Source organism: Hevea brasiliensis, chromosome 4 (assembly GCF_030052815.1).
Source record: "Hevea brasiliensis isolate MT/VB/25A 57/8 chromosome 4, ASM3005281v1, whole genome shotgun sequence".
In the NCBI taxonomy this organism is placed as follows: Eukaryota; Viridiplantae; Streptophyta; class Magnoliopsida; order Malpighiales; family Euphorbiaceae; genus Hevea; species Hevea brasiliensis.
Window position 1 is genome coordinate 9,028,099 of NC_079496.1, and position 68,433 is coordinate 9,096,531.

General features: G+C 34.4%; 3 protein-coding genes and 1 pseudogene across 6 annotated transcripts in view; 3 read left to right on the plus strand and 1 right to left on the minus strand.

Annotated features, from left to right (window-relative positions):
• The first annotated feature begins 16,096 nt into the window (after positions 1 to 16,096).
• Positions 16,097 to 36,489, plus strand: LOC110641358 (uncharacterized). 4 transcript variants are annotated; one of them, XM_058145243.1, is made up of 11 exons: positions 16,101 to 16,333; positions 16,653 to 16,860; positions 16,967 to 19,300; positions 19,383 to 19,724; positions 19,821 to 19,898; positions 33,898 to 34,050; positions 34,340 to 34,503; positions 34,580 to 34,727; positions 34,928 to 35,050; positions 35,171 to 35,258; positions 36,126 to 36,489. In XM_058145243.1, exons 3-11 carry the CDS (start codon positions 17,135 to 17,137, stop codon positions 36,311 to 36,313), a joined length of 3,450 nt encoding a protein of 1,149 aa, XP_058001226.1. In that variant the 5' UTR covers positions 16,101 to 16,333; positions 16,653 to 16,860; positions 16,967 to 17,134; the 3' UTR covers positions 36,314 to 36,489. The 4 variants fall into 4 exon arrangements, 3 of the variants coding, with proteins under 3 accessions (XP_058001226.1, XP_058001224.1, XP_058001225.1); XM_058145241.1 differs by having other exon boundaries at positions 16,653 to 19,300; XM_058145242.1 differs by having other exon boundaries at positions 16,682 to 19,300.
• Positions 36,490 to 49,126: 12,637 nt separating this feature from the next.
• On the minus strand, positions 49,127 to 53,866 carry LOC110641342 (9-cis-epoxycarotenoid dioxygenase NCED6, chloroplastic-like; annotated as a pseudogene).
• A 2,510-nt stretch (positions 53,867 to 56,376) lies between these two features.
• LOC110641333 (gibberellin 2-beta-dioxygenase 6) lies at positions 56,377 to 58,900 on the plus strand. The gene is made up of 4 exons (XM_021793015.2): positions 56,377 to 56,961; positions 57,795 to 58,116; positions 58,275 to 58,506; positions 58,608 to 58,900. The coding sequence occupies exons 1-4, from the start codon at positions 56,480 to 56,482 to the stop codon at positions 58,619 to 58,621; spliced, it is 1,050 nt and encodes a 349-aa protein (XP_021648707.2). The 5' UTR covers positions 56,377 to 56,479; the 3' UTR covers positions 58,622 to 58,900.
• An 8,451-nt stretch (positions 58,901 to 67,351) lies between these two features.
• LOC110641352 (3-ketoacyl-CoA thiolase 2, peroxisomal) overlaps positions 67,352 to 68,433 on the plus strand; it is a 3,396-nt gene continuing 2,314 nt past the window's right edge. Inside the window, exons 1-4 of the mRNA XM_021793041.2 lie at positions 67,352 to 67,639; positions 67,849 to 67,925; positions 68,049 to 68,133; positions 68,294 to 68,420. Coding sequence (XP_021648733.2) covers positions 67,550 to 67,639; positions 67,849 to 67,925; positions 68,049 to 68,133; positions 68,294 to 68,420 — 379 coding nt within the window. The 5' untranslated portion in view covers positions 67,352 to 67,549. The remainder of the gene's footprint in view (positions 67,640 to 67,848; positions 67,926 to 68,048; positions 68,134 to 68,293; positions 68,421 to 68,433) is intronic.

A 68,433-nucleotide genomic window follows, 5' to 3' on the forward strand; every position in this document is an offset into this window, starting at 1 on the left:
GGCATGCTTGAACATATAATAATATTGAAATTACAATTAAAATTAATATTTTACTCACAATACAACGATAACTATTGTGGCTGCTGGATGCAGAAAAATAGCTGACCTCGATCACCTAATAATTAAATTATAAATTTATTAGTACTAAGTTAAGATAAAACTCTAAAGAGGCAATAGACAGCCTAATTCAAGCCGGAAATCCGGCAGAGTTTCCCTTATACCTCGGACCTATCCAACCTGCAAAAAGGCTCAAATAACACTTCTAAATTCTCAATTTCCACAATCACATCTCATCAATATCACATGGCCCCTCCTGGGCACTCCAAATCAGACAATACTCAAAATCTTAAAAATTACGTTTTAGTCCCTATAATAAACATTTTTCAAAAATCCACTCAAACAAGCTCTAAAAATTCTAAAATTTTACCCCGCGGTCCTTAATAATATTATAACACTATTGCAAAATGAATTGTAATTTTCTAATCACCTATGAATATTTTATGAATTTTATTCTAAATCGATATTCGTCGAAAATGAGCAACTTTGTCACGACCCAACCTATGGGCCGGACCGGCACTAGGACCTGGGCCAGCCTAAAGCCCCCGAGGCTCGTAGTAAGCCTAACTGTTCATTAACCCAACTCTAAAGCCCATTTGGGCCCAATTTCAAGAAAACAAACGGACAGAGTCCGGCCATAAAATGGACTTACCAACGGGGAGTTTTCGACTCACCCGACCTGTAAACACAATATATAGTCAATTGGGGAGCTCAGCTCACCCTCCACATACTTATCAACATAATATTAAATGGGAGCTCAACTCCCTCATCCAATCCATCAAACATGCATAGTATATTAAGTTTACAGGTCCCAAAATAATAATTTAGTTTACAGACCCAAATCACATAAACATTTCTAACACATGCGGAAATTCTAAGATTTAACAAGTTTATACAAACAGTAATAATTGACCTGCGAGGGAGAAAGCAGGTTAACCTCAAAAAATATCCTCCTGTGGCCTGTAAAAATTTTTGAAGAGGAGTGAGCGTTCAACTCAGAGAGTAAAATATCAATTTTAACCATAATCTCTATAACTATCTAGAACTAATGCACCCTGTAGAGTGAAATGCAACATCAACAACATTTTCACATCATAACATCAAAAAGGTAATTAGGAGCACTCACACACCCTGTAGTATCAATCATAACATATGGGAGCTGATCCTATCTGACTCTCTTAAATCCAACTTTGGTGCGGTGAATTACTCAAGCTCGGACTTCCACTTAATAACCAAATCGAGGGTCCCAGCGAATTACTCAAGCCGTGACTACCCCTCGAAGGATCGGGTCCCAGCGAATTACTCAAGCCGTGACTACCCCGTCCTATCCATAGTCCACACCACATCACACGCATGCCAACGCACGCACACTGCTCCAAATTACCACAACAACATCCATGGCACATCAACCGTTATGAATGCAACATAAATTGTGCCTAGAGTTTAACTACATAAATATATGCATATAAGTGATGCATGGGCATGCTTGAACATATAATAATATCGAAATTACAATTAAAATTAATATTCTACTCACAGACTTGTGACAATCATCTTTGTGGCGGAGGAAGAAGAAGGTCATCCCTCACCTGACAATTTTATTACAATCATTTAATAAATTTGACTCAATACAAACAAAGAAAAAAAAAGACCAATACGTCCTAAGTCGTGCCGAAAATCCGGCAGAGTCTCCCCTATACCTAGGACCTACCCAACCTGCAAAAGGGATCAAAATACACTTCTATACTCACAATCCATATATCCACAACTCAATCACATCACACAGCCCCTCCTGGGCCCATCAAATCAATCATCCATCACAATATGTAAAATTTCAATTTAGTCCCTATAATTGACCATTTTTGCAAAAACTGCCCAAATCAACTCTAAAAATTCTAAAACTTTGCCCCGCGGTCCTTAGCAATATTACTAAGCTATTGCAACAAGAATCATAATTTTCTAAGCTACCACGAATATTTTACGGATTTTTAATCCTATTTAAGCACTAGAAAATTACGTAAAAACAAGGTTCGGGTTTACCTTTGCCGATTTCGACTTCGGAACGCGCTCGGGACGTCTGACAATTGGGGGGTAGCCAAAACCTCGGTCCAATTCAGAGACTTTTCCGTAGCAGTGCATGCAGCGAATTTATGATTCCGGTCAATCGCCGAATTTCCGCGAATCGAGGATACCTACACGAAGCCCATAACACGGGGGTTAGTACATAAATTTTCAGAATTTTCTAAGCTCATTTAATGCTCGGAAAAACACTGCGAAGTTCCATGGGACCCACCGAAAAACGGTGTCAGAAAAATTCGAAATTTATGTCGTTGCGAAGCTCTCGACGAGTGGAGCGTGCTGGTAGCCTCGGTTTTCTCGTGGGATTCACGGTTTTCGAGAAATCTAGCCCAAAAGTCGAAATGGGCTAAAAACTTCCCGAGCAAAAATTGGACAAACCGCTCGATGGATTTCAGCGTTCTTAGTGTCTATGGAAAGCTCTTGCCGAGTAGATGATTTTAGACATAAGACCCGGTCCAATTGGTGGCCGGATCGGCCGAATTTGGCTGGGGAAGCCGAAACGCCTCGCGCTCGAGGGAGGGAGATCGCGCGCATTTTCTGGCCGTTCAGGCGTGGCCACTGTTGGGACAGTGGGAGGCGGCCGTGAGGGGACGCAGGAGGCGGTGGTCAAGCGAGGAGGAGAGAGAAAGAGATAGAAAAGGAGAGGGAGCAGCGCGAGGAAAGAAAAAGGGAAGAAGGAAAAGGCGGTCCGATTCGGCCGGTCCGATCCGTCGATTCGGTCGGCCAGTTTGATTGAATACAAAATTTTGAATTTTTACTGCGCCTCGGAATGACGACGAGGTCCAAAAATTCGAAAAAATTTGAAAACTCGAGAAAAATACATAGACTCCAAATATATTTTTAGTTTTGCCACGTGGTCTTTAAATTAATTTTTAAAAATCATCAAAGTTTATATTTTGGAAAAATCGAACGATTTTAAAATCCGAAAAATCTCAAAAAAATTCCTAAAATTTAAATAAAATTAAAATACCAAAAATGCTCATAAAATTTAAAATTTTGGGGTGTTACATTCTTCCCCCCTTACAGAAAATTCGTCCTCGAATTTTACACAAGGCAGAACAAAACACATGATTATACATTGAACAGATAGGGGTACTTGCTACACATGTCCCGTTCTGACTCCCAGGTACACTCTTCCACTGATTGGCTCCTCCACAAAACCTTAACCATAGGGATCTGTTTGGTTCTTAGCTATCTTACTTGGTAGTCCACTATGGCTACAGGTTGCTCCTCAAATGTCAAGTTCTCTTTTAGCTCTATCACATCATTGCGATGCATGAGAAGGATCGGGAATGTATTTCTGAGCATGGAGATGTGAAACACGGGATGAGCGTGAGAAAGGTTGGGTGGTAGCTCCAGCGGTGAGCAACTGTTCCAACTCTATCGGTAACCTCAAAGGTCCAATATACCGAGGTGCCAACTTGCCCTTCTTTCCAAATCTCATGACTCCTTCATTGGAGAAACCTTGAGAATACATAGTCGCCCACAAACTCCACATCCCTTAAATGCAGGGTGCATAACTCTTACGCCTCTTGAAAATTTGTTTTGATTGTTCCTAATTAAAGGAACTACCTCTGAAGTGTACTGCACTAGGTCTACATCATGCACCTTCGCTTCCCCCATTTCTGTCCAACACAGAGGAGACCTACACTTTCTCCCATATAATGCCTCATAGGGTGCCAGCCCTATCTTTGGAGTGATAAGCTGTTGTGTAGGCAAACTCCACCAAAGCTATTTGCTCATCCCATTGACCTCCAAAATCCAAGACACTCATGCGAAGCATGTCTTCGATGTTTGGATTGTCCTTTCAATTTGTCCGATGCATGCGAGGGTGGAAAGCCGTACTGAAGTTCAACTGTGTGCCAAGTGCCTCCTGCAACTTTCTCCAAAACCGAGAAGTGAATTGGGGCCCTCTGTCAGATATTATGGAAGCTGGAACTCCATGCAATCTGACTATTTCTCGAATGTAGAGCCGGGCATACTGTGCCACAGAGTATATAGTCTTTACAGGTAAAAAGTGAGCTGATTTGGTCAAGCGGTCTACAATTACCCATATCGAATCATATCCTCGCGTGGTACGAGGCAACCCAGTCACAAAATCCATAGTGATCATTTCCCACTTCCATTCTGGGATAGGGAGCTCTTGCAGCTTCCCTGACGGTCTCTGGTGTTCAAACTTCACCTTCTGACAAGTCAAGCACTTGGACACAAATTCTGCTATGTCTCTCTTCATGCCATTCCACCAATAGCTATCTTTCACATCATGGTACATCTTGGTGGAACCTGGGTGGACACTGTACAGTGTGTAGTGTGCCTCTCGTATGATTTCATTCCTGAGGTTGTCCACATCGGGCACACATATCCTAGAACCTTGCACTAAGGCGCCATCATTGGCAAATCCAAATTCACCACCTTCACCTTGCTGTACTCTTTCTATAATCTTCATCAATTGTTGGTCTCGTCTTTGGGAAACTCTAACTCTGTCCCTCAAGTCTGGCCTCACTAAAAAGTGAGCCAACAATACCCCCTCATCTGAAAGATCTAGGATTAAACCTTGATCCATCAACTCATGTACCTCCTGAATCAATGGTCTCTTCTCCTACTGAAATGTGCACCAAATCGCGGAAGATTTTACGCTCAAGGCATCTGCTACAACATTGGCCTTCCTGTGGTGGTACCGGATGGTGCAATCATAGTCTTTCGTAAGCTCCATCCATCTCCTCTGTCTCAAGTTTAAATCCCTCTGTGGAAGATGTACTTCAAACTCTTATGGTCGGTGTATATCTCGCACACTTCACCATACAGTAGTGTCTCCATTTTTAGTGCAAAGACTACACCCGCCATTTCCAAATCATGGGTGGGGTAGTTACGCTCATGCCTCTTGGTGCCTTGAAGCATAAGCCACTACCTTTCCATTCCGCATCAAGACACACCCTAGGCCAACTCGGAGGCGTCACAATACACGGTGTATCCTTCACCACTCACGGGTAGTGTCAACACAGGGCGGTGGTTAGACACTCCTTAAGCACGGAAACTCACCTCACGGTCATCTGTCCAAATGAATGGAACATTCTTCTGGTCAACTTAGTTAGGGAGCCGCTATCTGGAGAAATCTTATACAAAACGCCTATAGTAGCCGACTAAACCAGAAAACTTCGCACCTCGGTGGATTTGTAGGCCTAAGCCAATCGATTCTGACTTCAATTTTCTTGGGATCCACTTGAATGCCGTCACTAGAAACCACGTGTCCCAAGAATGAGATGCTTTCTAGCCAAAATTCACATTTTGAAAATTTAGCATATAGCTGGTGCTCCCTCAACGTCTGCAACACCATCCTCAAGTGCCACACGTGTTCTTCCTCGGTCCGAGAGTATACTAGAATGTCATCTATGAATACGATGACAAAACGGTCCAAAAATGACTTGAACACCCTGTTCATCAAGTCCATGAAGGCTGCTGGTGCATTAGTGAGTCCAAAAGACATCACCAAGAACTCATAATGACCATATCTTGTCACGAAGCCGTTTTGGACACGTCCTCATTCCCGATTCTCAAGCGATGGTAGCACGATCGCAAGTCTATCTTGGAAAAGAATCTAGCTCCTTGGGCTGATCAAGCAGATCATCGATCAGGAAGTGGATACTTGTTCTTCATTGTCACCTTGTTCGGTATGCGTAGTCAATACACAACCTCAACGACCCATCCTTCTTTCTCACGAATAGAACAGGAGCGCCCCAAGGTGAAGTGCTCGGACGTATAAAACCCTTGTCCAAAAGCTCCTGTAGTTGCTCCTTCAGCTCTTTCAATTCTGCTGGTGCCATCCTGTAAGGTGGCATCGATATGGGGTTTGTACCCGGCACAACATCAATGCAAAACTCTATTCCCCTTTCTGGTGGCAACCCTGGAAGCTCCTTTGGGAAGACATCCATAAATTCTCTGACAACAGGAACATTTTCCATGCTGACACCTTCTACAGATGTATCTCTCACCAATGCCAAATACCCTTGGCATCCACGCCTCAACATTTTTCTGGCACTAATTGCTGACACCAAGTTATATGGAGCTACGCTCCTGTCACCATCAAAGCTAAACTCTTCCACACCAGGTATGTGGAAATACACCTTTTTGTTCCTGCAGTCTAAAGTAGCATAGTGAGTTGCCAACCAATCCATCCCCAAAATTACATCAAAGTCCATTACTGGTAGAGGAACCAAGTCTGCTGGGAGGATCTTTCCATCCACTACTACTGGGCTACCCGGAAAAACCATATCTACATCTATGTTGTCACTAAGTGGGGTAGCTACCGACAAAGGGCATTCTAAAGTTGTAGGGTTTCTACCCAACCTCATGGCAAACACAGGGGAGACAAATGAGTGCGTAGCACCCGGATCTATCAAAACACGAGCCTCATAAGAATGGACAGGAAGAATACCGCCTGGCGCATTTGAAGCTTGAGCATCCCGGTGGGTCGGGTGAAAACTCGAGCTTGACCCCGAGTGGCGGAACCACGACATCGACTTCTACCCCCTGATCTGCCTCCAAATCCACGTCGCCCTTGTCCTCGCCCTGTTGGCCACTGAACTGACTGCCTGCCATGTTGGAAGCACCCGGATACAATTGTCGAGGAACATTCGCAACAGAACCTTGTGACCCCATCTGTGGCTCGCTGAACACGGGGCATTCTCTAGCAAAGTGACCTGGTTGGCCACACCTGAAGCATACTCCTGATCCCATCAAACAAGGTCCTGAATGTCCTCTTCCACACTGTGCACAAGGTGCCAAGGAGGATCCTGAACACCCAGAATCGCCACTTCGACCCGTGACCACCGCTGGATCCGCACAGTGCGAATCCTCGTGGTCTGTGTCTAAAACCACTTCTCTTGCTCCTACCCTTTCCTCTGTAATTACTCTGGCCACCACTATCCGGAGTACCCATTTGGGGAACACCTGAAGAACCCTCTGCTCTGTTTTTCTTTGCTCTTCCGCTGTCATCCACAGCATAGCTAATCTCAATCTGTCTGGCTCGATCAACCACCACATCAAAAGACTGATCCGACATCATGGCCAGGTTCGCATACCTCCTGTCAAGCCCCTTTAGGAACCTCTTCACCTTCATAGTTTCTGTAGCTACTGCTGTAGGGGCATATCTGCTCAATTCCAGAAATTCTGTAGCATATTCATCTACAGACCTGCCATTCTGTCTTAGGGCCTCAAAGGCCCACTGTTTCTGATCTCTGAAGCTTTCTGGCACAAACCGATTGATGAAAAGTTCTACAAACTGAGCCCATGTCAAACCCTCCATCCGGGGTAACACGTAGTCATTCATCCATTGTCTAGGCATAGGCCCCATGACATGCTGCATACACTCTATCAGTCTTCTATCAGTCAACTGTAATTCTGTTCCTGCCTGTCTGCAGGAATCCAAAAACCGATATGCATCGTCTGACACATCATAAGTACCAGGCACCAACTTCTTAAAATTTATGATCTGTTTGTAAGGTTCCCCTCTTGGTGCGGTGGACTGCTGCTGCTGTGGAGGGTGGACCATATACTGCGCCATCATGTCGATGGTTCTGCAACTTGACTAGAGTAGGCGCCATGGGGTCCATGGGACCTGTGCCATGAAAGATTGTTCTGAGCGTGGCGTTGCTCTTCTACTTGAGCAGCTCTAGGCCTCCTACCCCGCCTCCTCGGTGCAGGCGCCTCATCCTGTGCCGACACCTCGTGGGGCACATCTGGTTCTGGTGCAGTGGCAGCTCTCCTGCTTCTACGCATTTTCCTGAAATTCAGTAGCATTAGCCCACAAAATTCAAGCGCACATTACGACTCTATAGACTCATATTTACACACAATATATGAAGCAGAAACTAGAAGCAAAGACGACAATGCAAGACGAATGTGGACCCTATTTTTCCGCATGTGACTCCTAGTAGACTCTTCCCAACACTTTAGACAATTGTTCCCTAAGAATCTGGAGCCTAAGCTCTGATACCACATCTGTCACGACCCAACCTATGGGCCGGACCGGCACTAGGACCTGGGCCAGCCTAAAGCCCCCGAGGCCCGTAGTAAGCCTAACTGTTCATTAACCCAACTCTAAAGCCCATTTGGGCCCAATTTCAAAAAAACAAACGGACAGAGTCCGGCCATAAAATGGACTTACCAACGGGGAGTTTTCGACTCACCCGACCTGTAAACACAATATATAGTCAATTGGGGAGCTCAGCTCACCCTCCACATACTTATCAACATAATATTAAATGGGAGCTCAGCTCCCTCATCCAATCCATCAAACATGCATAGTATATTAAGTTTACAGGTCCCAAAATAATAATTTAGTTTACAGACCCAAATCAAATAAACATTTCTAACACATGCGGAAATTCTAAGATTTAACAAGTTTATACAAACAGTAATAATTGACCTGCGAGGGAGAAAGCAGGTTAACCTCAAAAAATATCCTCTTGTGGCCTGTAAAAATTTTTGAACAGGAGTGAGCGTTCGACTCAGAGAGTAAAATATCAATTTTAACCATAATCTCTATAACTATCTAGAACTAATGCACCCTGTAGAGTGAAATGCAACATTAATAATATTTTCACATCATAACATCAAAAAGGTAATTTGGAGCACTCACACACCCTGTAGTATCAATCATAACATATGGGAGCTGATCCCTATCTGACTCTCTTAAATCCAACTTGGTGCCAGCGAATTACTCAAGCTCGGACTTCCACTTAATAACCAAATCGAGGTCCCAGCGAATTACTCAAGCCGTGACTACCCCTCGAAGGATCGGGTCCCAGCGAATTACTCAAGCCGTGACTACCCGTCCTATCCATAGTCCACACCACATCACACGCACGCCAACGCACACTGCTCCAAATTACCACAACAACATCCATGGCACATCAACCGTTATGAATGCAACATAAATCGTGCCTAGAGTTTAACTACATAAATATATGCATATAAGTGATGCATGGGCATGCTTGAACATATAATAATATCGAAATTACAATTAAAATTAATATTCTACTCACAGACTTGACGACAATCCTTTGTGGCGGTGGGCGGAGGAAGAAAGGTCGACTCACACGACAATTTTATTACAATCATTTAATAAATTTGACTCAATACAAACAAAGAAAAAAAGACCAATACGTCCTAAGTCGTGTAGAAAATCCGGTGAGTCTCCCTATACCTAGGACCTACCCAACTGCAAAGGGCTCAAAATACACTTCTATACTCACAATCCATATATCCACAACTCAATCACATCACACAGCCCATCCTTGGACAATCAAATCAATCATCAATCACAATATGTAAAATTTCAATTTAGTCTCTATAATTGACCATTTTTGCAAAAACTGCCCAAATCAACTCTAAAAATTCTAAAACTTTGCCCCGCGGTCCTTAGCAATATTACTAAGCTATTGCAAAAAGAATCATAATTTTCTAAGCTACCACGAATATTTTACGGATTTTTAATCCTATTTAAGCACTAGAAAATTACGTAAAAACAAGGTTCGGGTTTACCTTTGCCGATTCCGACTTGAGAGCGCTCGAGACGTCGACAATGGGGGTAGCCAAAACCTCGGTCCAATTCGGAGACTTTTCGATGTAGTGCATGCGGCGAATTTGTGAGCACAGTCAACTGTCGAATTTCCGCGAATCGAGGATACCTACACGAAGCCCATAACACGGGGGTTAGTACATAAATTTTTCAGAATTTTCTAAGCTCATTTAATGCTCGGAAAAACACTGCGAAGTTCTGTGGGACCCACCGAAAAACGGTGTCGGAAAAATTCAAAATTTATGTCGTTGGGAAGCTCTCGACGAGTGGAGCGTGCTGATAGCCTCAGTTTTCTCGTGGGATTCATGGTTTTCGAGAAATCTAGCCCAAAAGTCGAAATGGGCTAAAAACTTCCCGAGCAAAAATTGGACAAACCACTCGATGGATTTCGGCGTTCTTGGTGTCTATGGAAAGCTCTCGCCGAGTAGATGATTTTAGACACAAGACCCGGTCCAATTGGTGGCCGGATCAGCCGGATTTGGCAGGGGAAGCCGAAACGCATATCGCGCGCGTTTTCCGGCCGTTCTGGGAAGCGGCCCGGTGGGATACCGGGAGGCGCGTCGGCTAGGGGGCCGAGGAAGGCGGTGGCGTGGTGGGAAGGAGGAGAGAGAAAAGAGAGAGAAAATGGAGAGGGAACGCAGCGCGGGAAAGAAAAAGGAAGAAGGAAAAGGCGGTTCGATTCGATTCGGCCAGGTTCGATCGATCTGTTCGATTCGGCGGTTCGATTGAATACAAAATTTTGAATTTTACTGCGCCTCGGGGCAAAACGAGGTCCAAAAATTTGAAAAATTTGAAAACTCGAGAAAAATACATAGACTCCAAATATATTTTTAGTTTTGCCACGTGGTCTTTAAATTAATTTTTAAAAATCATCAAAGTTTATATTTTCAGAAAATCGAACCCGATTTTTAAAATCCGAAAAATCTCAAAAAAATTCCTAAAATTTAAATAAAATTAAAATACCAAAAATGCTCACAAAATTTAAAATTTTGGGGTGTTACAAACTTGGAGTTCGGGTTTACCTATGCCAATTCTGACACCTGGAACGCATCCAGAACGTTTGAAAATGCTAGGATTGACTGTAATATTGACCACGTTCTGAGATTGGCCGTCGGGCAGCGGATCTAGTGAAAATGCGATCCGACGCGGTGAGCTATCCTCGATCCAATCGCACCTAAATTAAGTCCAAATTTTGTTAATAATTATCCTAAAATTATTTTTAAATTTTAAAAATCGAAAAAGTTCGAAAATCTCCCCAAGCGATCTGGACCGTCCGATTATCGCCTTTTTCAAGCGGTGTCCGTCGGGCGGGACCAGTCCTATCCGAAGATCTCGTCGTCTTGAGTCCATCGGTGGCCTCGGATTTCCAATCCGGTCGGATCAGCGGAAAAGTGGCGGAAAGCTCGAAACCCATATGTTTTTCTTCCAACTTTCCCTCACCGGATCTTCTCCCTCGGCCACCGTTGGAGGCGGTGGTAGGTTCTTGAAGCTTCTTTGTGCGGGAGTTGAACGAGCCCGACCTCTTGGAAACAACCACGGATGACGTCGAACGAAGCTCGAAAGTGGCGACCTCGCACATGCGTCCACCTCCTCTCTCATTGAAACTAGCATCTATTGCCGCCCTTTGCCGCCTTGCTTGCCGTAGAGGCTCGCGGAGCATCTTTGGAGACTCACCGGTCTTCATCGCGTGATGGTGTCCTTTGCCTAGGAAAAATGAAGAAAGGAATATAAAGAGAGGGTGAAAGGGAGAGAGTGCGTGGGGGTGAGGGGGGGTTTGCATGGGTCTGTTTCCAAATTTCAAATTTTTTTTTTTTTTAAAGGTTGGCAGTTACAGTGGATTTCCACTGTCACACGCCAACCTCAAATCAATCTTTTTTTTTTTTTTTTTGGTTGTTACACTTATGGTATACCAACACTTTATGAATATTATTATGTTTAACTCAAATTTAGAGGCTCCCAACTGGTGATGGTATCAGAGCTTAATCTCTGTTTAAGAAGAGGATATGAAAATATTTAATTTGAGAAATAGATATGAGATTTTTTCATTCAAACAAGACATTCTTTTCTCCTTACTTTTCAACATTAACTGCAGCTCAGATTCAACATAGACTTGATCGCTTTAATTTGTGGTCATCATCTTCTTGGATTAAAGCAAGAATATAACCCATCCATGCAGAAAATGTACCATAATCACATAACCATAATCACATATATTTTTGCAGCCAGTTCATTGACATATGGGTGCATTATATATATATATATATATATATATATATATATATATATATATATAATTCACTAGGCACAAAATTGTAAAGCTCTCATTAACACTTTCATTAGGTTTAACATTTCGAATCTGATGAATTATTCCTCTTAATGAATAATCTATAAACTGCACTATAATTTTTAAAGAGATTATTGGTATACTCAGACGGGACAGAGCCTCCACCTAAACTTTGTTTTAAAAGCTACAATTTTTTTTTCTTTACAAACAGTTTTCTGTATAAATATGATTAACAAAATAGGTAAACTCATACGTAAATGTGCCGCGTTACCTTGGATATCCCACAGAAAGGCGAAAATTGCATGGGCAGAGGCTGACGTCATATCCCAAACGGGATAAATAGTAAAAAATTATTATTTAATTTTTATATTTTAATAAAATATTAATATTTTTTGACTTTCTATATTTTATTTTTTTAAATTATTTAATTATTATATTAAATTTTCTAATATTATATAAATTTTAATATCAATCAAATTATTATTTAATTTTTTTTAATAAAATTAATTACTTAATTCTTAAATTTTAAAAAATACTATTATTTTATCTTTTTATTTTAGTAAAGTTAATTAATTAATTTTCATATTTTGAAAAAATAATTGCTAAGTGAAAAATAAAAATTTTATTGTATGTATAGTTAATCTAACTTCACATTTTTTAAATTATTCAAGCATGATTTTATTTAATTCTCTAAGTGTTGTTTTTATATTTTATTTATTGAAAATCAATTTTCTTTTATTGTCCCTTTGATTACTTGCTGATCTAAATTAATTAATACTTGATTAAATATTATTTTTTTAATAAAGAAAACACAAAAATACTACCTATGAAATTAAATGAAAAATACTTGAATAATTAAAAAAATGTAATTTTAAATTTAGTATCCACACAAAATAATTTCTTCTTTTCATCTAGGATTATGTTTAAATATTAAATAACTAAATAATATTATTTTTAAAAATATAATAATTAATTGATTAATTTCATTAAAATCAAATGATTAATAGTAATTTAATTAGTATTAAAATTCATCAATTAATTAAAAAAATAATAAAGAGATTAAATAATTTAATAAATTAAGAATAAAGAGACAATAATTAATATTTTTAAAATAAAAAAAATTAATTAATAATTCTTCTTAAAATAGGAGGGGAGTTTTAAATTGGAATAAGGCCCAATTTAGCTCTCGTACTTTTTTTTAAAGTTTAACTCAATTTTAAGTTTTAAGCTAAATTTACACTAAAGTTTTTGTTTATGGCCAATTCCGTCCAGCACTTGTTAAGTTTTGGCGAGTGTGAAGAACGCGCCTATGAAAAATAATAAAAATAGTTGGAGAATAATAAAATAATGAGAGAGGAATTTTTTATGAAAATAAAAGGCTCACAGATGATGATATTTAAAGGAATAAAGTTAAATTTGTTCTCTATATTTATCGAGGAGATCCAATTTGACCCATTTTTAACTTTTGATGCAATTTATTTGATCAATTTTTAACTTTGGATGCAATTTATCTCACAAATTTTGATTTAAGCTCAAATTAGCTTAAACTCATTACATTAGTCATTTTTAAAATATTATTTTTTTATTTTTTTTATTTTTTTAATGATAAAATGTTATTTTATATTGTATAGTTAATTAAATAAAAATATCAATAATATTATTTTTTATTATTCAATATTATTAATGTAACAACTCGCCTCTTTGGGATGGCAGTAGCCACGTAGAAAATACTGCGGTAAATGATTAGGTGTTGCTTGAGGTCTAGGGCTGGAAGCAGGAATGAACCGAGTCCCACATCGGAAAATGAGGGGAAAGTAATAAGCTATATAAATGGCAAGTCTTCTAACTTGGATAGCATACTTTTGGGCCTCAAAGAAATGGGTCTAAGGGACAAAGTCATAAGGTCTAGTGGACAAAAACGGATAATACTATCAAATGGGTCAGAAAGGGGCCCTCATTACAAGTAATTAAACTGAAAATATAAAAAAATATTATTTTTATATTTTCATATAATTAATTAAAAATAAAAATTATACTTAATTAATTTGAAAATTAATAAAAATATATTTTTTTATTTTCATATAATTAATTAAAATTAAAAGTATTATAATTAATTTTAATTATTTAAATTAGAAAAATTATGTTTATATCTTCATTTTTTTTAATTTAAAATTAGAAAATTATAACTAAATAAAATTAAAAATATTAAATATTAAATTTTTATTTCCATACTATTAATTAATATTAAAATATAAAAAATTAAATAATTATAATTATTTAATAAACATTAAAAGTAATTAACAAAGTAATTAATTTTAAAAATATTAAAAAATTAAAAAAAAGCAACTCACCCATCAAAGTAATGTGTGAGTTACACATTTCTCAAATTTAGGTGAATTTGAATATAAAATGAAACTTTTAAACTAAATTAAACTAAAAGTTAATGATGAATTAAATTGAACATCTCTAATAAATATAGGAGGGCAAATTAAATTTTATTCTAATTTAAATTAGTATAGTTAAGACGCGGAAGACTACTAGTCAAGCACTTAGTCCTTTCTTTCTATATTTTTCAAGAAACTACATTATATTTATGCTACTTTGTTAAAATTGACATATAAAATGACAAGTTAGCTTAACAACTAAATGAAAAAGTAATTATAAAATTTTGAAAAGAAAATTTATTTTTAACACATCGCTTTATAAGATTTAAAACTATTGATTTGTTATTATATAATTAACTTTTCATTCTATGTAGACTACTTAAATAGAATTACAGTAATATAATTATTTTTTTTTAGTTCTATGAATTTTTATTGTTTAAATTTAATTTATTATAAATTTAATATATAAAATATATAATATAATATATTTATTAAATATATGAATTTCACATATTTATATATTAAATTTATAATAAATTAAATTTAGGTAAGAGTTTCTCTTACCCATAATTGAATTTTCTTGTATGTTCATGACAGAAGATAATTACTACAGTTAATTTGCTCACAAGTCTTTCCTTTTCTTTTGACCTCACAATTGAATTTTCTTGCACGGCCATGATAGGAAAAAAAATGAGAGTGTGAAGTACTATTATATATATATATATATATATATATATATATATATATATATATAATTAATCTACATTTTTCACTGTCCCTCTATTTATTCTCTCAAATTTCTATTTTTATTATAACACTAAACACTTCTTATGGTTTAGAAATGTGAGACTTGTTTCTCTTTTTACCACCTAACACATGAGTTATTATAACAGAAGCACCTGGTATTAGGGCAAATTTTAAAATACACCTAAAATATGTAATCTTTTTATTCATATAAATGTAAAATTTACTTTTTATAATTTATAATCAATTATCAAATTATAAACTTGACTTGACATCACTTTAGAAATAATACGAAGAAGAAAGAAGAAGTTAAAATTTTTTGTTCTATGTGGGTTTGGGCTGGAATTTTAAGTGTACTTGAATAGTTGAGGACTGAGGAGATCGTGAAAGAGAAATTAAAATTTTCGAGAGCAGGAGGAGAAGTTAAATTCATAAAGAGAGTGAGCACAAGGTGTATTAAAAAGTTTTATATATCATTTCTACTGTTTCATACTGCATTATTATTATTATTAATTTTTTTAATGATTCGCATATATTTATAAATACAAATCATACTAAAGTGGAATTATATTGAAAATTGTCTTTTATTCTTTATTTTTACCATCAATTCAATAAATCTAATGTTAAGTGCAAGATCCTTGTGGCTTATGGGCCACAAGTTATGGCTTGTATTGCCAATAGGCCTTGATAGATAGATGCAGGCTACTTGCTTCCACAGCCCTTTGCGGATAGCCAGGCTCAGAAAAGAAACAATTTGTTTTGTCAGCTCGGCTTATTTATTTATTTATTTTAATAATATAATTTAATATTAATTTTTTAATATCATATTATAAAAATTTATTAATAATATAATTTTTAATTAATTATATTAAATAAGATTCAAAATGGTTTATAATAAATAATAATTAATCAATTGAATATGCCATAATTTTCCTTTTAGTTCCTTTCAGGAATTAGTTTGCAGTTAGAGCCCCTTCCATTTTTGTCCAGCTTGGCCTCGTTATTTTAAGCTTTCTCTCTCCCTCACGCCCTAACCTCATGCAACGGCCTCTCTCTCTCTCTCTCTCCATCAAAAACCCACGACTCTTGTACAAAACTGAAATTCAGACTCCATTTTTCTCTTTTCTGGGTTTCGTCCGTCAATTCTAAACAACATTTCGTTGCTAAAATCTCTACGTGAAACTGCAATTCTCAACAAACAAACAGGTACCCATTTTGCTTTTCTTGTCATTCGTTTACGTACTTCAGTTTTCATTATCTGTCTTGGTACATTCACAATATTGAATAAAAACATCTTAATTTTGGTTTTATTTCATGTCCATTCTTTATTTTCTGCTTTATGCAATAATGCTGAACAAGATTATTTTAATCATCCTTAGAGTTCGTTTCTTGAGCAAGACACTCAATGGCCTCCGACCTATTATTGTTTTGTGAAGCTTGTATTTGGATTATGAATATTTCTTTATTCTTTTGATTATTATATGAGTTGGTTCATTAATTGGATTTTTGTAAATTTTTTAAACAGTTGGACCATTTTTTTTCTTTATTTTTAAGTTTCCATACGAGAAGCCAGCGATATACCGTTTAATGAAAGATTGTGAAAGGCAGATTAGATCAATGTGGGATCACGGACGGTCATGAATTGCATCTCCTCTGCGTGGTTGTGATTTTGTGCGTATAATTTCACACGGATTTCGCTGATTGCTTTTTGCAGTGAAGATAGAGAAATTTGGGTAAATGAAGCAATAACACAATTGTATAGTACAGAACATTTTTTCATTATTAATGGCAATCTAGTTGTCATCATGAAAATAAGCATTGAATGCTGTGGAGTTGCAGGAAGAAGACCAATTTTGGGGTTGATTTAGTGCATAGGAGTATTATATGGTCCAATTGGAGAAGCATTTGCACAAGTGATGTAAGGATTTTGAAAAGTTTTAAGCAAAAAAGGGTTGGCAATTTGGTGAATGTTCATATGCTTACATTAGTTGAGATTTCTTTGATACCATGACAAGGGAGACTCCTGATAACTCAGGCCAGCATTTCTATGGAGATATGACCAAGGTTTTCTCTGGTAATGGAGCTGCTGAGGATAGAAATGTAAATAATATTTGTGCACAGACAGGTGAGGAATTTTCTACCGAGTTTTTACGTGATCGTATTGCTCTAAGAAGGGTGGCTGATCAAAACCAGCTAACACAAGTAGTGTCTAATTATAACCAGAAACATCAGGTGTTTTATGAGGATCTTTCCAGCATTCATGAGAGTCATAGAAAAGGCTCCGAATATAATGCCTTGGATTTTGTTCCCAGGACAGGATATGCTGTTGAAGTAGAGAGCAGGGTATATCCTGATCATATAAGCAGATGTCAATGGGAATATAATTCCAGTGGACAAAACCCTTGTAAATATACTAGTGAACTGAATTCTGGTCAAGTTAATATGGGCTCAACAACTCCCCATAAATACGTGGTGGAGTCCCCTCTGTCATATCATCCTTATGGAACAGCAGTTTTGGAAAGTGCTTTCTGTGGAAAAATGAAATTTTTATGCAGCTTTGGGGGCAGGATATTACCAAGGCCAAGTGATGGAAAGCTTCGGTATGTGGGAGGAGAGACGCGAATTATATCCATCCGGAAAAATGTAACGTGGGATGAACTTGCAAAGAAAACTTTCGCGATTTGCAATCAATCTCACACGATTAAGTACCAGCTCCCTGGTGAGGATCTCGATGCCCTTATTTCTGTTTGTTCTAATGAAGATCTACATCATATGATAGAAGAATATCAAGAGATAGAAAGGAATGGAGGCTCACAAAGACTGCGAATATTTCTCATTTCTTCTAGTGAATCTGATAGCCCAAATTCATTTGAGGGAAGGACTCCACAGCAGAGTGATTGTGACTACCAATATGTTTTTGCTGTCAATGGCATGCCGGATCAAGAGAGCTCCAGTGGACAAGGTTTGGCAAGCCAACCAATCCACTTGCGAAATGCTTCAGATTATGGTCCTACTTTTCATCAAGACTCTCCTACATCCATTTTTGCATTAGTTAAGAAGGATTGTAGTCCAAATTCCCCCATTGTGATGGGAACATTTTCAAATCCTGCTGCTCAGTTTCTCACTACACTCCAGATTCCAGGCACATCCTTCAGTCTATCTCCTCCTATATCTCCAGTTCCAATTCAGCACAAAGATCACAAGAATTCTAACATACAATTTTATGTTGATCAATCTTGTACGGAGGGTAATGAGAGCATTAATACTTTTGCCTTGGACAAAATTCCATTTGACAATGCCTGTCATCCCCATGCCTCTGCATATTATAATAAAATTTCTCAAGGACCATTGACATTAATGAATTACCATCATCATCACCAATACTTGACAGAAACTGACCAGAGTAACAAACCATCGGAAGTGCATTTTCACAATGGTAGCCCAAGTGGAGATTTTCTGTCACATCAACTACATGTTCAAAGTTATATGAATTCAGAGAGACCCAAGCTTAAGGAAAGGGCACTTTCCGACTCACGATTGCAAGAACATGATGAAGGGTCAAAATACTACTGTGAAAAGGCAGTTAACTCTCTGTGCATGTGGAATGATGGAAGGGAAAAATCACCTTCTCTGGCAATGTCAAATTCCTCACAAGAGCCAATGATGTGGGAAGGTTTAACGAGTGAGAAACACCAAGCAGCTGAACATGAGAATCAGTGCAGCTTTAACACAATGAAGAATACTGACTTGAACCAAGTGTTGTTGAAGAGGGCGGACAGGACGGTAACTTGCTCTAGTGAAAGCAGACAATGTGCAGGAAACATTTCGAATGATAATTCCATTGAGTATAAGGACTTACAAAGCTCAGACAACTTTCTAAGCATTCATCGCCACCAACAAGATTCAAAAGAATCTGGAAGAATGGTTTGTATCACTCGAGTTAATGCTTTGGAATATTCTGTAGATAATATAAGGGAGCATCCCCAGGGTTGCCAATCAGGCAAGACTAAACCTGCACCTGACTTCCTTTTCAAGAACCAAAATGTGATCAACGATCAGCAGTGTACTATAGCAGAGAGAAAAAGTGATCAACAGACTCCTGGTGCACATCATGGATATCACCATCCTCCATATCTAAGATCAAGCAACCAAAAACCTGAAGTCCAGAGTTCTGTAAGTTTAGCTCTCTCCTTAGCAAATTTTTGATAGTCTGAGCTTAATCTTGCATAACAATGACCATCCAGCTTTTGTATAGGCATTTCCAAACGTATCCAAGACTGCTGCTTCAAGTAAATTGTTTTCTTTCTATGATGAAGACCCTTTGAATTATCCTGACCACAAGGTTGAAATCGTAAGCATCAACAGAAAACCATACGAGGGACCAAAGATTAGAGATGCTCCACAGCGCTTAGATGATCATCACGAGAATAAGGTGTTGGAATCAGTTGTAATTGTTGAAGATGTTACTGGCACAACAACTCCAGATATCCCCTTTTCTTCAAGAGTCTTCCCACAGATAGAAGAAGAGGCCACTGATGAATTCCCATCTCATAGAGATGCTGTGACAGAAAGCACAGCACAAGGATCTGTATCTGAGGTAGCATTTTCTCTTTTGATTTGGATATTTTAAATACATCATCATATGTTTGGTGGTAGATTCAACCTTTTACATTGTATTTCTTTGGATGCAAAGGCTGATGGCAGAGATAATGATGAATCTATTGGTGATGCTGCAATGGCTGAAATAGAAGCAGGCATCTATGGTTTGCAGGTTCAGAACTATCATCTTGTTATATTATCTGCATTTAATATAAGCTTCCTTGTTCACTGTATTAACCGTGTTTTTGTTCTTCGACTACTAGGGAAATATGTCTAAATCCATTTGTTTTTTGCACAACAATGTGATGCTTACTTCAACTTCCCAATGTCGTGTGGATAGTTTGCACTTATGGCAGTGAAATGCTTTCTTTTTTATGATAATTACACAGTTAATTTTCAGTTGCATGTCTGGAGGCATGAATATGTATTGCCAACATCAGTATTTGAATGTTCCTTCCAATTGAAACTTGTGCTTTAGAATGTGAAAACTTCCAGTAACTATGCAAGAAGCTAGAATTTTCCTTAGTGTTAGAAGTATGTGCTAAAAGGACCCTTTATATTCAGCAAGTTATACAAGTTACGAAACAAAACTCCTCTTGTATGAGCAAAATCTGTTCACTTCTATAATGTCTGAATATAGCAAGCCAATTTCAAACAAGAAATTGAAACTCTGTTAATGTGAACATTTCATATTCTTCTGGGAATTGAATTTCATGGATTGATTGAACATATTGTTCTCCAATTAAAGTGTGGAAGTGTTTGGGAGATATGGGAGTGGCATGGTTAATGAAATTATTTAATAAGATTCTAAACTCAAAGAAAATGTCTGATGAATGGAGGAGTATTTTAGTACCTATTTTTAAAAATAAGGGAGACATACAGAGTTGCTTAAACTATAGGGGAATTAAACTCATCAGCCATACTGTGGGAGAGAGTTGTGGAGCATCGACTACGTCATGATATTTCTATCTCTCTCAATCAATTTGGCTTCATGCCCGATCGTTCAACTATGGAAGCGATCTTTCTCATTAGAAGCTTGATAGAGAAATATAGAGATGTGAAGAAAGATCTACACATGGTTTTTATTGATTTGAAGAAGGCTTATGATAGTGTTCCAAGAGATGTCTTATGGAGTGCGTTAGAACAAAAAATGGTATCTATTAGATACATACAAGTGTTGAAAGATATATATGAAGGAACAACTACTATTGTGCGCACAGTGGGAGGGGACACGAGATTTTCCGATCTCAATTGGATTATACCAAGAATCAGCTATAAGCCCTTATCTTTTTACATTAGTTTTAGATGAATTGACGAAACATATACAAGAGAGTATTCCTTGGTGCATAATGTTTGCGGATGATATTGTTCTGATAGAGAAGATGCGAGAAGGAGTCAATAAAAAGCTAGAGCTTTGAAGAAGTATTCTAGAGTCAAAGGGCTTTAAGTTAAGTAGAAGGAAGACAGAATACATGTATTGCAAGTTCAGTGAAGGCCAAATTGGTGATAGGGAAGGAGTTAGTTTGGATGGAGTGGTACTGTCCCAAAGTAATCACTTTAAATATCTTGGCTCAGCCATTCAAGTAGATGGGGGATGTGAGGAGGATGTTAGTTATAGGATTAAAGCCGGATGGTTGAAGTGGAGACGTGCCACGAGAGTTTTATGTGATCGCAAGATTCCTAATAAGTTGAAAGGAAAATTTTACCGTACAGCCATACGACAGGCTATGCTATATGGTAGTGAGTGTTGGACACTGAAGGAGTCATATGCGTCTAAGATAAGAGTTGCGAAGATGAGAATGTTAAGGTGGATGAGTGGCCATATTAGACTAGATAATGTCCGTAATGAGAGTATTAGAGAAAAGGTAGGAGTGGTGCCAATTGAGGATAAGTTAAGAGAAAGGAGATTGAGTTGATTTGGTCATGTGAAGCATAAACATACGGAGACTCTAGTTAGACAAGTAGAACACATTAGGTTAGAGGATAGAAAGAAAAAAAGGGGTAGACCTAAATTGACTTGGAGGAGAGTAGTACAACATGACCTAGAAGCATTACACATTTCTGAGGATTTAACCCAAAATTATTTAGAGCGGAGAAAGCGAATTCATATAGCCGACCCCAAATTTTTGAGATAAAGGCTTAGTTGAGTTGAGATTGAACATATTGTTTTAAAGTCTAAACACATGAGGCACAGTGAGCTGGGCTCTATAGCACTAAGATTACACCTTCGCCTCAAGCCTCTAATGTTCCAGCTCACCAGGAAAATCAGAAGCAATTGTTTGTTAAAAAGATCTCTCTAAATAAAAATATGAAACGGTTTGTGCTCTCATGACATAATTTACCCTTTCATTGAAGCAGCCACTACATTCCTATCTTTTGTTTGCCGCTTATTAGTCATTCTTTCTGTTTCTTCACCAGCAAATATATCATTAAGCACATTGTTTTGCACACGCCGTGGAGGAAATATTGGCAAATAAGCCATAAGGAACCTAAAATAAAAATGTAAAAATTACATATTGATGATGTTAGTGTAGGGGTGGGGCGTGAGGCGAAATATCATCCATTAGAATTATATAAAATGCACCAGGTAATGCCCAGGAAAGATGGTGGAGTCACAATGGTCTCACTTAAGTACCACCTCCTTAGACAGCATTTCCTAGACATGCACTTCATACAATCCTAATAGAATCAAACCACTGGTAAGTACCGTCTTCCCATAACACTACCACGGTACTAAGGATTTATGCCACAAAGGCATAGATAGACAGGAGTTGCCACCCGGGTAATAACCGGGACATATTCAGTGTTTCTTCCGAGGGTCATGGATGGCAACTTACTCCTTGCAGAGTTTCCACAACCGTCGTTACCATAGCCCAATGTCTAGGTTCGGGATAGTGGGTACGTAAGGGGAAGGTGTTAGGCACCCCTTACGCCTGGTCTAACCTCGTTAATTCGAGTGCCAGTCCTCTACTAATGTTTCTAGAAGTCTTGTTTATTATTCCTTTATTAAACTTTATCCTAAAAATGCAATTCTAATCCTACACACGCAAGTAATTCACAAAAAGATTGTTGTTTACACAATTTTCATGCACAAGTAATTCCTATCTATGGGGTTGCTAATTATTTAGATGATATTTACCAGATGACTAAAATTAATTTATTATTGAGAATTTAATTCACAAACAAATTCAATTTCAAATAACCCTACGTTTCTATTTAACATAATTAATTAATTTCCACCAAGTTACCCTAAGGATAATTAAACTAAGTTAATTATGTACATGTGTAATTTATTCTAATATCACATAAGGCCCAAACAATCACAACCTAATAAAGATTTCTAACATGCAAATTTATTTTACAATTACCAAGTATTAAATTAAATTTATTTACATGCCAATGTTAGTTTAATTTACAAACAAGATTAATTTTAATTTACAAAGTATTTATTTAAATTAATTACATGCAAAAGTCAGTTAAATTAAAAACAAAGTTAATTTTAATTTACCAAATAAAAGTTCTATTATTACTACAATTTCATGCCAATGGTTATTCGAGAAGTTTAGAGCTACTTACCTGTTGTTAAATGCAGTTGCCATTGGGGCAAGCTACCCTTAAAAAAGGGTCTTCTCTTCTAGTATGGCAATGATATCCCTGGCTTACTCCCGTTTAGCTCCATATAAGCTCCACGCAAATGCCCTCTTTGGTACTTACCTTAGGGCTACTTACCAATTTTGTTTGTAATAAAAAATAAAGAAACTAAAGAAAATAAAAGAAATAAAGAAAATATTAATAACAATTTACATTGGATTCTAACTCTAGTCTCCTATAGGGTTAAGATTCCTAATTAGTTACAACTACCTGATGGTCTAAGTCTTCTAACATGATCCAAACACTTTATAACACTTCTTGAATTAAAAGAATACAGAAAATAGATCAAATATCAATTAAAACCTAAGAAAATACAAGAACATGCACAAATATACAATTTTCAAATTCTGGCAGATTAACAGTAGCAAGAAATTCGATTTTTTAAAAATAGTTAAACACGCCTAAAAATCATAAAAAAATTACAGAAGACAGCCTACATATCATACAATAACATAAAATTTATAAATCAAACAAAACCCTAGCCGAATGATCTACATAAATCGTAACTCTTTTAAGTGACAGAATCGTACTACTTTTTTGTAAAATTCATAACTCATTAACCACAAAAGATATGAATGCAAAACCAATTGGAAAAGATTCATAAGATTCTGAAGTTAATTTTAGACACTAGAACAAGGGAGATATGGGCTCCACAAGTCGGATATCCTGCAAATCAGATTTTACAGGAACCCTAACTTCAAACAGCCATAACTTACAAAATATTAAAGCTTTTTTAGTGATTCTTGAGCCTAAAATTAATGGAATTTCGTGTAGAATATGAATATAATTTTTACAAATTTTTTACAGATTCAGAATATAAAGAAAAATAATAAAAATACGAGAGACAGAAACTAAACATGTGCAGAGTTGTGTATCCCCTCAAATTAAACATGATTACATGATCTATATGAACATATAAAATAAATTGAAGACAAAAAGCATAGAATTAAAATATTGTGTGGCATAGATCTTGAAAAGAAAACAATAAAAACTGACCTTTCAGAAATCTTGTATGAAAATCTTCTTGAAGAAAAGAAAAAATAAGGAAGAACTCAAAGAGTCTTGAATATCTTTAAATTTCTTATAGCTCTGAATTTTCTCTTTCTCTTTCCTCCCCTCTTATTTTTTTTTTTCTATGAGGGTATTTATAGGGTTTTGGGAGAGAGGCGTGATAGGGTTTGGAGTCTTAGGATGATAAAGTTTAGATGACTTGAACAACTACAATTGTAGAATTCGAATAAGACTGGGAAATGGGTGAAGTGTTTCAACCAATAGGAAGACAGAAAAAATGGAAGGCACCAATAGGGAATGAGGAAGAGGTGTGGTAGGATTTGGAGTCTTAGGGTGATAAAGTTTAGATGACTTAAACAACTACGATTGCAGAATTCGAATAAGATTGGGATATGGGTGAGGTGTTTCAACCAATAGGAAGACAAGAAAAAATGGAAGGCACCAATAGGGAGTGAGGAAGAGAGTGGGGCCAAGGAGGAGAGAGATATTTTGTTATTTTAATTTTTAGAAAATAATTAAATGGGTCCCATTTAAAATTCCTAACTATGCTTTCTTAGGCCCATAAAGCCTAATTAAACTTAATTAGATCCATTTAAGAACTACCCATATTAAATTTAAACAAAATAAAATTTTATTTAAATTAATTTCCCCAAAACTTTATTATTATTTTTATTTTTTCAAGATCATGCCACGGAATTAATAATTCAGCTTCATGCCTCCAATTATATCTTACAGTCATATAATTTTTCATCATCGGGTTTCCCACGGCCTCAATGCACATACTCATCACAAAATAAGGGTCTACAGTTTGCCCCCCACTTTGGCGAAAGTTTAAATCAATGAGAAAGCATTTCTCAAGTTTCTTCAAAGTTAAAATCAAATTTCTAATAACTATGAAACATTTGCTATGAGAATCAAGTATATCTTGCTCGGTCGACATACTCTATGTTATGAGACTAGCTACAGTCTCATAACAGTAATAACTATGTCATGTGAAAAATGAGTGTATCTTGCTCTGTCAATACACTCTGCGTCATGAGACTAGCTACGGTCTCATAACAGTGATAACTGTGTCATGTGAAAATTGAGTGCATCTTGCTCTGTCGATACACTCTGTGTCATGAGACTAGCTACGGTCTCATAACAGTGATAACTGTGTCATGTGAAAATTGAGTGCATCTTGCTCTGTCGATACACTCTGTGTTATGAGACTAGCTACGGTCTCATAACAGTGATAACTTTGTAATGTGAAAATCGAATGCATCTTACTCTGTCGATACACTCTGCATCATGAGACTAGCTACGGTCTCATGATAATGGAAACTCTGTGTTTTGAAATGTTGTGGATTCGTATTTAGGACCACGATCCTAAACTACCTACGTATCCCCCTCGCTATCCTGAGGAAGAATCAGACCCCCTCGTAGTTCGACACTTGAAACTGTGGTGATGCATGTTCTTCTACGCCTTACACACCTACAGGTGACATGTTAATACGTGTTCTTCTACGCCTTACACAACTATGCCATATGCCCTAAACAACTTCTAAGGACTTACCAAAAAATATCTGTCATGAAATATTGTGGGTTCGTATTTAGGACCGCAGTCCTAAACTACCTACGTATCCCCCTCGCTATCCTGAGGAAGAATCAGACCCCCTCGTAGTTCGACAATTGAAACTGTGGTGATGCATGTTGTTCTACGCCTTACACACCCACAGGTGACATGTTGATGCACGTTCTTCTATGCCTTACACAACTATGTCATATGCCCTAAACAATGTCTAAGGACTTACCAAAAAATATCTGTCATGATTTGAAAAATTTAGAATGATTGGGTCTCAAAATTCTCTCTGATTTTTATGTTTCCTGTATGCTACTTCCTATCATGGGCATGCTGATTTTGCTAGAGATTCTAAAAAAACTTAGTCTTCTGGGGGACCTCTTTTTACAAAAACTTTCTTATAACCTCAAAATTTTTTAGAAGAACTGTTCACCAAAAAAGACTTCCTTAAGGTCACAATATAATTTCTCTCTGATTTTTCTTTTTCTTCTCTCCCCCCTGCTTCATTATTCTACAGCTATTTCAAAACTTTTCTGCCTTGACTCCTTTATCTTCCATGAACTCAATTCTTTGTGCTCTAACTTTTGCCTGAAATGCTCTTTCGAGTTTTCATTTCAGCGAGCTTGCTCTAACTTTTGCCTAAGCGGCCCTTTCGGGTTTTCCACTTAGCAAGCTCTGTTTTTTCTTTTCTTTTTCTTGTTCTTTTTCTCTTTTTTTTTTTTTTTTTGAAATTAGATAATCACCAGGATATTCATATCAAGCACCTATTCTATCATGCTCATAAGGCAATAGGCTAAATCAAAACAATGCAGTTCAATTACTTAATCTTTTGATGTATCCCTCAAGACACAAACATTCACAATCATAATTAAATAAAACCTATTCCTGGTTAATGCAATAAAAACTTCTTTATTTATTCAGGTACACCATTACTCCCTCTTACATTTAGTTTTGCCAAATTTCTAACCTTCCAAAGTTAGAAATAAGCTTTATAACCTGCCGAATGGCCTTTTCAGGTTTTCCATCCAGATCTTCTCTCATCTCTCCTTTTGCCTAGACTGCCTTTTGCAGGTTTTCAATCTAGCAATTTTTTTTTCTTTTCTTTTCTTCTTTTTTTTTTTCTTTGACCCTTACTTTTGCCTAGACCATCTTTTGTAAGTTTTCAGCCTAGCGGGCCTATCTCACACAAAGTACCATTTGAGCCTGTCTAAATTGACTGGTTCTTGAAATTCATTACCATCCAAGTCTGATATTCTTACTGTGGTAAGATTTTGTTGACTATGTATGGACCATCCTAGCTTGGGTAAACTTTCCTCTTAATTCAAAAGGGATGGGCCGAGCTTGTTTCAAAATCATGTCTCCCTCTTTGATCTTTCTTGGCTTCACCTTCTTATTAAAGGCTCTAGTTATCTTCCTTTGATAAGCCTGCATATGATACAAGGCTCACATCCTCTTTTCATCAATCAAAGCTAGTTTCTTCATATCTCTTCTAGGCCCACTCAGTTTCTAGGATCTTAGCTTCTAGTATCACTCTTAAGGATTTGACCTCTTGCTTAATGGATAGCACTACTTTAGTCCCATACACTAAAGAGAATGTGGTTGCCCTCGTGGATGTCCTTGTAGTACTACGATAACCTTAAAGAACATAAAGGAGTTTTTCAGGCCAATCCTCATATGTTTTGAACATTTTTTTCCCAACTAGAACCTTTCCATTCATATGGGGACCACACATTCCTGCATGTACTTCTTTCATTATTTGGTCAGCCTATTTTTCTATCACACATAAGAGTTTGTAGAATTGCCCCCCAGCTAAAGTAAGTTGAGCAGCTAATTTATGAATTGTTGCTCTATCTCTTTTGTAGGCTTATTGCGAGTATTCTCTCACTTCCAGAGACCTCCTTATGTCTTCATATCATTTTCCTTCTCCCTCTAGGTCAACAGGTGCCACTATTAATTCTTCATAGCATGAAATTTTACTCCTCATTAGGATAACTAGCCAAGTCAACTTTTGATCATTCTTTTCCTTTGGGGACATTAGCTTGGCTTGGGAATCAGCCATCTAAATTTAAGCTTGAGGCATGTGCTTCTTGGTACTTTGTTAACAAGGCTATAAATTTATCTCTTTCTTCTTGGGTTAAATCTTCAGCTAACTTAATGTCTTTAGGATTATTTGGTGTACCCAAATTAATAGAGATCAATTTTGATGCATTAATAGAAACTGATTCTAAATGATTATAAATGCCATGCATATGCCCATTAGAATAAACATCAAACAAGTAAGCAGAAGGACTGGTCATGTTATTGATCTTTGCCTTAAAATCAGCATCAAGTACATCAAAAATGGAAACATCTGTATCACTACTATGAACATTACAAAAGACAAACTCAAACTTAGGAGTGTAACTTTAGGTGCTTAGCTTCCCATGCTGTCCTTAGATCAATGGTCTTGATTTTTTGCTTTAGCACTTTCACATGTAGTAACCCCTAATCATATGTCTAGATAATTGCCCCTCTCTTTCAAGAACTTAGGAGGTTTTGACTCTTTTTCCTCTTTAGTTGGCTCATAGCCCAAACCATACCTTGTGATCTACCCCTTCATTTCAAGAAAAGTCACCAGACCATCTATACTTTCTTCTAGGCCTGTGCTAAGAAAAAACTTCATCTCTTTTCTTCATAGTAGCTACCTTTAGATCCATCTAGTTTTTATAGATCCCAACAACTTGAAAATCAAACACTAGTGGAACTGAACCATCTAGTTGTAATGCAATTACCTCCTCATCAAAATTGATCAAAACGTCTAAAGGACCCTCATCATAGCTAGAATTATCACAAATGTCAACAACCATTATAGACTGAGGTTCATGGGGCTTTTGGATGGGTTGGATAGGTTCACTGGGCTTTTAGATGGGTTGGATAAGTTTATTGGGCTTTTGGATGGGTTGGATAAAGTCAATAATTCTGTTAGGGTTATTTGGGGTGATGGAGATCATGTAGAGACCTGGTGTAGGTGGAAATTTTGGCTAGGCATGGGGCTTTTGGGTTGATTTTCTGGGTCAATTATCCTTTTGGCATCAATTAGGTCTTAGATATCATGCTTAAGTTGAAAGCATCAGTCGGTGTCATGATTGTGGGCTTGGTAGAACCCGCAACATTGGTTGATATCATAGCTAGGTGGGAGTGGATTTGGTAGTGGTCTGGGTGCTAAGAGCTGTAGGAGGTCTTGAACTTTGAGACGCTCCAAAACTTAGGATAAGGGTTGGCTGATTTGGAAAAAATCTCCTTGGGGTGTGAGACACAATTTGAACCTCAATAACTTTAATGCCACTTAATTGGCCTACCTCGGGGCCTCTTTCTAAAGTTGACCACAATTGTCTCTTCTAGCTCAAACATCTTGGCATTCAATATTTCATCAAGCACGGCCATAGTTTTTTCCATCTTAAGTAGTGCAGGAGAAATCCTTACTAGTTTCTTCCATTCCCTAACCCAAGTGACCTAATTGGAAGTCTCTTTGGTGTGTTTTGAGGCTATGTTTGCTATAAAAAAATAGGATTTAAAGGGTTAACCTAAGCATACTATGTACATGAATGCAATGCATGAATGAACCATTTTTTTCTTTTTTTTTTTTTGCCTTTACTTTTACAAAACCAAAACTGAACCATACCAATAGAACCAAAACCAGACCATATAAACTGAACTAAAATTGGACCAAAGACAAAATTAAAACCAAAGACAAAAAAAAATCTCAAGAACTGAATCTTCGCCTCCTTATACCTTCAACTCTCACGTGCAGGATAAGAAAAAATTCTATCCTAGGCTACGGTACACTGGACACACCAACAGGGGGTGGTCAAGGACGATCCTTCCCTCACAAACAAAGGATTTGTATCCTTAAAGTTTAACCATAAGTAAGCATCCTCTTGCTTAACATGGGTTTTGAAATGGACTTGGGCCTATACACACATTGGGTTTATGCATAGGCCTAGGTTCATATCAACTACCACTAGAACTTATGGTTTGAACAGTAAGGATACGAATCCAGCACAACAAAAATCTACGGGGTACCTAGGGTTGAAATCTATGGCTCATGGGCTTTATTGGGTAGGAAAAGGGTCACCCATGCGAGAGCTTGTCCATTAAGCACAACGACCGGAGCTGTGACTCTTTTATATACTCGAAGGTACGGGCATGGGGTGCTAGCATTCACCAATTCGTCATAGCTCGAGTAGAACCATGATCTCCTTGGCTAGTACTAACGGGGCTAAAAGGGTAAGGGTGATCCGTGTGATAGTGTAGTGCAATGCAAAAAGTTTAACAGAGGAATAATATTAGACTAATAAAAACATGTTGGAGTAACTATCCATTTGGTCCCCAGTGGAGTCGCCAAACTGTAGGGGTGGAGCGTGAGGCGAAATATCATCCATTAGAATTATATAAAATGCACCAGGTAATGCCCAGGAAAGATGGTGGAGTCACAATGGTCTCACTTAAGTACCACCTCCTTAGACAGCATTTCCTAGACATTCACTTCATACAATCCTAATAGAATCAAACCACTGGTAAGTACCGTCTTCCCATAACACTATCACGGTACTAAGGATTTATGCCACAAAGGCATAGATAGACAGGAGTCGCCACCCGGGTAATAACCGGGACATATTCAGTGTTTCTTCCGAGGGTCATGGATGGCAACTTACTCCTTGCAGAGTTTCCACAACCGTCGTTACCATAGCCCAATGTCTAGGTTCGGGATAGTGGGTACGTAAGGGGAAGGTGTTAGGCACCCCTTACGCCTGGTCTAACCTCGTTAATTCGAGTGCCAGTCCTCTACTAATGTTTCTAGAAGTCTTGTTTATTATTCCTTTATTAAACTTTATCCTAAAAATGCAATTCTAATCCTACACATGCAAGTAATTCACAAAAGGATTGTTGTTTACACACAATTTTCATGCACAAGTAATTCCTATCTATGGGGTTGCTAATTATTTAGATGATATTTACCAGATGACTAAAATTAATTTATTATTGAGAATTTAATTCACAAACAAATTCAATTTCAAATAACCCTACGTTTCTATTTAACATAATTAATTAATTTCCACCAAGTTACCCTAAGGATAATTAAACTAAGTTAATTATGTACATGTGTAATTTATTCTAATATCACATAAGGCCCAAACAATCACAACCTAATAAAGATTTCTAACGTGCAAATTTATTTTACAATTACCAAGTATTAAATTAAATTTATTTACATGCCAATGTTAGTTTAATTTACAAACAAGATTAATTTTAATTTACAAAGTATTTATTTAAATTAATTACATGCAAAAGTCAGTTAAATTAAAAACAAAGTTAATTTTAATTTACCAAATAAAAGTTCTATTATTACTACAATTTCATGCCAATGGTTATTCGAGAAGTTTAGAGCTACTTACCTGTTGTTAAATGCAGTTGCCATTGGGGCAAGCTACCCTTAAAAAAAGGGTCTTCTCTTCTAGTATGGCAATGATATCCCTGGCTTACTCCCGTTTAGCTCCATATAAGCTCCACGCAAATGCCCTCTTTGGTACTTACCTTAGGGCTACTTACAAATTTTGTTTGTAATAAAAAATAAAGAAACTAAAGAAAATAAAAGAAATAAAGAAAATATTAATAACAATTTACATTGGATTCTAACTCTAGTCTCCTATAGGGTTAAGATTCCTAATTAGTTACAACTACCTGATGGTCTAAGTCTTCTAACATGATCCAAACACTTTATAACACTTCTTGAATTAAAAGAATACAGAAAATAGATCAAATATCAATTAAAACCTAAGAAAATACAAGAACATGCACAAATATACAATTTTCAAATTCTGGCAGATTAACAGTAGCAAGAAATTCGATTTTTTAAAAATAGTTAAACACGCCTAAAAATCATAAAAAAATTACAGAAGACAGCCTACATATCATACAATAACATAAAATTTATAAATCAAACAAAACCCTAGCCGAATGATCTACATAAATCGTAACTCTTTTAAGTGACAGAATCGTACTACTTTTTTGTAAAATTCATAACTCATTAACCACAAAAGATATGAATGCAAAACCAATTGGAAAAGATTCATAAGATTCTGAAGTTAATTTTAGACACTAGATTTGCACAAAAATATTAAGGAACAAGGGAGATATGGGCTCCACAAGTCGGATATCCTGCAAATCAGATTTTACAGGAACCCTAACTTCAAACAGCCATAACTTACAAAATATTAAAGCTTTTTTAGTGATTCTTGAGCCTAAAATTAATGGAATTTCGTGTAGAATATGAATATAATTTTTACAAATTTTTTACAGATTCAGAATATAAAGAAAAATAATAAAAATACGAGAGACAGAAACTAAACATGTGCAGAGTTGTGTATCCCCTCAAATTAAACATGATTACATGATCTATATGAACATATAAAATAAATTGAAGACAAAAAGCATAGAATTAAAATATTGTGTGGCATAGATCTTGAAAAGAAAACAATAAAAACTGACCTTTCAGAAATCTTGTATGAAAATCTTCTTGAAGAAAAAAAAAAAATAAGGAAGAACGCAAAGAGTCTTGAATATCTCTAAATTTCTTATAGCTCTGAATTTTCTCTTTCTCTTTCCTCCCCTCTTCTTTTTTTTTTTCTAGTAGGGTATTTATAGGGTTTTGGGAGAGAGGTGTGATAGGGTTTGGAGTCTTAGGATGATAAAGTTTAGATGACTTAAACAACTATAATTGCAGAATTCGAATAAGACTGGGATATGGGTGAGGTGTTTCAACCAATAGGAAGACAGGAAAAAATGGAAGGCACCAATAGGGAATGAGGAAGAGGTGTGGTAGGATTTGGAGTCTTAGGGTGATAAAGTTTAGATGACTTAAACAACTACGATTGTAGAATTCGAATAAGATTGGGATATGGGTGAGGTGTTTCAACCAATAGGAAGACAAGAAAAAATGGAAGGCACCAATAGGGCGTGAGGAAGAGAGTGGGGCCAAGGAGGAGAGAGATATTTTGTTATTTTAATTTTTAGAAAATAATTAAATGGGTCCCATTTAAAATTCCTAACTAGGCTTTCTTAGGCCCATAAAGCCTAATTAAACTTAATTAGATCCATTTAAGAACTACCCATATTAAATTTAAACAAAATAAAATTTTATTTAAATTAATTTCCCCAAAACTTTATTATTATTTTTATTTTTTCAAGATCATGCCACGGAATTAATAATTCAGCTTCATGCCTCCAATTACATCTTACAGTCATATAATTTTTCATCGTCGGGTTTCCCACGGCCTCAATGCACATACTCATCACAAAATAAGGGTCTACAGTTAGTTGAGATTTGAATTTGTTTGCACACACCCACATACATCTTGAAATAAAATGTGTCCTTCTGCATGATAAATTTGATGAACCTTTTGCAGTTCTTTTAATTATGCCTTTAAGTGGTGAAAATATTCATATGTGTAGCAGTTTGATGGTGACTTCCCCTATGTTGGCTTTACATGATTTTTTTAAGGAAATTATTTTTGAAACTGATGCCAGTGGGTGCGTAATAGGAGCTGTACTAATGCAAAGAGGTGCACCCCATTGCTTATTAGTGAGGCTTTATCTGCGAACAAACAAACTCTATCAGTTTATGAGATGGAGCTATTATTTATCGTCTATACAGTGGGGAAATTGCAAAACTATCTTGAAGGAGACATTGCATCATTAAAACAGGCTATCAAAGCCTTCAAACTGCTACACATATCAGATATAACCATAATTTCAGATATTCTTATACTTACTAGTTAATCCAAAATTAGATCTTTCTCCTCTATTCTTCATTGACCTATTTCTCTGTCCTGTCTCTGTCCCTCTTTCTCACTAAAAGAGAATTTTGAAAGTATATTTTTAACTAAATGATTCAGGTGCTAACATGCAGATTATAAGGAATGCTGACATAGAAGAATTGCAAGAGTTAGGATCTGGTACATTTGGAACTGTTTTTTATGGGAAGTGGAGGGGTACTGATGTTGCTATTAAGAGGATCAAAAAGAGTTGTTTTGCTGGCAGATCATCAGAGCAAGAGCGGCTGGTTTGTCTCTTGAGATTTCATCATAGAGCTTCTAATTTTTTCTATTTCTTTTTAATGATGGTCGTATATGTCTTAAGAATTCACTATATATATATATATATATATATATATATATGAGTTCACAATTTAAAGAAGCAAATTAGTAATAAAAAATTGACTCTAAATGAGTGAATTTAACTTTTGGATGACCAAATGCATGAACTTGTGCATCATAGCCCTAATCTTCAATGTAGTTTTTTTTTTATTATAATCTTGCTTGAGTGAATCCAAACCCTGCCATTTTGCACAGACTAAAGATTTCTGGAGAGAGGCGCGGATCCTATCGAATCTTCACCATCCAAATGTTGTTGCATTTTATGGTGTAGTCCCTGATGGGCCTGGAGGAACAATGGCAACTGTAACCGAGTATATGGTTAATGGATCATTGAGGCATGTCTTGCAAAAAAAGGACAAGTGAGTTTGTCCATGTCTTTTATTTCTTCGTACTCTCATTGCGATGTAGACTTATAATGGAGTCTTCATCCTGCAGAGCACTTGATCGTCGTAAAAAGCTTATAATTGCACTGGATGCAGCTTTTGGCATGGAATATCTACATTTGAAAGATATTGTTCATTTTGATTTGAAGTGCGACAATTTGCTCGTGAATTTGAGGGATCCACAACGACCCATATGCAAGGTATGTGATTGCAGAAAACCCTGTTTTGGCACTCACAGTAGTTTTCTTCTGTATTTGAAAACATAGTCAGCATTCTATAGACTAGCAGTTGCCTTTTCCTTAAGAGTATTGTACTTCTAATTTATTAGTAGTTTTATTCACCAATCAATACTATGCAAATACATGGTCTTGTTTACCCAGGAAAATTATCTGCCTTTTAGGTTGGAGATTTTGGATTGTCAAGAATTAAACACAATACGCTAGTGTCTGGTGGGGTGCGTGGAACCCTCCCATGGATGGCACCAGAATTACTTGATGGCAGCAGCAATCGAGTCTCTGAGAAGGTTAGTACAGTAGGAGATCATCTAAAAGTTTTTATCTTGGAATTTGATTAAATAAAAAATTAACCAATTGTTTCTTAAAAAATAATAAAAACAGCATTTTGAAATGCTCTTCTTTGGCAGGTCGATGTGTACTCATTTGGTATTTCAATGTGGGAGATCTTGACTTGTGAGGAGCCATATGCCAACATGCATTGTGGTGCTATCATAGGTAAGCTTTTAGGTGATCACTGACATTGGTTTATTTCTCTAAAATACGTTCCCAAACACTTTTTCAAAATAGTCTGTTCGTTTTTTAACATGTATTTTGAATAATATATTTACATGAAAATAATTTACTACTTGACTGATCTTTATCCTCTTAGACTTAAATTGTATGAAAGTGCGTTTATTTTTTTCAAATGTTTTAATAATTTCTAATAGCCTGCATCAAAGACCATGTATGGGAAGTTAAGTAAAAACATTTCTTGGACATCTAGAAATCTTTTTTTTTTAGGAAGTGTCATCTCTACATTTTCTCTCAACAAATTGGCACTATTTATTAGAGTTACTTCTTCTGGATCTTTATTCAACATCATTCTCCCATTAACGCTGATTACTACTGACAATCTATTATTTTTTTTAGAAGTCATTTCTATCCACATCCCTTGATAGTCTGATGCATTTCCCTTTTAGATCCACTCCTGCATGGTATTTTTCACAAAGAAAATGGAAAGGAAATTGAGAAATTGGTAATACAAAATTTGTCATCGGAGAAGGGAAATCTTGTCGTTTTGTACCCAAAAAAGAAAATGAAAATGGAATTGGATAACCTTTCCATGGCAACAATTGAATTAAAAATTCTAGTTGTGACTTGTCAGCCATGTGGGATATATGTGCCTGCAGAGCTTGATTCTCTTTCTGAAATCTAATTTTGCTCTATGATAGTTACCTTTATGCCTATAAGCCTGCAACATATTCTTTGCTTAGGGTTGCACAATGTTTCCTTTCAACTCTATTATGCTCTCTTTACGTGATGCTTCTTGATTTTGACCCAAAAAAAAAAAAAAATACTTACTGATCTGAAATTTTCATGAAGGTGGAATTGTAAGCAACACACTTAGGCCTGCTATACCAGAACGTTGTGATCCAAAGTGGAGAAATTTGATGGAAGAATGTTGGTCTTTCAACCCTGCAGCCAGGCCATCATTTACAGAGATAACAAACAAGCTGCGAGCTATGTCAGAGGCACTCCAAACGAAGCGACGTAATCCCACAAAAACCTAATTTCCTATGTAAGTTGAAAAAGAAACACGCTAATGTAAATGTAAAGGTTAAGTAGGAAAATGTTTGTAAAGTTATAGCTAACGACGTTCTTGAGTAGCTTTAATGCAAGCCATGGCCATAGAGATAAAAACCTTGTATATCAAAAATATGAATATAATCCGTAGTTCTTCTGTGCAGCTTTTGGTGCCAGTTTCAACATTTTAACCCTAATTAAGAATGTAGAAAGCAAATCCACTTTTTGTTTTTTTTATAAGCAAATCCACTTATGAATTCCACTTCTTAGATCCTTTAGACTCAAATTCTCAAGATCTTAAAAGATGATTTCAGTAGCATTAAATTAAAGCTCATTAATATCTTTGTAATTATTATTACAAAAGATAGAAGGAATTTAAATTATGCAAATTTTGATTGAATTTTTTTTTTAGATTACAGGAATATGATCCCACCACCATCAAATACTCAACATTCTTAGGTAATAACAGAGATTATTATTATTATTATTATTATTATTATTATTATTATTATTATTACTTGACTTTGCAAGTTGGAAGTTTTTGCTGGGTTGGTCGAATGTGCCACTAGAGCTCCATTCATCCACCTTTAACTCCCATTTTTTGGCTCCACCAATTTCCTTCAAATTGAAGGACTGACACTTGCAAGAAGCAGTTGAGGCTAGAGGCCAATCCTATCATTTTATCCAGTAATAATGCAAGTTCAAAAATACTTTTGCCCTTGTCCCCCACATGGTATTATGACATGCTAATGCATGAAATTACTTCATGTGACAATAAATTATAGTATAAAAAAATTATTTATTTAATAATTTAGTAGTTTTTTTTTTTCTAAATTGAAATTTGGAGAAATAAAATTTAAATTTTTTTCATAATTAAATATATTTTATTTTCTAATAATAAAAAATCGCCTTGGGGCCAGTGCCTCTTGGCTTGTCATTGTTTTGCATGCAACTTTAGGACAAAGAAGCATTCTCCTCCTAGTGGCAGGAAGCCTTTTCTTCATCTTTTTAATTTGCTACATTACCTTTGTGGGATCAATTATTAGTCGAACAATGCTTATTTGATTTTTTTTTTTTTTCTTTCATGACTTGTCCTCCACATAAAATTGATTCAAGAAATTATATTCTTTGAGAAAACTATAAACAAATTTTTAAATCATAACAAAATTCCAATGAAATACCTTTCAATTGACGGATAGCTTATTTGGCTAATTATAGTTCAAGCATATTATATATCATTTTTATATTATAGCTCTAAAATGATATTTATGGACGAGTATTGATCAGTAACTGATTAACAAATAGATATCCGTCAAGGTCTAAAATACTGTGAGTAATTCAGACACTCGCTCATGTAGTACAAATCAATTACTGTAGGATAAGAATCTTGAAATACTCGCTGAAATCATAATCTTAGCATCTATAAGACTCTGAAGTTCATATATCAACTTCAAGCCCTATATTCTGGTAATATCTCTTAATCCTAATAACAAGATCTACACCAAAACTTATATAAAAGTTATTAGATAAGTATGTCTATTTTCATATTCTCAATACCGACTTAAGCATGAAAAAGTTGCCCACAACCCATTAGGGTTCTTTGTGTTGTTTTGCAGATCAAGCTCCAAGATCTGTTACTCATACCCACAAAAGAGGGGAATAGTATTAATTCTAAATATTATTAAAAAGTAATGTAAAATATTTATTTTTTTATAATTTTTGTAATTAAAATATATTAAATTTAAAATAAAATTTTTAGTTAAAGCGAAATTTTTCACTGACAGATTTGCTTTCACGTTTTTTTTTTTTTTTTTTTTACGATTATTTCTGACTAAAAGATTTGAGATTTTCTAATTTTGTCATTCAACTAAAATTCATAATTTTTTAAAATTTAAGAAAAGATATATGAAGGTGCGTCAAAACTCTATCCTCTATGTATATTAAGAAGTGGTCCTTAAATTGACGTTGAAGATATGAATGCTATATTCTTGTGAAACTTTACATATATCAATCTCTATCTTCTGTTTAATTAAATGGAAAAAGTAATGATCTTCATTTTTTTTTATCTTTCTTTTTATGGGTAACAGCCTATTTAGAATACGTATTAATTTTTTTTTTTTTACAAAAATGTATTAATTATTTAAGTATAAGAAAATAAAGGAAAAATAAAAGGGAAGCAAATTAACAAAATTAAATATCATCATCACCTTCGATGAACCTTCCTTCGTGTTGTTAAATCATGTAAAGAAAGTAAATAAGATTATCTAGGATCATAAAAATATAAATTCTATGTGTTAAGAAAGTAATAAAGGAAGCAAGCCAATTGGCACAAATATTTACTTACTTCACAATAAATATGTGAGATTCATCGATATGGTCATAACCCAGTAGCCATGTCACCTTTGTAACATGTGAGTCCAGGTTTCGAATCTCATATATATATATATATCACACCTACCAAACAGAAGCAAGAAATTCCTTAATGGAAAAGACTTTCCAAGAATCTCCAATTAAGTGTATGATAGCCTCTTCTCCAAATAAGCAACCGACACTGCCAATAATTCTTACAGTTCAACACCCCAACTTCCTCGCAAATTTAACACACAATTTTTATTGATCGGATTAAGGGAATGACTATTAATATTAGTGTGGAAACCAATATTTTAACTATTTATTTATTTATTTTAATTAACTAATAATAATTTAATATATTTATCTAAAAAAAAAAGAATATCTTGTTAGATGGCCTGATTATTTATTTTTATAGATATATTATTTTTGAAATTAAATATATATCTATAATCTGAACAACCCAGTTTAATAATAACTCTTATCCCATTCTACCCCTAATGGAACTCTTTAAATATATATACCATAATAATCTCTTTCTGCTAAACTTTGCTCTCAAAGTCTGTTTATCACCTCATTTTATACTAAATATTCTAAATAGGTATTTTCATCATCTTTTATTTATTGATATATATGTGTGTGTATATATATATATATATATAAATTTACGATTTATAATTTGATGTGCGCAGAAAATTTCTAAATTTTTACTTCTCTATTCATCACCTTCGATTCTGCTTTCAAGGTAAAAATTCCCGTTCTTTATTCAATAATAGGTGAATCTGATTTTATTTTCTTTCCTTGATCTATTACAACTACTTTAGAAATTCTTTTTTTTTTTTATCATTGGTATTGAATTGGGTTGATAATGATTACTGTGGGATAGTAATATTGAATTTAGATTATATATATATATATAAAGTTATTATTATTATTATATTAATTTTTTTATCTTTCTTTTTCCTTAATTTATTTTTATATTTTTCTTAAATGGACCTATTTTTATTAATTTCATTATTATTAATATTATTATTATTATCACCTTTGGTTTTAAAATAAAATTATTATATATATTTAATAGGTCTGTCATATTAGTTTAGTTGATCAAATAATTGCTATATTTTGGGTATGTAGGAGATTCAACTATTCAATATGTCAGCTGAAATTGTCTCTCGTTTATTGAATCAAGCTGAAATTGTCTCTCATTTATTGAATCAAGCTATTGTCTTGGAGGTTCTAGGTGAGTGGTAAGTACATGACACCGTTTTAGTCCCTTTTAAAAATTTTTAGTATTAAAATTGTTATTAAATGAAATTTTAAATCAATATTTTAACAATTATTTTATATGTGATTTTCTAGAGTTTTATTTTATTATTGAATTTTATTCTGATGTTGATTAAATAATTAATTTTGTCAATTATCTTTGCATTAGAGCCATTAAGATTCTGGGAATAGGCCTTTAATGTCTTTTATATTGATTGATATATAATTTTGAAATTTATAGATGTGTTACGTGGAATTAATTTGAGATTGATTTGATCTGTTGACTCTCTGAAATTGTTGAAATAAACTGTTGGAATTACACTGTCAGTTATTGTTCATTATCTGAAATCTTTGGGTTGATTTTGATTGATTTTTGGAAATTAATTTTCTGTTTTAAATTAGTACCTGTACCCAGTATCTGTATCTGCTATCTAGCCCCGCCGTGTGGACTATCACGATATTAGGTTGCATTGTTGAGTCATGCATCATTAAAATTTATGGTTTGCATTAGCATCATATGCATTGATATCTGTGAAGGAGGAGGAAGGTATCTAATATCTAGTAGCGCGCTTACCATCTGGCGTTTGGTGATGTGGAGTATCATCACCCTAGTGTATTGTACTATAAAATTTTAATTGAATGAATTTCTTATGTACATATGTTTTATGAAATTATTTTTATTAATGATTTGATAGCATGAGCATAATTTTATTGAATAAAAAATTTATTGTGAAATTAATCAAGCGTCTGCCTGTTCCTATTCCGTTGTGTGCTATAATTATCATTCACTGAGTATTAGCTCAAACTACGTTTTCTCTGTCTGTTATCTGTTTCAGATTAGTAGAGTTCTGCAGCTAATCCAAATATTCACCCTATTTTCTGAAGAGGGACAATCTTTGATTTGTTCTCATGGTATGCCCGAATTCATGTTTTCTCGGGCTACTAATTAGTTTAGTTTATTGAACAGTTTAAGTTTTTATTTGAAATCTGTAGAGACTCCACAGTTACTTATGAGATATTCATGATGTTTATTCAGTATTGTGTTTATTTAGATTTTATCATTTTTTGGGATTAGTAAGTGACAATATATTTATTCAAGATACTCTGATAAGGCTTGTATGATTTAAGAATACTTAAATTATGCGCCGGTCATGACACAAAATTTTGGGTCGTGACAAAGTTGGTATCAGAGCCCGGTTGAGGTCTAGTAAACTTGCAGAGCATAGGATCCTTAACATCTTTTCAGTTTATCATTGCTTTACATGTCTGCATCCTTCGTACTTTTTTACCTATCTTAATTTGGCTCACATTTTCAGATTTAATGCTTGTTTATTAAAATGAATAGGTGCCTAGGTCTGTTAAACATAAGAGAAGAACTAGGGCCAAGGGTCTTAATGGTGCAAACCTTGATCCAACAGGGGAGGTACCACCTTAAAATATTCATCAGAAATCTGAACAGATGCCTATGGCTAAGATTGGGGCACAACCATTCTAATTAGCTATTGCAGCTCAAGCACCTAGAGCTGGTCAGGTTACTGTGGCAGATCTGGCGGCGGGATTGCATTCAGTGAATCGTGCTGTTAATACTATAACTGAGTACCTTACAACTCAACCACAGCAACTAGTGGTTGGCCCTATTTCAGCACCAGCTCAGGATAGGGCTCAATTCCTTGACTCTATAGACTTTCTCAAGCTAAAACCAAAGGAGTTCACTGGAGATGATGCATTAGCTGATCCCTTAGATTTTTTAAATGACATGGAGAGGTGTTATGACACTATGGGTTACAGTAGTGCTAGGATGGTGATGTTGGCAGGAAATCAGCTTAAGGGAGTTGTTCATGAGTGGTATCTCTCTAAGAAGAATGGGCAACTCGAAAGTCCTATCCTCTGGCCTTAGTTTCACTCTCTCTTCTTAGAGCGATTTCCCCCTCCTAGTGTTCAAGAGGCTAAGGCTTTGAAGTTTGAAATCTTGAAGCAAGGCAACATGACAATTACGAGTATGAGATGAAGTTTACCAAATTATCCTGCTTTAGTAAACACTTAATTCCAAATGAGGAGAAGAAGGCTCGCAGGTTTGAAAGGGGCTTACGAGATAGGCTAATTGATCGTGTAGCTCCTTTATGACTACTTAAATATGAGGAGGTGGTTGATCGGGCTTGATAAATGGAGATGTATGATGATGAACGTTGGGCTCGTGAGCAGCGCAAGCGATTTAAGAAAGATAGTCAAAGTAATCAGTTTAACAGAGGACAAAGTCATCAGGGTTTTTATCAGGATAATAAGCAGGGTTCTCAGTCTACAGTTGGTAATAGGGCACATCAATCTAGAGTTGGTCAGGGATGTGAGCAAAGGACTCATGCAGGGAATGCTCAGTATAGTCAGATTAGCACTAGGCCTGTTTTCACTCCTTGTCAGCATTATGGTAAGCTGCATAAGGGCACTTGTCATTGGGTCACTAGAGCATGCTTTGGTTGTGGATAGCTGGGACACCGTAGACAAGACTGTCCTACTAGTGGGACAACTCAGGGAGCTGGTCATGTAGCACATTCTGCTCCCTCTCAGGTTCAGCCAGTTTCACAATATAGTGGTAGAAGTTAGGGTTCTAGTGGTCATGGTCAAAGTGGTAGAGGTTCTAGTGGTAGAGGATCCGCTCAAACTCAGGGACAGACATTTAGTGGTAGAGGTCAAGCCAGGGTTTTTGCTTTGACTCAGCAAGATGCTCAGGCATCTAATGCAGTAGTGATAGGTATACTTTCTATTTGTTCATTTAATGCTAAAGTACTGTTTGATCCCGGTTCCACTCATTCCTTTGTTTTTCCATACTTTTCCATTAGATTTAGTGCACCACCTATTTTGTTAGAGTATCCTTTATCTGTATCAACACCTATGGGGAATGCAATAAACATTAATATGGTGTGTAGGGGATGTATAGTTCACATTGGAGATAGGGAATTAGCTGTAGATCTTATTTCTTTGGATATGTTTGAGTTTGATGTGATTTTAGGCATGGATTGATTAGCCACTTATCATGTTTCATTGGATTGTCATAATAATGTTGTACTCTTTAAAATTCCTGGGGAGGCAGAATTTCAATTTCAGGGAGATCGCAGTATAGCCTCTAGTAATCTTATCTCAGTAGTGAGTACTAGCCGATTATTGCGAAAGAGGTGTAAGGGGTATCTAGCTTATGTTAGAAATGTTTAGGTAGAAGGTGCAGGTTTGGAGAATGTTGCAATGGTTAAGGAGTTTCCTAATGTGTTTCTAGAAGATTTATTAGGTTTACCCCCAGAGCGAGAGGTAGAGTTTGGTATAGACTTAGTTCCTGGAACTGAGCCCATATCTATGCCACTTTAACGTATGGCACCCACAAAACTTAAGGAGTTGAAGGAGCAGCTACAGGACCTACTAGATAAGGGGTTTACTCGTCCTAGTGTTTCTCCATGGGGTGCTCCTGTGTTATTTGTGCAGAAGAAAGATCTTTGAGAATGTGCATTGATTATAGGCAATTGAATAAGGTGACTGTGTGTAATAAGTATCCTCTTCCACGCATAGATGACCTATTTGACCAACTTTAAGGTGCAAAGTGTTTTTCCAAGATTGATCTTCGAACTAGGTATCATCAAATGAGGGTCAAGAAAGAAGACATACTCAAGATGGCCTTTATGACTAGGTATAAACACTATGAATTTCTTGCAATGTCTTTTGGTCTTACCAATGCTCTAGCTGCTTTTATGGATCTCATGAATAGAGTTTTCAAGCCTTTCTTAGATCAATTTGTTATAGTGTTCATCGATGACATTCTAGTGTACTCAAAGAGTAAAGAGGAGCATGAGCAGCATTTGAGAATTGTCCTTCAGACCTTATGAGAACACAAGCTATATGGCAAGTTCTCAAAATGTGAGTTCTGGTTAGATAGTGTGGCTTTTCTAGGCTATACAGTATCTAAGGATGGGATGTGTGTTGATAAGAAGAAAGTTGAGGCAATGCTTTATTGGCCTAAACCCACAACTGTGTCAGAGATTCATAGTTTCTTGGGTTTAGCAGGGTATTATAGACAGTTTGTTCAAGACTTCTCTCGTATTGTAGCACCTTTAACTAAGTTGACACAGAATAATGTCAAATTTCAGTGGTCTGAGGCTTGTAAAAAAAGTTTTTAAGTGCTTAAGATTCGTTTAACTACAGCACCAATGTTAGCCCTTCCTTCTGGATCAGGGGGTTATACAGTGTATTGTGATGCTTTTAGGATTGGTTTAGGATGTGTTTTGACGCAGCATGGACGAGTTATTGCATATGTTTCTTGTCAGTTGAAAAGGCACAAGCAGAATTATCCAACTCATGATTTGGAAATGGCTGCAGTAATTTTGGCTTTGAAAATCTGGAGGCACTATCTGTATGGTGAGACTTGTGAAATCTTCACTAACCACAAAAAGTCTCAAATACATCTTTGACCAACGTGATCTTAATCTTAGGCAAAGGAGATGGGTAGAATTACTGAAGGATTATAATTGCATCATACAGTATCACCCTGGAAAAGCTATAATTGGTGGCTGATGCTCTAAGCAATAAGTCTTCTGGTAGTTTATCCCATATATCTACCAAGAGGAGGCCTCTGATTGGTGAATTACATGAGTTGTTAGATCAGTGAGTAGAGTTTGAAATCGTAGTAAGATCATTCTTAGCACATTTTCGAGTTAGGCCTATCTTGATTGATCGAATTAAGGCTGCTCAGAAGAGGGACTCTCAGTTGTGTGAGATTATAGATAGTATTCATCAAGGCCAAGCTCATGGGTTCATGTTAAATGATGATGGCGTTCTTTGTTATTGAGAAGAGAAATTATGGAGGAGACACACTATTCTGCTTACGCAGTACACTCAGGTTCAACTAAGATGTACCGTGATTTAAGGAAGCATTATTGGTGAGGTGGCATGAAGAGAGATGTTGCAGACTTTGTTGCTAAATGTTTGACTTGTCCACAGGTTAAGGAAGAACATCAGAGACCATCTGGGTTACTTCAGCCATTGCCTATTCCAGAGTGGAAGTGGGAGCGCATTGCTATGGACTTTGTTGTGGGTTTACCTAGTACACAAGGTGGTTACAATGCAATCTGGGTGATAGTGGACAGATTGACAAAATCTGCTCATTTCCTTTCTGTGAAGACTACATATGACTTTGCTAAACTTGCATAGTTGTATATAAACAAGATTATTAGTCTTCATGGTGTTCCAGTTTCCATTATCTCTGATCGTGGTACTCAGTTTACTTCTCGATTTTGGAAGAAATTTCAAGAAGCTTTGGGAACAAGAGTAGAATTTAGTACTGCTTTTCACCCTCAGACAGATGGACAGTCAGGAAGGACTATACAGACGTTTGAGGACATGCTTTGTGCATGTGTTATGGATTTTGGTGGCTGTTGGGATCATTATTCGCCTTTAGTGGAGTTTGCTTATAATAATAGTTATCAGGCAAGTATAGAGATGGCTCCATACGAGGCATTATATGGTCGAAGGTGTAGGTCACCGATTTGTTGGGATGAAGTTGGAGAAAGAAGGCTTACTAGACCAGAGTTGATACAGTTAACTTCAGAGAAGATTCGACTAATTCGTGATAGACTTTTGACTGCTCAAAGTCGACAAAGAAGTTATGCTGACCCTAAGCGTAAAGATGTGGAGTTTATGGTTGGTGATCATGTATTTCTAAGAGTTTCACCTATGAAAGGAATCATGAAGTTTGGGAAGAAAGGAAAGCTTAGCCCTCATTTTGTTGGTCCATTTGAAATTTTGGAGAGAATTGGAGCAGTTGCTTACCATTTAGCCCTTCCACCTAGTTTTGCACATGCACATCCAGTTTTCTATATTTCTATGCTTAGGAAGTATGTACCAGATCTATCTCATGTTTTGCAACCTCAAACCATACAATTTAAGGATGATATGTCATATAAGAAGCAACCAGTAAAGATTTTAGATCGACAAATTAGGAAACTCCGATCTAAGGAAGTAGATTTGGTCAATGTCTTGTGGCATAATTACTCAAGTAGTGAGGCCACATGAGAGGCAGAATCTTAAATGCGAGCTAAATATTCTCACTTACTTGATTCTTTAGGTTAGAATTTTGTCTGTTTAAATTCGGAGACCGAATTTCTTTTAAGGGGGGAAGTATGTGGAAAACTAATATTTTATCTATTTATTTATTTTAATTAGCTAACAATAATTTAATATATTTATCTAAAACATATATATTTTATTGGATGACTTGTTTATTTATTTTTATAGATATATTATTTTTGAAATTAAATATATATCTGTAATCTAAACAACCTAGTTCAATAATAACTTTTATCCCATTCTACACTTAATGGAACTCTTGAAATATATATACCCTAATAATATCTTTCTGCTAAACTTTGCTCTCAAAACCTGTTTATCACCTCCTTTTATACAAAATACTCTCAACAGGTATTTTCATCATCTTATATATATATATATATATATATATATATATATATATATATATTTACGATTTATAACCTGATGTGCGCAAAGATTCCCTAAATTTTTACTTCTCTATTCATTACATTCGATTCTATTTTCAAGGTAAAAATTCTCGTTCTTTGTTCAATAATGGGTAAATCTGATTTTATTTTCTTTCCTTAATCTGTTACAACTACTCTAGAAATTTATTTTTTTTTTATCATTGGTATTAAATTGGGTTGATCATGATTACTGTGGGACAATAATATTGAATTTAGATTATATATATACATATAAGAGGAGCTGGATTATCGTCTCGTCCATTCGTCCATTCATTCCTGGATCGTCCGTTCATTCATCTATTTGTTCATCTCACACACACACACACAGATATATATATATATATATATATATATATATATATATATATATATATATATATATATATATATTGTTAAAGTTATTATTGTTATATTAATTTTTTTATCTTTCTTTTTCCTTAATTTATTTTTATTAATTTCATTATTATTAATATTATTATTATTATTATTATTAGCACCTTTGGTTTTAAAATAAAATTTTTATATATATTTAATGGATCTGTCATATTAGTTTAGTTGATCAAATAATTGCTCTATTTTGGGTATGTAAGAGATTTGACTATTCAATCTGTCAGCTGAAATTGTCTCTCTTTTATTGAATTTAAATATTATCTTGAAGGTTCCAGATGAGTGGTAATTATAGTACATGATACCGTTTTAATCCCTTTTAAAATTTCTTAGCATTAAAATTTTTATTAAATAAAATTTTAAATCAATATTTTAATAATTATTTTACATGTGATTTTCTAGAGTTTTATTTTATCATTGAATTTTATTCCGATTTTGATTAAATAATTGATTTTGTTAATTATCTCTGTATTAGAGCCATTAGGATTTCGGAAACAGGCCTTTAATATCATTTATATTGATTAATATCTAATTGTGAAATTTACAGATGTGTTACGTAGAATTGATTTGATATTGATTTGATCTTATTGACTCTCTGAAATTGTTGAAATAAACTGTTGGAATTACACTGTCAATTATTATTCATTATCTGAAATCTTTGGTTTGATTTTGATTGATTTTTGGAAATTGATTTTTTATTTTGAATTGATACCTGTACCCAGTATCTGTATCTGCTATCTCACCCTACCGTGTGGACCATCACGGTATTAGATTGCATTGTTGAGTCATGCATCATTGCAATTTATGGTTTGCATTAGTATCACATATATTGATATCTGTGAAGGAGGAGGAAGGTATCTAATATCTGGTAGCGCGCTTACCATCTAGCCTTTGGTGATGTGGGGTATTATCACCTTAGTATACTGTACCATAAAATTTTAATTGAATGAATTTCTTATATATATATATATGTTTTATGAAATTATTTTTATTAATGATTTGATAGTATGAGCATGATTTTATTGAATAGAAAATTTATTATGAAATTAATCAAGCATTTGCCTGTTCCTATTCCGCTGTGTGCTATAATTATTATTCACTGAGCATTAGCTCAAACCATGTTTTCTCTGTCTATTATCTGTTTCAGATCAATAAAATTCTGCAGTTGATCCAAATATTCAGCCTATTTTCTGGAGAGGGGCAATCTTTAATTTGTTCTCATGGTATGCCCGAATTCATGTTTCTTCGAGCTAATAATTAGTTTAATTTATTGAACAGTTTAAATTTTTATTTGAAATCTGTAGAGACTCCGCAGTTACTTATGGGATATTCATTATGTTTATTTAGTATTTTGTTTATTTAGATTTTATCATTTTTTGAGATTAGTAAGTGACAATATATTTATTCAAGATACTCTTATAAGGCTTGCATGATTTAAGAATACTTAAATTATGCACCGGTAACGACACAAAATTTTGAGTCATGACAAAGTGAGAAAGGTCCCTTAGGCAAATCCCACATCGGCAAAGCACGGAGATGGTATTGGGTTCAAAAAGTAATGATATATAAAATGGGAGAACTAATCACTAGAGGTGCCTTTTAGTAGAATGGCCTGGAGAGTTGGAAGAACTCCAAGGTTAAGCGTGCTCGCTTAAGAGAAATCCTAGGATGGGTGACCTCCTAGGAAGTTCTTCATTCCACCTATGGGACAAAACTGTGATGCTTATGGCCAAAGCGAATAATTCCTCTAGTGGTTGGAACCCGACTGTTACAATTGATATCAGAGCCGCTCGCGTGTCCTCTTGGGCAATGGTGGGACAAACCTCAGTGAGGACACTGAGTCCCGAAAGGGGGGGAGAAAGGCTCCTTAGGCAATTCCTCTAGTGGTTGTAGCTCGACCGTTACAATTAGCTAATTAATTCAAATATGCAATATCCTCCATGCACTAAAAATTTGAGAAAAAGTTAGTTCCTAACATGCACCCTTTTTGTTTTCTTTTCTTCCCAACTTCTCATGCTCCTTCTTAACACGTATCAATATAGATCATCATGTTGAATCAACGATATATTCACAACTATTATAGAAATCTATATATACAATGGAAATGAGTGTATATCTATATTTATATATCGTTTACATGATCATATGGTTTTTCTTTCAGATTATTTAGAAACCTAGCTATATACAAAACTACAATCTAGGCTCATTAATATTTCTGCTGATCATATATAGAAATAGCAAATAATAATCCTCCACTGAAGCTAGCTAACACTAAGCTTGTCCTCTTAATTCATCTTCACTAACAAAAGTGCCATGAAACCCATGAGGCACTCTAGTGGGCAACCTCACATAAGCTACTTGCTCCATGCTTGATGCATTTACTATCACCAACTCAGACCTTTCTTTCATCTCGTGTTAGAATTATGACTCAAAATCCTAATGAGATTTGGAGAGAGATTTTTTTCTAATTTGAGTGGGAGAAATATTCATCAATAGGATAGAGGAATATTTCCTATAATGAGTAGAACTCTTATTTTAGTGTTATTCCTAAATTGATTAGGACTCCTAATCAGATAAGGATTGAGGGAATTAACACTATAAATAGGAGAATGATGGAAAATGTTATTTGGCTTTTGCCCATTGAAGAGAGTGGCTTTCAGCTCATGGAGTGAAGCTGTCGCCCATTATAGAGAGGAGCCTTGCCAATTGCTGCGGATTTGGCTATGCCCATTGATGAGTGACTTTTGCCCATTACAGTGGAGAGAAGCTTCAGCCTAAGGTGGAGTAAGGACATAGAATTCAAGAGGAAGGAATTATTGCCTATTGGTGAGAGGGCTCTTGCCCAGATAGTTGAAGGCACCCTTTGTGGTGTAGTGTTATAATAGTAAATATATTAGGTTATGTCTAGAGGAGACTGAGAGATACTAACTAATATATTTACTATGAGCAGTTTGATATTGTATGGGTTCTTTTGGGTGTAATTGGGTTAATGGGTAATATAGCTTTAAGCTTGTAATGATGATTTATTTATTTATTAATAGTAGAAGATAGCATGCCCATAGATGTAGCCCTATGTTGAGAGGGTGAACTATATAAATATTGGTATTTTGTGTGTTTTCTTTATTTCTTTGCAGTTTATACGCTTTCGCGGTGTACAACAAATTGGTATCAGAGCATGGGAATGATTTTGGTGAGTTTGGTTAAAGGTGGAGCTATTGTGATATGTGGAAAGTTGCACATGCAACAATGATAATGCAAGTTCAAGGTGATGGAGAGATAAAATTTAGGTGGAGCTCTTGATGCAAAATCTAGATGGTTAATGACATGAAAATTTTTTGAAGAAAGAAGCAAGTTACACCCAAGATGAAGATTGGAAAGATTGATGATTTAAAGGGTTCAAGCTCAAGCATGAGGATGTGATGATTTGATGACACCCAAGAATTTGAGGTATGCAATGGTTGATGGATTTTGAGTCAAGGTAGAGATTTTTAAAATTATGACTCAAAATCCTAATGGGATTTGAAGAGAGATCTTTTCCTAATTTGAGTGGGAGAAATATTTTTCAATAGGATGGGGGAATATTTCCTATAATGATTAGAACTCTTATTTTAGTATTTTTTCTAAATTGAGTAGGACTCCTAATTAGATAAGGATTGAGGGAATTAATACTATAAATAGGAGAATGATGGCAAAAGCTATTTGGCTTTTGCCCATTGAAAAGAGTGGCTTTCAGCTCATGAAGTGAAGTTGTCACTTATTGTAGAGAGGGGCCTTGCGAATTGCTGCATATTTGGCTATGCCCATTGATGAGTGGCTTTTGCCCATTGCAGTGGAGAGAAGCTTTGGCCTAAGGTAAAGTAAGGACATAGAATTTAAGAAGAAGGAATTCTTGTCCATTGGTGAGAGGGCTCTTGTCCATATAGTTGAAGGCACCATTTGTGGTGTAGTGTTATAATAATAAATATATTAGGTTATGTCTAGATGAGACTGAGAGAGACTAACTAATATATTTACTATGAGCAGTTTGATATTGTATGGATTCTCTTGGATGTAATTGGGTTGATGGGTAATATAGCTTTGAGCTTGTACTGATGATTTATTTATTAATTAATAGTAAAAAATGGCATGCCCGTGGATATAGCCCTATGTTGAGAGGGTGAACCACATAAATATTAGTGTTTTGTGTGTTTGCTTTATTTCTTTGCAGTTTACATGCTTCCGCAGTGCACAACAAATTGGTATCAGAGCATGGGAATGATCTTGGTGAGTTTGGTTAAAGGTGGAGCTATTGTGATATGTGAAAAGTTGCACATGCAACAATAATGATGCAAGTTCAAGGTGATGGAGAGATAAAATTTAGGTGGAGCTCTTGATGCAAAATCTAGATAGTTAATGACGCAAAGATTTTTTGAAGAAAGAAGCAAGTTACACCCAAGATGAAGATTGGAAAGATTGATGATTTGAAGGGTTTAAGTTCAAGCATGAAGATGTGATGATTTGATGACACTCAAGAATTTGAGGTATGCAATAGTTGATGGATTTTGAGTCAAGGTGGAGATTGTTAGAATTATAACTTAAAATCCTAATGGGATTTCGAGAGAGATCTTTTACTAATTTGAGAAGGAGAAATATTTCTCAATAGAATGAGGGAATATTTCTCATAATTAGTAAAACTCTTATTTTAGTGTTATTCCTAAATTGAGTAGGACTTCTAATCAGATAAGGATTAAGGATATTAACACTATAAATAGGAGAATGATGGAAAGGTTATTTGGCTTTTGCCCATTGAAGAGAGTGGCTTTCAGCTCATGGAGTGAAGTTGTCACCCATTGTAGAGAGGGGCTTTGCCAATTGCTACAGATTTGACTATGCCCATTGATGAGTGACTTTTGCCCATTACAGTGGAGAAAAGCTTCGGCCTAAGGTAGAGTAAGGACATAAAATTCAAGAGGAATGAATTCTTGTCCATTGGTAAGAGGGCTCTTGCCCATATAGTTGAAGGCACCTTTTGTGGTGTAGTATTGTAATAGTAAATATATTGGGTTATGTCTACAGGAGACTGAGAGAGACTAACTAATATATTTACTATGAGCAGTTTGATATTGTATGGGTTTTCTTGGGCGTAATTGGGTTAATGGATAATATAGTTTTGAACTTGTAATGATGATTTATTTATTTATTTATAGTGAAAGATGGCATACCCATGGATATAGCCCTATGTTGAGAGGGTGAACCATGTAAATATTGGTATTTTATATATTTGCTTTGTTTCTTTGCAGTTTACACACTTACACAGTGCACAACATCTCGTCCCTTACAAAACCCACTATATACCCTTCATCTTCCTTGCCAACTTCATCAGGCCCATTTTTCGACACCAAAAATGGCTTACCTCCGAACCTGCCTTCACCATACATAAATTTGGTCACTTCTCGACTCTCCAAATCCACCCCAGCAATACCACAACACTTCGGCCATGGCTCTGCTATTGACAAGTAATCAAATCGGGTTTTCGCACCTAGAAGTTTCCAGTTTACTTTCCCTGCTTCCAAATTCATCCCTGAGACTATTGCCATCCTGGTCGACTCACCGGTGTTCAAATTCAATTGTATTTCGGATAATTCACTTTGAACTGGGATATAGGATTCGTTGAACATGGAGCCTGGCGGGTTCATGCATGACCCTACCACGATGATTTTACCACAATTACTGGAAACTTCTTCCCAAGCGTTCCACAAATGAAGCAAAAGCAATTTGGTGCGTCAATCCACCATATTCTTGATTCGTTCTCATCATTTTTCGATAAAATTCGGAACTTGATATCTTGTTTCTGTCATATATTACGAGTGAACCACCATGGATCATCTCGGATAACTTGAACACCACTTGCTGATCAGGGATTACTACAAAATTCGACGTCAATGTGAAGTCGTGGATCATTTTGGCTGATCTAATGTAATGTTCAGGTCACGTGACTTTTTCCCGCACCCATCAAACTTGAAGTATTTTAGGTATGGTTTCGTTATTATGTTGTAACTCAATGCATGCAGCTTACCGTTGACTGGGTCCACTCTAGGGTGTGCAACATGGGAAAATCAAGCCGATCATGAAAATTGAACCGTCCAACAGTTTCGGGATCACTGTCACCCTTGACCTTTACATGGTAAGGAAGATCATCCCCGGACAAGGACAATAATCAACCGTTGAAATACACATCCCGGCATTTGCCACGCTAGTGCCTCATGATTCGTCAACCAAGCCGAGACCAGCTCGAGCCATAAAGATCATCAACCGAGCCAAGCCTAAGTGTCCATTTAACTCACCTACTGCTTGGGGAAAGGAGCCCTAGCCCATGCCCGTACGGGTGTACGTGCAGCTATTGCTGGCTCGGTTTCCAAATCTCAAGGTAATTGCATGAATCATACCATCACCATCAAATAAGCGGTGTCCACCTATGGGCGCATACGCATGATTAGCGTCGTTGCGTAAGTAAATGCCACGTAATGTGTTTATGTCAAAAAATTTATCCGATACAATACAACTATTATACATATAATAGATTAATTATAATAATTAATTATAATAAAATTTATATAAATTTATTATAATTAATAATTACAGTAAATTATATTTTATTATATAATTTTTCATGATTACCCTAAACAGTGCAAAATTTCATGAAATTTTGACCTGCGGGTCAACGGTTTTAGGCAGTATATGACTTCTCTGATGTCTCCAGTGGTAAAAGTAGCGAAGCCTTATTTTGTCCAAAGCTGAGGCTGCAAGCTTTTGAATTGGGTTTAAAGCAATTGAGTAGTTGGTCTTTTGTGGTGATATGAGTACAGGTTCAGGTTGAAACAATGGGGTGCTGGCTTATGCAAGCGTGGTGGTGACTGCGGCAACTGTTTGCCAGGAAATAGTTTGCAAGTGATATATGGTTTGTGAATTTGTGTTTGAATTGTAGGGTCTAAGCCAAGCGCTTATAGAAAAGTGATACAGAGAGGCTTGCATGGTTAGAATATAAGAGAGAGAAGGGTGTGGAAATTTGAAAGAATAGAGGGGTAGTTTGATTTAGTCATATTGGATGCTTTATATACAAAAGTTTTAAGGGTGGTGGGAGAGCAATTAAGCTGGTTAGAGAAGGTTTAGACGCGTGGAGATGAGGATGAAGAATCATCTCGACGGTCATCAAGCTCTTCAAATTAATCAATATGTGTTATTACACAAGAATTTTGTTTGTCTTGACTTCTGTTTCGGCCACTGGCGCCCCTCAGTGATTGTCTTATGTGCGTGTGTGTTGAAATCAAAGAGAGTAACGAGAGATGATTAGGTAATTTAAATATAAAAATTAATTATGATATTAAATAGGTAGTGAAATTAAATTATAAGGATTAATTAATATATTTTTTTTAAATATAATGATTAATTAATTATTTTTATTAAAATATAAGATTAAATAGTAATTTAATTAATATAATAAAAAATTTAATGAAAAATTAAATAATTTAATAAAAAAAAATATAAAAATTAAATAATATATTTTTTAAAATATAAAGATTAAATAATTAATTTCGTTAAAAATGTAATAATCAAATAATAATTTATCTAAAAATTTTTTATGAAAGGAGAAGCTGATGAAAGAAATTGAGAATTTTATAAAATTCTAAAGATACAATAACTAAAATTTTAAATTCTTATGGTTTTTTATGTATTACTCTAAGAATTTCATATTTGAGCCCTAGAAGTTTTCACCTTGATTTTTTTTTTTAAATAATATATTTTTGGTACAAATAATTAGGTCAAAATTCATCATTTTATTGTCCTATGAGCATAATACATACTCATTTACTACATTATTATTATTATTATTATTATTATTATTATTATTATTATTAAAAGATCTTTTTTTAAATTTTTGGGTAAGTGGGTAAGAGAATGGGCTTGCCTCTCCGGCTCAAAAAACAACAATGGACCGTTTTGAACACTGCCAGCCCAAAATTTTATTTATCCGATCTTTCTTTCTTTTGAATTAATTTCTTTCAAGAATATCAAATTTTACGACCTCGGATCCTAAACAAAATTTCTCCACCAGACATGCTTCTGCTTTAGTTTTTTTTTTTTTTTTTTTTTTTTTTTTTAATAGGCAGGCAGGATATATATATATATATATATATATATATATATATATATATATATATATATATATCATTTCCATACAAGAGAATTACTACAATTCAAATAAAATAATTACTCAAATGAAAATTTGGGGAAGGGGCTTGTGGACCCGCTAACTTTTAGGCCACAAAGAGGAATCGATTCGAATCCAAAATAACAGAGAATTTGGGCCCAAAATGATATTGCTCATGGATTTGTTGAATTAAAAATCCTTAAAATAGCAAAGGATATATGGCATTATTTTAAATATAGGTTCTAACTTCTAATTAAGACTCCAATCTTACTATAATTGTTTTTCTCTATTAATTATGTTAAAAGAAAAAGGAGAAAATGATAAATATGCTAAAAAAAGGATCTAAATTTTTTTTATTCTTTAAAATATTATATATATTAAAAAGGTATTGTGTGGCTTTTATAAATCGAATCGATACATATATTTTTAATTAAAAATATTTACACAAAACATGAATCCTATGAAACTTTTAGCTTTTTTTATAATTATCTATAAAATTTTAATATATTCAAATCATAGACTTTACTTAATAAATGATATAATATTAGACACTAACATTTTTTTAATATTGCTGTAAATATTCATGATTAACACAAAAGAGCATTTCTTGCTGGAGGCTTCCTAATGGGGCTAGCCATTTAATTAAAATAGATTGAGTTGACAAATGCGACAAGCGGCCTGTGAGCTGTGACCATACGCTCACACATACACTGCCTTGCTTCCTCCAAATTCATTGCTCGTCGTCACCACCTCAATTTGGAGAAAACTTTTTTTTCCTCCTCGGAATTGTTCCATCACCACTACTCCCAATCTGGAGCATTTTTATCTATAAATAAATTCACAAGAATCATCCAACGGACTAAGGCAAAAAACAACACAATGAATCTTTAATCAATTCTGTGTGGATAGATATATATTTTATTCCTATATCCTTTCTCCATATTCATTGTTTATTTTTTGTGCATTTCCTTTGTTTTCTTGAGTGATTATTATATCCCATTTTAAAGAATAACTAGACAAACTTGCTTCCTCTTTTTTTGCCAGGTTAAGTGTAAGAGGGGACCTAGGTCTAGAAACAAAGTCTTGTACTTAGTTTCCAGCTTTCCAATCAAGCCCACCCTCGAGAATCAAGATTCATTCAAGAATATAACGACTCTTCATGTCGACAAATAAAATTACCAGTGCAGAAGACAATAGGTCAGAAGGAGAGTGGAGGGACTCCACGTGGGAGCCTGTCACCAAACAGGCTCGATGGACCCCCACCCCCCCCCCCCCCCTCCCCTACTCCTAGATTACATTTAATTTCTTTCCCCGGCAACAATAACTCCTCTCACGCCCTATATATTTTATATTCCATTGCGTTTGGTAGCTGTGATATCATTGATCGAGGAGCAACTCAAGAGGGTGTTGCCGTGTTAGTGTAAAAAAAAAAATAAATGTCTGAAATGAACCTTGAATCCTACCCACCTGTGTTTCGCCAACAAAGCGAAAGCCCTCACGTTCAAGCTCAAGCTCAAGCTCAAGCTCAAAGCTCCGACCTTGATGATATCGCCAAAGAGTCGATTCAAGAGTATGATCCTATCCCTCTTATAGATCTCCAGTGCCTCAACCTGGATGAGCTTGGAGAGGCTTGTAAACACTGGGGCCTGTTTCGTTTGGTCAACCATGGGATTCCTTTAACCCTTCTGAGACAACTTCAAGATCATTCCAAGAAGATTTTCTCTCTTTCTTTTGAATCCAAAGAAGCACTAGTGATCAGTAGCCCAATGTCCTACTTCTGGGGCACCCCTGCTCTTACCCCATCTGGGGATTCCCTGTCAAGAGGCCCCCAGAATATCAACTGGGTGGAAGGTTTCAATGTTCCTCTCGGTCAACTCTCTCAGTTTCAAGCTGAAGATCCTACAATTGATTCTTTCAGGTACAATTTTCATCTTTCCTTGTCCCATTTCGTCGATTTTTTGGACTTTTCAGATTTGAACAGTTCTTGAGTAGGCAAAGGAAGACCCATAAGAGACACACTGATTGGATTGTCCATATCTTCAATTCTATACAACGGAAAATATAAAAAGGGAAAAGAATAGATGTGAATTGTCAGCATCAATAACTTTCTGTTTTCACAATAATTAACGGCTCAACTATTGCATAACAGTGTATTTATCTATTAGCCGCTGTAGATGAGTTTGATTCCTGTAATTGAGGCGAACACGTTTCAATCAATTCAATTTCAATCCTATTAAGACATGTTCTAATCTTCTCTCATATAATTCTCAAATAATTAAATTGGCATACTGCAAAATTAAATTTCAATTTCTATCTATTTCCCTTGTCGAATACCTGATGGATATTTTTATGATATGTCAAATCCCTGCAACAATGGAAAGCCATCCCATCTGTACTACTCGTGGCCGAAAAAGAAACATCATTGCGCTTCTTTTTTATGGTTCCTGATATGATTTTCACGGTTAATGGATAGCAACGTTCCATTTTGTTGCCCTCTTTATTGTCTCTCTGCATCACATGCTATCTTCTTAATTGATAAAGTTGATTGAAATTCATGTCCTCCAAGATTTGATTGCATTATTGCCCCCGTGCATTTTATTTACATGCTTAATTTTACTTATTAAAGGATCTGTTTTTTCAAAATAAAATAAAATATTTTTATTTTTCTTGGTATTTGTTTGAAATGAAATGTTCGGCTTTATTCTTTTTCTTGTTGATTAACAAGATTTCTTCTTCTATGTGCCCCACTAGACTGCTGTTGGAAGAATATGGAAGGCACCTGGCTCGAATTGCCTCCACCATATTCCAAGCAATGGTCAATACCCTCAATCTGAATCCTGAGCAATCCAAGTCTTACTTGTCAGAATCCACAGGATTTATACGTGTTTATCGATACCCTCAGTGCTTTGTAGCTAATGAGACATGGGGGATGGAAGCTCACACAGACAGCTCAGTACTTTCCATATTGAACCAGGAACAAGTTGGTGGATTTGAACATTTCAAGGATGATAAATGGTTCCAGATTGAGCCCATTCCTGATACGCTCATTCTCAACCTTGGAGATATGTTGCAGGTTACTCTTCTGTTTTATTCACTCAAACTTCTTGTTCTTTGCATAGTGTGTGATCAACACTCTTACAAGATATCACACAAAAAATAACGTTCTTGGTTTTCTTCACTTTTATTTGTTTTCTGATAATGTTTTTAAATAATATTCTTCATCCTGGTTAGGCCATAAGCAACGATGAATATAAGAGTGTTAAACACAGAGTGAAGCCAAACAAATATGGGGAGCGGTATTCAATCTGCTACTTCGTTTTCCCAGCTGAAGGGAGTGTGATACAAAGCTCTAAGTACAAGCCTTTCACTTACAGTGATTTCCAGGCACAAGTGCAGCAAGACATAAAGACCATTGGCTTTAAGGTTGGGCTTGAGAGGTTCAGGTTCAAGCAGAATGAGTCTGGTTAGGCCATTATTAGCTTATTCTTTTTGTTTTCTTTTTATTCTTTTATTTTCCCATAATTTTTCTAGTATAGTGGGTGGCAATTATTCATTTTGAAACAGGGCCTGCAAGCTGAGACAACCAATGGGGAAGATGAAGATGGTTTATCCCTTATATTCCCATCTATTACCATCCTCGTTGAGTAACAGCAGAGAATAGAAAAGTAAGCTTCAGTTAATGGAGGGAGCTGCCTCTTGCAGAGCAAAATATGTGGACAATAAGCTGCCTTCTATTTGTGTACAAGCTAATTAGAACAATGTCTAATACCCATAGACAGGATAAAATGAAAATGTTAATGTGAAAACTATATATTTAATTCCTTAATAATACTACAAAAACTCTATATTAATTATTACCTGATGTCAGATATTATTATTTAACATCCTTTCATTAATTTAAATTGGATTGATTATTTTAATTATATATTATTATCTCCTCTAAATTACTCATATGATAGGCCGGTGGGAGGGAAATCAAGTATGCATGACCCATCAAACAGCAAGGGATGGTAAGGATTGGGCTTTTGTAAATATCACCGAATCCGAATAAAATGAATTTAGGTAATATATAATTAAATTTAAAATAAATTATGAATTTAGGTAATATATAATTAAATTTAAAATAAACTTTTAATTTGAAAATAATATTCGTGATGAATTTAGGTTGTGTTTTAATTTTATATGTTAGATATTCATTATTCGAACTTGTTTATATAAATATTTAATTAAATATAAAATATATATATTTTTATAATAATATTTATAAATTTTTATATTTTATTTTAAATAAAACAAAATTTAAATATTTTATAAAATTATTAAATTTTTAAAATATAAAATATTAATAAAAAATAATTTTTATATAAATTATTAGTTAAAATATATAAAATTAAATAAATTTAAATATTTTTTAAATAATAATAATAATTAAATTTAAAATAAATTTAAATTTTAAAAATATTAATTAAATTTAAGTAAAATAATTTTTGCGAATATCATGCTATTCCCATCCTTAGTTACAACCTGCAAAAAGTTTGATGAAAATCAAGTGATGAGTATCGTTTCATTTATCAGTTTCAAAAATAGTTTGATTTGAGATTTCTAAAATACATTGCCAAATTCAAAAATATAAATGAAAATTACGATTAAATATCTAATAATTAAATGAGGTTTTTTTTTTCTTGTTTTCATCACTTTTAATGCATTGCGAGGCAATGTAAATTACTATAGTAGAGAAAACGAAATATAATAGTATTGGGGTAATAGTATTATGATTGAATGACATAGAAAGCAAACAAAATACACAAGCATTGGAGTAATAAGATTATTTCATACAATAAATGAGTTTAAAAATATTTTATTTTTCTTCAAAATAATTGTTATTGATGTTTTAAAATTGACAATTAAAAAATTTCATAATAAATGATAATTATATTTAGTAATTAATAATTTTTTATTATTTAAATTTAAAAGATCAAATAAAAATAATATTAAAATAAATTAAATTTTATTAAATATATAAAAAGAATAGAGAAGATAAAATATTTAATTTCATGTAATTATTTTTATAATATAATTTTAAATTATTTTATTAATTTTAATATATATATTTCTTAAATTTTTATAATTAAATAAAATGAATAAAAATTTAAGAATAATTAAATGAAAATTTTATAAAATTATTAAAATATATATAATATTTTTAATTAGTTAACAATAAAAATTATAGTAATAACAATAATAATAAAGATATTTAATAATAATAATTACTTCTATTAATTATTATAAATATAAAATATAATAATTTTTATATTATAAGTGTCACGTGATAATGCTAAAATTTAAAATTTTATGTGACAATAATAAAAAAAATATCTCTATTATATATATATATATATAACTTTAATAAAATTGTTTTATATACAATGGTTATATTTCTAAAATTTCTCGACTTTTATAGTAAATGATGTGGAGGCTCAAAACCAAACTTTAATAATTTTGCATTATTACTGGTAGTTTAATAATATGGTAATTGACTGTTTAGCCCACATTTTTATAATTATTAATAATTTACTTTTTATATTTAAAAAAAATATTTAATTTCTCAATTTTACTTTCGTAACATACTCAAATGCTTCTATTTATTTTAAGTGTTGGCATTTAAGATTAAATTATTATTTAATCCCTATATATTGTAACTATTTACAATTTCATTCTTTGTTTTTATAATTATTTATAGTTTCTATTCATCTCTTTGTCCATCATCCCCTTTCTAATCCATTTTTATCTCTCTATTACCCTCTCTCTCTCTCATTCATGTATTGCATTTGAGATTAAATTATTATTTAATCTCTATATTTCGTAACTATTTACGATTTCATTCTTTGATTTTGTAATTATTTATAATTTCTATTCATCTCTTTGTCTATTTTCCACTCTCTAATCCATTTTTTATCTCTCCATTACCCTCTTTCCCGTTTATGTCTTTCCATCTCTCTCTTTTTTCATCTCTCTCCATACCTCTATTTTGCCTTTCTCCCTTGGTTCTGTCTCTCTATCTATCCCTCCTCTTTCCTTTATTTCTCTCTCACATCTCTCTTTGTTTCTCTCTCTTTCCTTTGTTATTTCTATCTCTCACCCTTGTCTTTATCTCTAACTTTTCTACTTGTTTCTCTCTCTCTCTCTCATAATCTTAGTATTTATCTGATGGAATATAGAGGGAGAAAGAGTAATAAGAGGGAGAAAGATAAAGAGATAGGAGGAACTTATAAATAATTATAAAACAAAGGGGTGAAATTGTAAGTAATTACAATATTTATGAATTAGATAATAATTTATGGTAAATACTAAATACCAAAATGAATAAAAGGATTTAAACATGTGACGGAAACAAAATTAAAGGATCAAATAATAAATTTCCCTTCTTAATATATTTTCCTTTCATCTAAAAAAAAATTCTTTTATTCATTTAAACATTTCTTCATTCAAAATTTTTATATGAAATATATATTGTGCAAATAGATAAATTCCAAGCCCAATCTATTTTATTGAGATCAAACATTGATATTTAAATTGTTATTGGTAAAAATATTATTTTAAATATATGAATTAAAATTTATTTTATATTAAATTTAATATATTTTAATTTTAAAATTTTAAAATAATTAAATAATTTTTAAAATTATTTTGTACCACATTTGAAAATATACTTTTCAACATGAATGTCAAAAGGCTATCAGTGGGCTCAATTGGATAAGTTGGACCTTCGGACAACTCCCTTTTCGACATACGCATGTTTATGATATGGGCCGAGTGAGTTTCAAAAAAAAAAAAAGAATGATATGGGCCAAGAGGGTCCACGCCTGCTCCCAACAGCTCAAGATAAAGGGTAGAGGTCTTTTTTTTTTTAAATCCTGTTTAAAATGAAAAACTCGTGGTATTTTTTAAATTTAAAAAAAAAAATATGTAATACATTTATATTTTATAAAAAAAAATTACTTAAATCATAAGAAGTGCTTTGCTCTTATTAAAAAAAAAATACAATTTCTATCATAATTTTTATTTTTATAAAATAAAATTCCATTTATTTTATGAAAAATAACTTATACATGAAATAAAAATTTATTATTTTTCATTCAGTTATAATATTAAATTAATGATTGATATATATATATATATATATATATTCACATTTTAATAAGATTATCAAAGTTTTAAAAATAAAAAATAATTTCTTTTTGAAAAAATAAAAGTTATTTTCATTAATTAATTTTTTTAGTACCTTAAACACAAAAAAAATATATAAAATATTTTCTAAAAAAATATTTTTTATGAAACAAATAGAGTAAAACTTATTTTATCAATAATTTTTAAAAAAAATCCTTGAATAAATCGATAAAGTTTAATTTAATAATTAAAAGAATAAAAAAAATAAATTAAAAATAAAGCAATCATATAAAACCCCTGAAATAAATATATAATTTTATATATTTAAACGTCTTGTTTGCTGGTAGAACAAATCCTATTGGCAAGGTAACTCATTGAAAACATTGTGCAAATACTAAAACAAGGGTTTTGCTAGAATATTCCTTAAAGTAGTATAGAATATATCATAAGATTTAATTAGTAATTTTAATTAACTTAATGATTATTTAAATAATTTCCATATGTGTTTTCACAGTTATACCGTCTAAAGATTTATAATTGGTATAGTATTTAATTATATTATTTTAATTTAATAACTAAAAATATATTATATATTTAATAAATTAAGATATTTAAAAATTAATTTAATAATTAATGAAATATCATACGTACAATGAATTGGGGATATTAAAAATATTGAACATGTTTTTTGTCTGGCCGCTCAAAGGGTGGGTTTGGAATTTCAAAGTCAGGGAAATATCTACGATAAGGTGTAGCATATCAAAATCATCTGTTTCCAGAAGGATAATGTCTTCTGTAGGGCATACCCATTTCCACTTTACTGTTCCCCAAGCCGGCACGCATTCCCATACATTGGCTCTTGTCTTCATACAGCACTTTCCTTTTTAAGCGCGTGCGCAACAACTATCGGATCGATTGCGGATTTTTTTTTTATTGATATTTATTTTTTAATAAATTAAATTATCAAAAATTTGAGTTTTCTTTTCAAAAATTATAAAACAGAAGCTTGCAAAAAAAATTATAAAACAGAAAAAAAAACTATTAATTACGACATCGTGATTTAAGAATAAAAAACACCTTTTAAAAAAAGCATTGTTTAATATTATTAAAAAAACTGTAATTATTATTTTGATATCCTCATCATTAAATTTTTATTTTAAATTATTTTTAATATTTTTTAAATAATATATTTTAAAAAATATATTTTTATCAATAATAATTTTAATAATAATACTAAATAAATATAGATCAAGAAATATATTTATTAAAAATACTTTATCCTTTAATAAATTAACTCAACAAGAATGGAGTTAATGAAGATATGAGAATACCTGTAAAATATATAAAAAAAAAACTAAATAGAGTATAAATCAATAACTCAATGAATTTAGATATTAAAATTTATTATATAAATTTAAAATATTATTTTATTTTTATAAATTAAAATTAAAATTTAGTAATATATTAAAATTATTAATAACTACATGCTTTGCATGAATAATTCCTTAATTATATATTGTAGCAATGATTTCATATGAAATAATTTATATATAATGATAATTTAATAAAAATTATATACATATATGTAAGTTTAAAAAAAACATTATTATAATATAGTTTTTTTTAGCTAATTTTAATAACTGTATCTATTTATGAGTTAATCTGTAACACCCCAAAATTTTAAATTTATTATTTTATGAGTAATATTGATATTTTAATTTTATTTAAATTTTAAGAAATTATTTGAGATTTTTCGGATTTTAAAAATCGGGTTCGATTTTCTGAAAATATAAACTTTGATATTTTAAAAATTAATTTAAAGACTACGTGGCAAAACTAAAAATATATTTGGAGTCTACGAATTTTTCTGAGTTTTCTATAATTTTTTCGGAATTTTTGAGCCTCGTTTTCGGTCCCAATGCAGAGTAAAAAATTCAAAATTTTGTATTCTGAATCGAACCGGTCGAATCGAACCAGACCGGATCGGACCGATCGAATCGGACCGGCCATTCTTCTTCCTTTTTCTTCCTCTCCCGCGCGCGTTTTTTTTCCTCACTTTCTCTCTCGTTTTCTCTCTCCTCCCTCCTCCCCTTGCTGTGCCGCCACCTCCCCTGCCACCCCACCGCCGTGCTCATCCTCACCACAGCCACCGGCCGCCACCGAATGCCGCTGGCGGCGACGCAAGCGCGCCGCTTCAACTTCCCAGCCAAAATCCGGCCGATCCGGCTACCAATCGGACCGGGTCTTGTGTCTAAACTCATCTACTAGTCGAGAGCTTTCCATAGACACCAAGAACACCGAAATCCATCTAGCGATTTGTCCAATTTTTGCCCGGAAAGTTTTAGCCCATTTTGACTTTTGGGCTAGATTTCTCGCAAACCGTGAACCCCAAGAGAAAACCGAGAGTACCAGAGTGCTCCACTCGTCGAGAGCTTCGCGGCGATATAAATTTCGAATTTTTCCGACACCGTTTTTCGGTGGGTCCCACAGAACTTCGCAGTGTTTTTCCGAGCATTTAATGATCTTAGAAAATTCTGAAAAACTTATGTACTAACCCCCGTGTTATGGGCTTCGTGTAGGTATCTTCAATTCATGGAAATTCGACAGTTGTCCGGATCTGTGAATTTCCGACCAGAAAGACCGGCTACCAGAAAAAGTCTCCGAATTGAATCGAGGTTTTGGCTATCCCACCATTGTCAGATGTCCCGAGCGCGTCCCCGAAGTTGGAATCGGCAAAGGTAAACCTGAGGTTTGCTTTTTCGTAAATTTCTAGTGCTTAAATAGGATTAAAAATCCATAAAATATTCGTGGTAGCTCAGAAAATTTTGATTCTTTTTGCAATAGCCTAGTAATATTACTAAGGACCGCGGGGAAAAGTTTTAGAATTTTTAGAGCTTATTTAGGCAGTTTTTGCAAAAATAATCAATTATAAGGACTAAATTGAAATTTTACATATTGTGATGGGTGACTGATTTGATGGGCCCAGGAGAGGCTGTGTGATGTGATTGAGTTGTGGATATATGGATTGTAAATATAAAAGTGTGTTTTGAGCCCTTTTGGAGGTTGGGTATGTCCTAGGTATAGGGGAGACTCTGCCGGATTTTCGGCACGACTTAGGACGTATTTAGTCTTTTCATTATTTGTATTGAGTCAATTGTGTTAAATAATTGTAATGTAATTGTCAAGTGAGCTGGAACAGCCTTCTTCCTCCGCCCAGCCGCCACAGTGACCGTTGTCAAGTCTGTGAGTAAAATATTAATTTTAATTGTAATTTCACTATTATTATATGTTCAAGCATGCCCATGCATCACTTATATGCATATATCTATGTAGATAAACTTTAGGCACGATTTATGTTGCATTCATAACTATGAAAGTGCCATATATGTTGTTGTGGTAATTTGGAGTAGTGTGCGTGCGTTGGCGTGCGTGTGATGTGGTGTGGACTATGGATAGGACGGGTAGACACGGCTTGAGATCTTCGCTGGGACTCGGTCCTTCGGGGTAGACACGGCTTGAGTTCTTCGTGGGAACCCGATTTGGTTATTAAGTGGAAGTCTGAGTTGAGTTCTTCACTGGCACAGTTGGAACTAAGAGAGCTGTATAGGGGATCAGCTCCCATATATATTATTATTGATATTACTGAGTGCGTGAGTGCTCCAAATTACCTTTTTTATGTTATGATGTGAAATTATTGCTGGTGTTGCATTTCACTCTACAGGGTGCATTAGTTTTAGATAGTTATAGAGATTATGGTTAAAATTTATATTTTACTCTCTGAGTCGAACACTCACTCCTGTTCAATATTTTTTTCAGGTTACAGGAGAATTTTATTGTGGTTAACCTGCTTTTCTTCTTCGCAGGTTGTTTATCAATATTTGTGTAATTTTATTTACTCCTAGAATTTCCGCATGTGTTAGAAATATTTAAATGATTCGGGTCTATAATATAAATTGTTATGTGGACCTGTAAAATTATTATATGCATGTTTGATGGACTGGATGAGGGAGCTGAGCTCCCATTTATCTTTATGTTGATATGAGTATGCGGAGGGTGAGCTGAGCTCCCCAATTGATGATATATTTTGTTTACAGGTCGGGTGAGTCAAAAACTCCCCGTTGAAAGGTCCACCTTATGGCCGGACTCTGTCCGGTTGATTTCTTGAAATTGAGCCCAAATGGGCCTTAGAGTTGAATTAATGAATATTTAGGCTTGCTACGGGCCTCGGGGGCTTTAGGCTGGCCCAGGTCCTAGTGCCGGTCCGGCCCATAGGTTGGGTCGTGACATAATCTTATAGTGATATATCTTTTTTTTTTTGTTAGGAAATTAAAAGAGTGATTATTCAAATTTAACTCTATCAAATTAGTGATAAGAATCAAACCAAGCTAGGCACAGTGACTTATCACATGGGTATCCATAAAAATTATTTACTCCGATTTAAACTAGATTAATATTTTTAAATTTTAAATTTATCCCAAACTTATTATTATCTCAAAAATATTTTAATCTTTTATATTTTATAATTTATATAAAAATATTTTTTATTAATAATTTATATTCTAAAAATTAATAATTTCATAAAATATAAATTATATTCAAAATTAAAATTAAAATATATAAAATATATTTTATATTTAATTAAATATTTATATAAATAATTAAAATAACCAATGCTTAACATATAAAATTTAATCAAATTAAATACTTAAAAAACAATTTTTTACTTTTTTATTTATTATTCTATAAAAGATCTGTTTTATATTATTATTGAAATTATTATTAAAAAAATTATTTTTTTAAATATATTAATTAAAAAATATTAAAAATAATTAAAAATTAAATTAAATTAATTTTAATTATAAAATATTAAAATAATAAAATAATTTTTTTAAAATTATTAATATTTAAAATAATATTTTTATTAAAAAAAATAATTTCAGCATTCCACATTCAATGCTAATAAGCCGATAGTATCCTCGCATAAAATCACCCATTTGCCATATAATTATCCTTATCCAACGCGCCGGAGAGTGAGAATAGGGAATAAAAAATGCAAATAGCTTGTTAATCCTGCACTCCACAACAGAATTATCGGCCACGTCATACTCATATCTGTCGTTCATGTCTGAGATGTAAATTCATTAAATTTTTTATTGTTAAATGTTCATTTATATTTTTATAAATATATGAAAATAATCATTTTCTTCCCGTGTATTATTATCTATCTAACCGCCAAGCCATAAAGGCAACCCCAACTCTACTCCATTTGGTTATCGAAGCCGAGCCGAATCGACCTCTCTTCTCTCGCTTGCTTTCTTGCTTCATCGTCTCGTAAAATAATGGAGAAAGCGATCAATAGGCAGCGAGTTCTTCTCGATCACCTCCGTCCTTCTTCATCGTCTTCGCACAATTATGAGTCCTCCCTCTCAGTAAGTCCCATGATTTCTGTTTTCTCGCTCTTTAGCTGAGAATTTCTCGATTTTGGTATAATTATTTGTATCTTTCTCATCAGATTTTGATGTTTTTGCCTTGAAAACGATGGATCTGAAATTTTAGAATCATGATTTGTTGCTTAAACTATACTCCAAATCTACGAGCCTTTTGTTTCTCAGTAATGGACTTGGGATTTTGAAACCAGGCATCGGCGTGCTTGGCTGGGGATAGCGCCGCGTATCATAGGACTTCGGTGTATGGAGATGATGTTGTGATTGTAGCGTAAGTTCCTTCTTTTATTATTTTCTTTCACCTTAATAACATTTATAACAGAGTCGAATGGTGTATTTATCATTTAGGAGTGATTTCATGGGTGGAGTCAGATTTTTTGGTTGTGTTATGCAGAGCATATCGAACTCCGTTGTGCAAGTCTAAGCGTGGTGGTTTCAAGGATACTCATGCTGATGATTTACTTGCTCCTGTTTTGAAGGTTTTTTTTTTTTTTTCTCTTTTTTGTTTTGTATTTGATTCAGTTTTATCGAGGTTGAATAGTTTCAAGTACAAGTCCTTCGATTTTTATTGTTATTGTTGCTAGCCTCTATTGATTCTGCATATTTTTTTTCTTTTCTCATTTCCACTGCTTGGTGCAGGCAGTGATAGAGAAAACAAATTTGAACCCAAGTGAAGTAGGGGATATTGTTGTGGGCACAGTGTTGGCACCGGGATCTCAAAGAGCAAGTGAATGCAGGATGGCTGCATTCTATGCCGGTTTTCCTGGTCTATTTCTTCC

Coding starts and splice junctions, on each gene's coding strand:
- LOC110641358 (XM_058145241.1), top strand. CDS start 17,135: ATGACAAGGGAGACTCCTGATAACTCAGGCCAGCATTTCTATGGAGAT. Junction 19,725..19,820: donor CACAAGGATCTGTATCTGAG/GTAGCATTTTCT, acceptor TTGGATGCAAAG/GCTGATGGCAGAGATAATGA. Junction 34,051..34,339: donor CATCAGAGCAAGAGCGGCTG/GTTTGTCTCTTG, acceptor CATTTTGCACAG/ACTAAAGATTTCTGGAGAGA.
- LOC110641333 (XM_021793015.2), top strand. CDS start 56,480: ATGTCTGAAATGAACCTTGAATCCTACCCACCTGTGTTTCGCCAACAA. Junction 56,962..57,794: donor CCTACAATTGATTCTTTCAG/GTACAATTTTCA, acceptor GTGCCCCACTAG/ACTGCTGTTGGAAGAATATG. Junction 58,117..58,274: donor ACCTTGGAGATATGTTGCAG/GTTACTCTTCTG, acceptor CATCCTGGTTAG/GCCATAAGCAACGATGAATA.